The sequence below is a fragment of the Electrona antarctica genome, assembly GCF_951216825.1.
Source record: "Electrona antarctica genome assembly, chromosome: 15".
Taxonomy (NCBI): Eukaryota; Metazoa; Chordata; class Actinopteri; order Myctophiformes; family Myctophidae; genus Electrona; species Electrona antarctica.
In genome coordinates, this window is record NC_136796.1 from 31,956,417 (window position 1) to 32,028,505 (window position 72,089).

Here is a 72,089-nt window from a genome sequence, read left to right on the forward strand (position 1 = left end):
ATTAAAGAGCTGGAGAGACATGGGAAGACTCCTGTTATTGAACAAACACTCTATAGCCATGATTACTATCAGAATATAGTGAGTTACCTTTTAACAAAAATCACGTACCCGACCTTTAAATGAGTGGTTCACCCCACAGATTCATTATTTAATGATCAATTAGGCCTATACAAACCCTGTGAAAAAGAAAAAGAAAAAACTCCATTAATTCAAGGCTTCATAGCGTGTGTAATAGGCCTATCTCACAGCCCGCTTTCCACGCCCACTTCCGGTAAATAGTGGTGTCTTTAACATTAGCATTTACACGTTTTTTTCTCTGGAGAATCTAAGTACATTTTCTAATGTAAAAATGTGACAGACCAATATTATTATGAAGCAAACAAGATGGTAAATCAGCTCGAACAGATAGAACAAACCTTACCTTGAGAAAACAAAAGTTGTAGACTTCTTAAATTACCTCTGTTAACATGTAGTGTCTATGGAGTGACGTCACGCTATCACCACTAACCCCGAAAGGGGGCGTATTAAGGGGGGCGGGGAAATTCTGTGAGACAGGCTTATTGATACAAAATAAGTAATTTCCTGGGTGAACTACTCATTTAAGAGTCTCCAAAATGTTGGGGCAATATCTTTTTATAGATTTTGAAGCATACGGTATGAGTTTACAGTTATATATGGATGTACCGTATGGGCATGCGGTTGTGGGAAGAAGCCGATATGGGTGAGAGATGAGGAAAGAGAGCACTGAGCACAAGGAGAAAGGGACAAAAGGGAGAAAAAAGGGGTGGGAAAGGCAAGGGCATGTTAGGGAAGGAGGAGGGGTTGGACAGAAGGAGGGGAAGGAAGGCGAGAGAAAGGGCCCTCAAGGCACGCTTCAATTTCTTCCCTTATGATGAGATTGTATTTCCCTGGTGCTGTGGCCGCCATCATCCATTCTACCTCTCTCCATCGCTCCCATTTCCACGCCATCCCCCCCCCTCTCTCTGTTTATACCTCTCATTCTCTCTCTGCCCTTCCCGAGAAAAACCTCAGCTGTGTCAGGCCCTTTTGGCAGCACCACTTTTCACATTGCGTGCGTGCGTGTGTGCGTGCGTGTGTGCGTGCGTGCGGCAGCATACGTACAGTATGTGCAATGTACCTGGGTTGCGCCAACACATCACACCGAACCCTTCCCGTACGTCCCCCCGTCTCTTTCCCCCACAGTCCACATCCAAAATAGATAAACCCCTCCACCACTCTGCAGGCCCGTTGCATTTTTTAAGACCTGCGCCTTATCAGCCTTTCCGCCTTTCCACTCACATCTGCCAGTGGCGTACGCAGCACGGCATGCAGCGCCCTGCTCGTATTTCTGCAGGTTGTCTTTTCGCGGCTCATCCTTGAGACGCACCATGTTGCCCATCAACCCCGATTCTCTCTGGATCTTGATGAGTTTGCTACCCCAGGCAGTCACCCTACGGCGATGGGAGGGTGTATGTATGTGGTGTGTGTGTGTGTGTGTGTGTGTGCATCTGTTCGTGTGCGTTTATCAACGAGAGCACACAGGAAAAAGAGAGCACAATATATCACTCATGGCTGGAAAAAGCTAGAGTCTGTCTCTGTCCATGCATGTTTGTCCGTCTCACAGCTGAGGTAGACTCGCGGACGGTCAAACGGTATATACAAATCTCAGTATTTTCATTTTCATATCCTCTATTGTCCATCCTATATGTTCCATAGCTCCGACATTTAATCCATTGAGACCTGGAACGCATCCATGTCACGTTAGCGTTTAACCACATTAACCATTAACCCATTTTGGGGCGGGAACCCCTTTTGGTGTTTTAAACATTGTTATAATTTAGCTATTGAAAAATAGCAGATCTACAAGCTCATAGCGCGCCACCGAGTGGCGCGCTATGAACTTGTAGGTCTGCTATTTTTGAAAAATCGTTAAAATGTGCCTCAAATCTTTCCGAAAATTGTCATGATTTAGAAAACTTTTTTTTTAAATTTCGACGTCAGGCCTGAATGGGTTAATAGGGTCTTTCTAGCCTATTGTACTCGCACATATGGAAGGCTCACAGACGAATGGCAACCGGTCCCATTGTTTGACTTCTGCCCATTAAGGTTCTGTGCGAGGCGGCTAACCTGCCGGTCTTCTTAAATGAGTCGACATATCTGCCCCCTGCCATGCGGCGACTTAGTTCCATTGTGCCCACAGAGGCGGAATAGAGCTGACGCTTTCGCACACAATGCCCAGCGTCTGACAATGTAGCACGCGGTTTATAATGTAAGCCGAATGGGACAGCTTACCACGTCCAGATGATGTCTGCTATTGTCTCTCGCTAATGTCTAGTGGTGTGAATAGGCCCCATTTAACTCATGGCAATTTTTAGACGAGCAGTCTTTATCTTTGACACAGTCACCCTAAACAAGTGGTTTTTCAACTGATTTTGACCCAGGGACCACCATCCTGACTAAGAGCAACCTGGGGACCACCACTATTGTGTCAGGTGGGTCCATCATAGACCCACCTGACACAATAGTACAGGCTACATTCATGAGCTGGACAGAATAAATCTATTGTTTTCAAAGGCACAACATTTTTGTTGTATAGTTAAGTCTTTAGCTGAGATGGGCACGTCACAGATTTATTTCATTGTTTTTTGAGTGGTGCAACCACTCCCTTACGGAGCTATGTGGGTGGCTGGGTGGCTGGCTCGTGCTGGGTCTGAGCAGGAAAATAGCATGGTTGTTTTTCACCACCTGTGCGCAACCTAACACACACACAAACACACGCACATATTTCACTGTATATACGATGATTTCAGGTGTGCCAGTACAGTACAGTGATAGTACAGTACAGTACAGTAGAGGGTACAGTAGAGGGCCCCCCCACACAGTAACTCTGTCATTTCTCAACCGTTTCGGACGTGGGGCTGCTCGCCGGAATCGGCCCGGCCCCCTGGGCGCGTTCATGGGGATCTGGATGTTCCGGGGACCCCCCCGGGGACTCCCCAGGGACCCCCGGAGACCCCCACATGGTAACTCTCTCATTTCTCTATCGTTTCGGACGTGGGGCGGCTCGCCGGAACCGGGCCGGCATCCTGGCCGTGGTCCTGTAGGTCTGGAATTTCCGGGGACCCCACATGGAGTTGCACCACTCACTTCACACGGGTGTGATTTTGTTGTTGTTTTCTGTCTGTTGAAATAAGTGAGAGGCCTGTTACACAACTGTTGCCCTTGCAGCCGTAAATGCCAGAGAAACTTCGTTAACCAAATCTCGAAATTCCGTTTGTCTCCGTCAAAACATAACCGACTCCACCGGCTTCCAATATCCTTCCTGCTGGGCCCATGACCTGTTGGCAGAGCTGTCATTACAGCGCTAAGAAGAATCTAGATAGCCTCGGAAAACATATCCGGTCATTTTGTGGGGGGCACTGGGGCCACACAGTAAAAGTAAATTAATTCACAAACTCATTTGTATTGTTGACCTATTTCTAAAATATTAGAGCAACTTTCGTTCAACTTTCACCCCTCTATCACATAGAACAATTTTTTGGGCGTAGTGATATGGACACAAAAAACATATAGTACCGTGTGATAGAGGGGTCAAAATGAACGAAAGTTGCACTACTATTTTAGAAATAGGTCAACAATACAAATTACGTTAGTTTTGTGGATTCATTTACTTTTAATGCGTGGCCCCTGTACCCCCCACAAAATGACCGGAACTACTTAATATTTCACCAAAACCAGAGCAGAACTCACGCCACGGAACTCGGGCAATCAATTAATAGAGTTGCAACAACAATATTAATGGCAAGTATTTCATACAGCTTAAGTTCAAAAGATCTGAACTATCCCTTTAATAGCGTGCGAGTGGTACCATATAGCCTAATTTAGAATAGGGGGTGCAGGCCAGGGTCTCCACATGCAGCCAAATCCCTATAGTCTCTCTTCTTTGAGAGGCACTAGCCCCTCCTATATACAGGTTTAATGTTTACAAACATTAAAAACGCCATTGACAATGGACAGAGTTTAATGTTTGTTTTGTCTCCAACACAAACATTAAATGCCATTAACAATGAACAGAGTTTAATGTTGGTTTTGTCTGTCACTGATAGCAAATCGGCATATGCATGTCAGAGGAAAACCTCGGCCAAGATTCTTATAAACTGCTATTTTGTGATGTCATATGTGATGTTAAAATTACAGAATGGTGGCTCATTGGTAAAGCGCCCCTCACGGGTGTGATTTTTTCATTTTTTCCCTCCACACACAATGGTGTACAAATGACAATATACTCATGTTGCACCATTTTCTTTTTGCACGCAGGCACCATAGACATGACATGACTGTCACATTTGGGTTAAATCATAACATTATTCCTATTGCACTGCTGTCTCCTTTGTGCCTCAAAAGAACAGATCTACAAGCTGTCACAGCCATGATGTGCATAGCTTGTAGGCCGTCTATTTTTTGTGGTTAAGTAAGGTTAAGTTGCAGTGTTGGAAAGTCATGACAGCGCGGCAGCGCCAGCTGACATGTACAAGGGAGGGAGGGGTATTATGCAGACACATCACTTCATTTGTTTCTGTTAAGCATAGGAAAATCTTTATCCTACTATAAATGCGCCACGTTTCTGCGTGCGTGCGTGCGTGCGTGCGTGCGTGCGTGCGTTTCTGCGTGTGTGTACGGTTGTAATGCACGTAACCTGAGAACCGTTTTCACCGTGCACTGACTTCATATTCGACACACGCGTTCCACACCCGCACAGGGAGTGCAGTGCCTGGTATCGAGTCCGGCGGACCCACGGTTCTCCAGAACCACCACAAAAGGCTCTGCTCAGGCTCTGCCAGTGGGAATCTCCTCACCTGTGCAATTTCCAGCCTCTGCCTCAGCCAATTGATTGCCATGCAACCCCACACCTGACAATTGATTAGCCTACTTAACCAGTCCACTTGACAACGGGTATTATTAGGTTCCCAAGTTGCATCATTCTCAAGTAGGCCGGTAGCCGACGGGCACGTGCAGGTCTAGTGCTACATAAAGCATGATGACATTTTGAATTATTTTCTTTTTTTTTTTACTCTTTTTTCCCCCAAGTCCGTATATATACGTACGTCGACGCTAGGTGTCGTCATATCCCAAGTCTGTATATATACGTACCCCAACGTAGACTCCGTCTATATAATGGTTGATGCCTACGGAAGCCTTTAACATTGGTCCGGTTCCCATAGCAACGCCCCACCGCTCCAACTATGGGATTGGAAATATATTCACAGTGCAAAGCAGTGGAAGGGAGGAATTTCAAACCGTCATAACTCTTCTAGGATCGCTGTCCTTGGTGGATTTTCTGCCATCCACATTTCGGATTTAATTTGTGCCTTTGTACTGCGACGCTGGCGCCATGTAAACACTTCTGACGAGAGGTAAGGAGTTTGTGCTTGTTCCAATGCTGGCGGGCAAACTCCGACTTCTTAAAGTGAACGTGTGAACGTGTATGCTGGCCCCTGGAGCTGGGGTTTATTCTAACAGCTAGCGGTAGAGATAGAGTTAATGGTATGGTCACATATTATGCCAATTATGAAAATTGCTCAACATATGCAAGTTAGCATCCGGCAGTTTCTACATGCTGGGGACCCATACTCAACATTTCTAACAAAACTTTGGTGTAGGCTACTCGACATGCCTGGGTTCACATTCTGGCAAGTGGACTATATAGCTAGGCTATAAAATGATGAATGATGCAAATGCGATATTATTTTCATAGTGTTGATTCGTCACTGAAGCATGTGCGCGTGCGCACTAGCTCTCACACACACACACACACACACACACACACACACACACACACACACACACACACACACACACACACACACACACACACACACACACACACACACACACACACAGGGGGGACACTAACCAACCCGTTATTTTTAGCATTAGCCTAATTATTTAAATGACCTATAACATCAAATTCAACTTGTTCAATTTCTTTTGTGTTTTTGGGGCTCCCATATGTGTTTTCTATCCCCACAAATAACCAATTTTGAACAATCAGGCTTTCATATCATATGGGTGTTTTAATGGAAATTGCTCTCAGGAACAGCTCAACTGATTTTGGCCTCATCGTGATGTCATCAATGTCACCCTACTTTGTATAATTCCTCCTCTTCTTCAGTCTTCAGTTCCAAATTTGCATTTCCACTTTGTTTACAATGTCCACCATTGTTGATTTTCCAAGCTGGCATGGAATGGAAACAAGCCTGGTTTTATCTAGCATCAGTATTATAATGACTCAAATATTAAATAATCTGCATATCATCACCGCCACCACCTCAGGACATTGTGGTACTGCAGCCAAAACTGCTTTCAAAGTCCAGAAAGAAATGACAAGGCCTGGTTATATCAGAGTGGTGATTGAGGCTCAAACCATTAGAAATAACTTTGAGGGACATAGACAATATGATATTAAATATTAAAAGCCGTTTTAAAATTCATGTTATTTGCGCTTTAATAAACAACAAGCATGACTCACCAGCCGACCAGGCTTAGGGGCTGGCATCAAGCAAAAACCTTAAAAATAATAAAGAACAAAAAAATGAATATTAGGCCTACTATGGCTGGCGGCTGCCTACTGACTACTGTTATCAGTGTAAGACAAGTAGAAATTGAGAAACCCACCTCTTGACGACGCTGAAAAGGCTAGTTGCATTCATAGATGACAGACGTCAGTCATCTGACTCACTCAGGAGAAATAAAATGAAAGTGCGCCACCTGACAGACAGGGGAGTTTTCTGGTCACACCATTCTCAGACAGTACTGTCCGCATTATCCTACTATAAATGCGCCACGTCTCTGTGTGTCTGCATGCGTGTGTGTACGGTTGTAATGCACGTAACTCGAGAACCGTTTGCCCTACCGACTTCTAAAATAACCGATTTTCTTCGTGTTCAATAAATGATCAGTCTCGCGTTGATCCAGCCCACCTCTAGCGGCCGCATATCGCTCCGATCAGCATTTGATCGGAGTGCATCGTCTCTGCCCGAGAGGGACCAGATGGGAGCAGGAGGAGGAACTCACTGCTGCCACCAGCTGGTGGAGTCAGGTTAGAGTATAGGAGTGGCCCCTCAAAAAAGAGTTCATGTGTCTTAACGACCAGCTTGGTCGTCTGCCGTCTGTCAGAGTAACTTCATTGGCTGTTCTCCACAACAACATCATCACCCAATGACATCACCATTCACCAACGTCGACGTCACAACCGTGTCCTTTTAAATAAATCGTCAGAAACGTCATTTTGCGAATGCATCCACTCAGACCGCTTGTATGAAACTTGTTGTGAGATACAGTTGTCAACGCTTCTGCAAGACAATACCATCTGCTGTTTAGCGCCGAGGATTCCCACATCTGTAATTTTGACCGGCCGGGCGAATCAATTCACTGTCAACAGTCATCGGCTTTCCTCGATCGACCAGACCCGAATCATCAAGACTTATTAACGAGAGATAAAAGCGAAACATGTTCTGCTGGAGGCGTCATGGCACCACCGCGGCACCAAAACATTACGGTTACACTGTCTGCGTGGCAGTGGGCCGCGAGATCTATGTCTTCGGGCAGTTCTCCCCGGGCAGCCCGACGCCGGGCCACCTCCTCGGGTTAACTTCCCAGGCCACCGGCCGCCCGGTGGTTCCTAAATCCGGGCTGGGAAAAGTTGGACATTGGCTGTGGAGAGAATTACACAGGTGGGGGGCAGGAAGGGAGCCCCCAACCTCCTGGGCTGGGAAAGGACTTCCAGGCTTCCGTGACGACAACGCAGATCGGATTGACATGCGCGTCTTCGATACTGTGTCGTTTCACTGGAGCGTGTTGCCCCCGGCGACACCTGGAAGAGATGAAGAACGTCTCCTTGAAGTTCCCTCTAGGCGCTTGTACCACGCAGCTGTGCTCATTGAAGATAAAATCTACATCTGGGGTGGGATTCCTTACTGCAACATCCTTTATGCGTTTGACGTCGACTCCCTTAGATGGTCCAGACCCCGGGTTTCTGGGAGTATTCCGAAGGGGAGGTCCCACCCCTCAGCCTGCATCTCGGGGAAGGTCATGTTCATCCATGGAGGATGGAATCAGCTGACTGGATGCTATAATGACACGTACAAGTTGGACACCACCACGATGGTCTGGACTTTGATTAAAACCACAGGCTTTAATCCGCCACCTGCTTCATACGATCACTCTGCCACCATCATCGGGACAAAGATGTTTGTACTTGAGGGCCAAGACGGGCACTGGTTGCACAACCGCGCCAGAGTGTTTGACACAGAGACCAACTGCTGGCTTGACATCAGGACATTTTTACCGCCGTTTCCAGAAGATGGCATCCTGAATCATTCAGCCTTTGCCCACAATGGAGAGCTGTATATAATCTACTGCGGCTCGAACAGCATGTGGAGATTTTTCCCAAACCTGACCTTGGATCAAACCTGGAGGAAGGTTAAGCCCAAGGGGAGAGCCCCGTATTCACAGACTATGTGCTGCTACATGGCGGGAGGTCGTGTTGTCATCATTGAAGATGACCTGCACAACGTGCAAATCTTGGACTTTAGTCCTAGTCTGAAGACGTTATGCAATCTGGCAGTTTTTCAGCACCGTCTGGAGCAGTCTGGTCTCCCACACAACGTCAGGTGGGAACTGGCAGCCATGACCATGGTGTTTTTTTGACTGATACCACGGTGACGCCACATGCACGTGCACGCGCGTGCGCATCGCAGGACACAGAACACACAACAGCTGATATGCCTATTGTTAAATAGTGTATGAGAGTTTTAGACACAAAAGTAGACTTAAAATAGTCAGACAAACATCTTTACTGCAAATAGCGAAACTAAAAAGTTTGCTTTGGACGATTGAATCTGTTCTTTGATGGAGGAGGAGGCATTTTGCTTGCCTTTCTAGCCTACTGGAGCCATAGCCTACTGCTGTAAGTGTGCATTCTTACCGTAAAGGCTACATGCGCTCAGGTATAAACAGTTAAAGCTGTCCTGTTGTTATGCTATAAGTAGTAAGCATGCACGGTACTTGACATGGCGTGAAAATAGGGGGTGGGGGCGCCAGTAAACCTAGATCACTGGGTACTTGGTGCGTCTTGGAAAGACGCGAGGTTGATTAGGTGCATCTTCTCTTGAATCTAGGGGGACACGTTCTAGCGTGCACGCACATGCACCGTTCCGTCCCTGCGTGTGCACGGCAAAAAATGGTGTCATGCTCTACGAGCATGACACCACTGCTGCCGACAGTCTTTGGTATCTCCTGGTCGGGGGTTCGATCCCTCCAGGGTGGACACTCTAACCACAAGGCCACGTCTGGTCTCGGTTTCTTGTTTGGCACCTACACCCTTTGATTGAATGGAAGAATGATTACATGAATAACTGTAGCGGTTGTTATAATATATACATAATGATAATATAAATATAGCTGCAAGCAGCGATAAGGCGGGGCCAAGCCGGAAGGCAATAAGCAATAAGAACAATAAACCATAGAAACATGGAAGACTGAACTTGAGAAAAAGAAGACCATGTAAATTGTGACAGGGTCGGTTTCTCACTCAAACATTTCACAACCCACCCAAAATACAATAATAAAACCACTTTGCCATAGCATTTGTTATTTTCATTTATATTGGTCCAGTTCCTTTACGTCTCTAATGGCTATTACTTTGGCCTGTTCAGGTGTACCATTCAGCCGTATCAGTTCCTTGTCCAAGTGTCCTGGATTCCATGTGCCTTTTTCAGGATTCTAGCATCTCTTGCAATTTCTCCATTTCTCTTTGTGAGATGCTCATTTACATACACACCTGTGCCCTTCAATTTCCTTCAATATACTTCTACTCCACTACATCTCAGAGGCAAATATTGCACTTTTACTCCGCTACATTTATTTTAAAACTTTAGTTACTAGTTACTTACTTGTAACGGAGTATTTCTATATTGCAGTATTGATACTTTTACTTAAGTTGGGAAAGTGGGTCAGAGGAGCTGGCATTGCAGCATGAATATTTAAACAGCTCCGGATCAAAGCTTGTGTAAACATCAATTTGACTACGAGCTGTATACAGCAAAAACATCTAGAGCGTTTATTTAACTGTGAGCGTAGAAATGGACCTGCCATTCTGCACTTCTGTCTGTGGCTGCTTTAGGGTAAGAGAGAGAGAGAGACAGAGAGACAGAGAGACAGAAACAGAGAGTGGACAGAATGAATACAACAAAAGAATTGAATGGCAATAGTGCAGTTTGAATATATCCAGGTTCTGAAAAATGGAATAAATAGAGTGCATGAACAGTCACAGGGTTGTGTTGTTTGGCGCATTGTTTTTTGGCCTCCGGAAGGGAGTGAGTCATACAATAGTACCGGCAATAATAATAACAACCACCTCCATTATCCATCCAGGCAAGGGGACAGGGGAGGGGCTTTGTTGCACCAATAACACTTTACCAGCGCTGGAAAAAAATACTCAAATGTTTTACTTAAGTAAAACTATCAATACTGCAATATAACAATACTCTGGTACAAGTAAAAGTTCGGAATTCAAAAAGTACTCAATATGCACAGTGTCCCATTTAAAGTGATCAAATGTATAACAATCTTTGATATAATAGCAGATCTACAAGCTCGCAATGTGTCACATTGCGACACATTGTGAGCTTGTAGATCGGCTATTTTCGAATGGCCAAAATAGGGGGCTAGTGTTTAGTGTTTAGTGTATGTTTTGTAATACTGTTTAAAATCTACAAAGTAACCAGTAACTAAGGTTTCATCCGAGATGTAGTGGAGTAGAGCGGGTGGGGTCGACATATGCACTTACTGGGCTGCGTTCACACATTCTAGACACTGTCTTGTGTTTGTCTTGTGACTGTGTTTAATGGCCGCTCCAATGCATTTCCAATGGAAGCTCATATGGTTTGACCAAACGTATTTTCCGTACACTACATTTTGAGGTTAGATATTCAGCCATATTTTAACCACTATATTCCCTTGTTATCACCCAGTATGTTATGTTTAATTTTCTTTCATTACTCATACCAGGACAGAAAATATTTTTTTTTATGTGGCAGTGTTACAGGTTGATTCTTCATATCCATATGAGCGAAACCGCCGGGATAATTTGTTTACTTTATTTTTCAAACACAGTTTGAGAGAGGGGGAGGGAGTGAGGGAGGGACTGAGGAAAAGAGATGTGCTCAGAAAAGAGACACAGAGAGAGGGAGGGAGTGACTGAGAGCAAAAGGGAAAACAATGGGATGTGTTGTATATTAGCTTGTTCTAACCTTTTGTGCTGTCTGTTATTGTCACTTGAAGCCATGTGTTTAACGATCAGTCAGCTCCATAATGAAGGAAACATGGTAATGTACAGTAGTAGCCCTTTAGGCAGAGTAGAGCCAACATGGTAATGTACAGTAGTCCTTTAGGCAGAGTAAATAAACTGTAGTGTAGGCCTACAGTATGAACATACAATCCACATAGAAACACACAAATATAACATCATACAACCTACAGAATCATGCATTCATCCCTTTAAAAAAAAATACACAAACCTGTGGAATAGTGCACTATAGCAATATTGACGTCAGACTTTGGCAGTGTTATATAAAAGTAGCCTAGTGGAAAAATAACAAATTCACAACCGCATTGCAATGCAACTCATTTTGTGTTTGAAGATTGTCTATTTTCACCCGGGTTTTGTGTCTGGGGCTTTTATTTAAAAAAGGATCTATGCACATGCATAACGTGAATGGCAAATGGAGTGACAAATGGAGTGACAAATGAAGTGACAAATGGAGTGGCAAAGTGAGTGACAAAGTGAGTTTAATGTTGTTTAACGTCGTTTAATGCAATCAAATACAACTTTTTCTGTATGGGCTGTCAAGGCCAGAAAATAGTCTTTTGCTACTCCGTAGACGTTCCTGCATAACTTCCGGGTTTGATGATGATGCCACGCGCATACCCTCTATTAGAACACACTTTCTTTTTTTTCCCTTTTTCCTGAAAGGCAACACGGTTAGGGGAGGAGAGGAGAGGAGAGGAGAGGAGAGGAGAGGAGAGGAGAGGAGAGGAGAGGAGAGGGAGACATGACAGGAACACTGAGTTAAGTAGGTCAAGTGCAGAGACTGAGGAAAAGAGATGTGCTCAGAAAAGAGACACAGAGAGAGGGAGGGAGTGACTGAGAGCAAAAGGGAAAACAATGGGATGTGTTGTATATTAGCTTGTTCTAACCTTTTGTGCTGTCTGTTATTGTCACTTGAAGCCATGTGTTTAACGATCAGTCAGCTCCATAATGAAGGAAACATGGTAATGTACAGTAGTAGCCCTTTAGACAGAGTAGAGCCAACATGGTAATGTACAGTAGTCCTTTAGGCAGAGTAAATAAACTGTAGTGTAGGCCTACAGTATGAACATACAATCCACATAGAAACATAGAATCCACATTGGGGGAGAAGTTCTTATGTGTTGTATAGTCTGGTGGGTCAAACTGAACAACCAATATGTCAATTTGAAGCTATGATTCCTGCTTTCATATGACACAAAATGTCACGATATCTGTCTGTTGTATACTTTTATTATGTAGTCATGTCCTAGTGTTTCCTGTTTTCCCTAGTTACTGTTTCCTGTGTTGTCTCACCTCCCTGTGATTACTAGTTTTCTCCACCTGTGTCCTGTTAGTCTCCCAGCCTATCCCAGTGTTGATTGTTAGTTCTGTTCACCTGTGTATTGGTATCCCTGTGTCTACTTAAACCCTCAGTTCCTTGTGTTCCCTGCTAGTGTATAGTCTGTTATGTTATGTCCAGCCCATGTATGTCCTGTGTTGGTAAATACATCTTCATTTAAACTTAATCTACCTGCCTTCCTGTGTGGTTCTGCACTTCGGTCCAACACCTGTCTCATACCGTGACACAAAAATTCAAAAAAATCCAATGGCAGTCCCTCAGTCAAATTTGGTCACATGCTAAGAAGATACACAAATATAACATCATACAACCTACAGAATCATGCATTCAACTGCATGAACGTGAAGCGCGAACAGCGTTCTGCTTAAATATACAGCATAAATGAACCATTTAGATTGAGTTTGCGTTAGCTTGTTATAGCGAATGGGAATGAAGATGGAGATGAGTGAGGTTGAACCTGGAGACCATCTGACTTCCGTGGGTGTGTGTATATAATCATGCATTACCTTGCTAGTGAAGTCTAGTTTACCCCTTTTGTAGTTGTAAGCATTATTTTATACTTTAGCTGTTGAAAAATAAAGGATCTACAAGCTCATAGCGCAGCACCGAGTGCTGTGCTACAAGCTTGTAGATCTGCTATTTTTGAAAAATCGTGAAAATCGTGGCGCAAATCTTATTGTTTTAACTCAAGTGCTTGAACACCACTGACATAGAAACATAGGTTTTTCAGAAAACGTTTAGGATTTAGAAGACATTTTTTTTCAGAATCGGCTCAGTCCTAAATGGGTTAAAATAAAATAAAAAAAGGTCATGCCTAGTTTTAGATTTTAGATTTTAGTTTAGTTTAGTTTTATTGAACCACACACACATCATTATTCAGAAGCGGGCACTCTACTCCTGGTGCCAAGGCTGTAGGATGCTCATTTGAAGCGCCTTGTCGTCACAGCTCCATCCAATTACATGGCTGGATGTGCGTGCACCACGGGTGGTGGGCTGCCATTCAGCCAATCAAGGAGAACAGGCCACGCTCTGTTAGATAATTATCACAGCAGCTGTCACTTTTCTTTCATCTCTGGATGAATGCCAAGGCCCCACATGAGGAGGACATGGCTCCAAAACCAGCTAACCAAACATCCATACTGCATGCATGATACTGGTGGTCATAAACAGCTTGCTTAGTTTGCACGCTCATAATGTATAGTGTAATGTGTAACACATGCAATGAGACCGATGTCGATATGTTCTTATTTTTATTCATATAAATTGTCTGCGTAGAAGCAGACGGAAAACATATACTGTACTTGCTCAGAAAGATGAACACGATGTGTCGTACTTGTAAGTGATGATGAGTGGGGAGAGAGAGAGAGAGAGAGAGAGAGGGGGGCAGAGGGGCTGTTGTTGCTGTTCCATCTGCCCAGATGGATCACAGGTTTTGAGATAAGTGCATGGGAAGCTGAGAGCTGTCTCTGTTGCAGGATAAATGCACTCATGAAAAAACTGGACCCTGGATTTTACACATTTTACACTTTTAAACTGTGCATACCATTTATGAGGGTATAAAATGTAAAAAGAAAAACAATAAGAAGGAAAGTACATGCTGTACATACAATAAATATGTGAATCAGATGCACTTTACAACACAGCAGCTATACATGTATTAGATCAGTCTGTTGCTTTTCTTCTTTCTCTTACAGACATTCATTCCTTTCAAGTTGTCGTCCTTCGGATCACACTTCCTTACACACATACACCGCAAGTTCATGTAGACCTGGTTAATCAAGTCACCCCATTCGACTGGTATCACCCCATATAATCGGCGAAATCATCCGTTATCACCACGTTTGAATGGGGCCAAAATGTCCATACTGGCATCCTCACTGTTCAGTATGTCATTATCAGCGATTGTAGCGATTGTCATTATCACTGATGTCCTGACGGAGGCGCGCCGTGTCTGGTGGCCATGAGCTACGTGAGGCACCGCCGAGCGAGGCGTTAGCCGAGCGAGTCGCCGTGCCGAGCGTTGCGAAGGCCACCAGACCCGACTCAGTGCCGTTCGAGTTACGTCCTGATAGACAGAGAATAGTATATATTAGTAGCTCCTAGTTCCATGCACCAAAATGACACGTCCACCAGGGGGAAACCTTGACCAGGCTATGAGGTTGAGGATGCCAGTATGGACATTTTGGCCCCATTCAAACATGGTGATAACAGATGATTTCGCCGATTATATGGGGTGATACCAGTCGAATCGGCTGATCAAGTAGACCTGGCTGGAACGCATCTTGTGTCACGTTTAACCACATCAACCATTACTTTATGCTTTAGCTATTGAAAAATAGCAGATCTACAAAGTGCCGCGCTACGAGCTTGTAGATCTGCTATTTTTGAAAAATCGGGAAAATGTGTGCAAATCTTTGAATGCATTATTCTTTCCCAGGGAACGTTTTGAACTCAAATCTTTGTTTCTGAGAGGTCCTTAATTCTCTCATTCCCCCCTGTTCTTGCCAGCTAAGTTTATAAGCGTAGACCAACGTTTACTGTATATATGAACGTGCCCCACGTCCGTCTGTTTAACTTTTAGCATTGCTCCAGGTAGAATATCCCTCCTCCTTCACCAACAGCGATGCGATTTCTAAATCCAGCTCCGTTGAGCCTCCATTATAACCCGGTTTTCAAAGCGCCGTATTTCCAAAGGTTCGAGAGCTGTCCATGGTGAGCCGGCGCGCACCCGGCGATCATAAATTATTTGTGATTTTGTATCGCGTCGCTGAGAAAATGTAGCTGGTTGTTCTATAGCTAAAGGCTGTGAGCTGTGTTGTGATGTGTCGTTCCACTTCCGGAAGCCCCCACCTTCCTGTTTAACCCGGAAGGACAACAAGCTCCATAGCATTGAAGTCAATGAGCGGCAGTGAAGCGGTCAAAGTTTTTGAACACTAGATGGCAGTAAAGAAGTTCATTGGAACAACATATTTTGAGATTGAGGTCAGGTCTCTACTAAACTAACTAAACTTTTTTTTGTGTGTGCGTGTTCCCCACAGGTGAGCACGGCGTAGCCCTGTCGCGCCAACAGCGCCCCCTTTCGGCCCGGACGGCCCACCACGGCCCGGCGCCTGCGAAAGGATACCATGTCAGCCGCAGTCTGTCCCAGCACTCGTCCGGCGGCGGAGGGGGAGGGGGCCCCTGCCACTGCATGCCCGAGGACTGCGACCCCGCCACGGCGCGAGAATATTACCAGGGTCACAACGACGGGGGTCACTACTACCCCCCCGGGGGTCCCGCCGTCGCCGACGCCCTGGCCCTGGAGAGACACCACTCGCACCCGCACGGCCACTCCGGAGGAGGGGGCGGCACGTTCCCCCGCTCGCACCCCAGCCAGCATCCTCCCCTGCAGTCGTATGACTCGTGCGAGGAGTGCCTGTCCTCGGGGTCCCACCACCACCACCACCACCACGGGGGCAAGATGCACCGCATCCCCCCCGGCCTGATGGACCAGTTTGAGAAGCAGGTGCCCTTCCAACATCCGGACGGCTTCCACACGCTGCAGTACCAGCGCACGGCCAGCGGCGGCGCGGGCGCCGAGCAGCGCAGCGAGAGCCCGTCGCGCATCCGCCACCTGGTGCACTCGGTGCAGCGGCTCTTCGCCAAGTCCCACTCGCTGGAGGCGCCGTCCAACAAGCGGGACTACAACGGCACGAGAGGCGGCGGTGGCGGGGACTACCGCGGCGGCGAAAGGGGAGGCGGAGGAGGAGGCCACAGGAGCGGAGCGGAGGACGGCGGAGGAGGGGGACACCACTCGGGGCACCAGTCGCGCTCGGCCCGCAGGAGCAAGTCGCGCGAGCGCAGCAAGAGCGGCGACTCGCGGCACGAGTCGGGCGGCCGACGCCACCGGAGCCGCACGGCCGGCTGGTGGAGCTCCGACGACAACCTGGACAGCGACAGCAGCTTCCTGGTGGGCGGAGGAGGGAGGCGCGGCGGTGCAGGATACCCGAGCGGACACGAGAGTCTGGACGCTGCCATACAGGAGCTGACCATGAAGAAGCCAAAGGAGAGAGGAGGAGGAGGAGGAGGAGGTGGGGGAGGAGGAGGAGGAGGAGGAGGAGGAGGAGGAGGTGGGGGGGGGAGGAGGAGGAGGAGGAGGAGGAGAGTGTCTGGCCTGCACTAGCATGGCCCTGGGGGGGACCGAGGGGGGAGGACACCACCAGGGACACCACGGACACTCCCTGAAGAGAAGCACGTGGTCGGCCATGACGGTGAGCCAGGCGAGGGAGGTGTATCCTTCCAGCAGAGGAGGAGGCGGAGGAGGAGGAGGAGGAGGAGGAGGCGGCTATGACAAGGCCCTGGTGCCCCTGGACAATAAAATGAAGGAGAGGACCTTCCATTACCTGCAGGTGCGTGTACTTCTGTGTGTGTGTGTGTGTGCGTGTGCGTGCGTGCGTGCGTGCGTACGTCGTACGTGCGCATGTACAAGAGAAGCACAGTTAGTGAGGATGAGAGAGCATATATGATTCACTCCAAATTAGTGTTGCACAGTAAACGGATACTGAAAAAATACAGTGGTTCTCAAGTTTTTTTATAGTTCTAAAAATGGGCTACATTTTTATTAATGACTGTGATCTGAGTAGTGTCTCTGGCTGTTTTGCGGATTGATTGATTGATTGATTGATTGATTGATTGATTGATTGATTGATTGATTGAATACTTTGTTAGTCCAAAATGTAAACGGCACGTGGTACAGTCAGTGTAGTTAGTCCTGGGGACTTTGTTTCCATTGTGGTCCTATATGTATTCAATTCATCAACATAACATATAATGACAACAATACACATCATCAACAAACACAAAACACTATAGAAAAGGGGGGAAACGGTGGCACTGTGTCAGTGAATGACACCTCCTTCGGATGGGAGTTTATTTTACATTTACCTCCCCTTGTGGTCTCCTGATAGATGTTTTATTTTGTATTTTTTTCAGGCCAAGTTTGAAAGAAACCAGTGCTTTACTGCTTCTGACCTGCTTCGACATAATTTGTCTCCGATATTCCATCATTTCCATCGTGTCAGACACGGTATACACTATCTCTCTCCGTGAATGTATTGCTGGGTAGCTGTGGTTCTAGCTGCTCAGAGTAAGAGGTTTATTTCATAACCGCCTAGGTCGACCTTTCATCAAAACCTTTGAGATTGAGGTAATGGCGGCCCTTCCATGAGACACCTACACCTCAGTATCATGGTCTGTATTATGGTCAGTAACATGGTCAATATCATAGTCAGTAACTTGGTCAATGTCATAGTCAGTAACATGGTCATGGTCAATATCATAGTCAGTAACATGGTCATGGTCAATATCATAGTCAGTAACATGGTCATGGTCAATATCATAGTCAGTAACATGGTCATGGTCAATATCATAGTCAGTAACATGGTCATGGTCAATATCATAGTCTATAACATGGTCAAGATCAATCATGGTCAGTATCGTGGTCAGTATCTTTTTTTCCCCTTCAATTTACGTTTTATTGAATTTTAATCAAACATACATGAAAACGAAACGACTGACAATTGACAATACATACAACCGAAAACAAAACAAGGCAATATACGTACAATACACACAAGGGGAGATATCTGCCTCTCTTCTCTATTGATAATTCATAATACATAAGTACCTCAAACAGGTGCATATACAGGTTAAACAGGTTTAACTGAATTTACACAAAATCAGGTCTTATGGTAGAAACATGAGTAATCCATCTAAACCAGTTATCTGTGAAGACTTCAACTTGACCTCTGAAGCTGAATGTAATTCTCTCCATAATAAATATAGTACTATAGATTAAATCAATCCATTCATTCATAGTTGGCATTCGTGGTCAGTATCTTGTCATCATGTCAGTATCATCTATCCTTGGTATCTTTATTGTAGCCTTTAACCCATTCAGGCCTGACGTCGAAATTAAAAAAAAAAAGTTTTCTAAATCATGACAATTTTCGGAAAGATTTGAGGCACATTTTAACGATTTTTCAAAAATAGCAGACCTACAAGTTCATAGCGCGCCACTCGGTGGCGCGCTATGAGCTTGTAGATCTGCTATTTTTCAATAGCTAAATTATAACATAATGTTTAAAACGCTAACGTGACATGGATGCGTTCCAGGTCTCAATGGATTAAACGTGTGTTGATCAGCGGCGTCACTACGAGACTATTTTGTCACGCTCGTGCTAATGAAACACTACAGGATAATAATTGAATGTCAACATTCAAGTACAACTATCAGATGATGTAACCCAGGTGAAGTAATGTGTCACTCTGCAAGGTTAAATACATTTTTCCACCTGTCCAAAGTCATTTTGACGGCTCTCATTTTGTATGTATGAATGAAGTGGAAAGCTAACGGCTGTCAGTGCACTTGCACAGGAAGATGAGAAGCGTCGCACAAACGCATGTTGTTGACTCGATCTTGAACACACTCACAAAACACGCATATGGAACATTAGAGATCCAATTCACACGCGCACATGCATTGCACGCACACGTGCATACAGACACACAAAGACACACATGCTTGTGCATGATAGACACAGAGAATACACTGATACACACACACACACACACACACACACACACACACACACACACACACACACACACACACATGCACATTGCACACACGTACACACACAGATGTACTCATGGCCCCAAGCTGTGCTGTCATTGAAATGGCTTGTGGGCTCTTTCTCTGGAAACAGCAGGCAGCCACAGGAGACCCTCGAGTTTTCTCCAGCTCTCATCAGTTCAACACAGCTGAGCTTTACTGATAGGTAGGTAGGAGAGAGAGAGAGAGAGAGGGGGGGGAGAGGGGGGAGAGAGGAGAGAGAGAGAGAGAGAGAGAGGGAGAGGGAGGGGCACAGGGGAGGGGGAGGGGGAGAAAGAACAGGGAGAGATAGAGGAGTGAGAATGAGGAAGAGAAGAAAACGATATGGTTAGAGAGTGGGACCAGGGGACACAGAAAGAGGATGAGGGGAATAAGGGAGCATCAGAAAAAATATGTATAAATAGTTTATACTTAATTTGTATGTATTTATTGTTTACTATGACAACCTGCAAAACAGTCAGTCCATCAGTCTCGCCTCGTGACACGCTCCATATATGGCCAATACAGAATTCATTCCATATGTTGATCTGACACTATTTCATCTCATACTGATACTTGCGGGGACACTATTTCATCTCATACTGGTACTTGCGGGGACACTATTTCATCTCATACTGGTACTTGCGGGGACACTATTTCATCTCATACTGATACTTGCGGGGACACTATTTCATCTCATACTGATACTTGCGGGGACACTATTTCATCTCATACTGATACTTGCGGGGACACTATTTCATCTCATACTGGTACTTGCGGGGACAGTATTTCATCTCATACTGATACTTGCGGGGACACTATTTCATCTCATACTGATACTTGCGGGGACACTATTTCATCTCATACTGATACTTGCGGGGACAGTATTTCATCTCATACTGATACTTGCGGGGACACTATTTCATCTCATACTGATACTTGCGGGGACACTATTTCATCTCATACTGGTACTTGCGGGGACACTATTTCATCTCATACTGGTACTTGCGGGGACAGTATTTCATCTCATACTGATACTTGCGGGGACACTATTTCATCTCATACTGATACTTGCGGGGACACTATTTCATCTCATACTGATACTTGCGGGGACACTATTTCATCTCATACTGATACTTGCGGGGACACTATTTCATCTCATACTGATACTTGCGGGGACACTATTTCATCTCATACTGGTACTTGCGGGGACACTATTTCATCTCATACTGATACTTGCGGGGACACTATTTCATCTCATACTGATACTTGCGGGGACACTATTTCATCTCATACTGGTACTTGCGGGGACACTATTTCATCTCATACTGATACTTGCGGGGACACTATTTCATCTCATACTGGTACTTGCGGGGACACTATTTCATCTCATACTGATACTTGCGGGGACACTATTTCATCTCATACTGGTACTTGCGGGGACAGTATTTCATCTCATACTGATACTTGCGGGGACACTATTTCATCTCATACTGATACTTGCGGGGACACTATTTCATCTCATACTGATACTTGCGGGGACACTATTTCATCTCATACTGGTACTTGCGGGGACAGTATTTCATCTCATACTGATACTTGCGGGGACACTATTTCATCTCATACTGATACTTGCGGGGACACTATTTCATCTCATACTGGTACTTGCGGGGACACTATTTCATCTCATACTGATACTTGCGGGGACAGTATTGAAGGGAACAGCGAGCCATGCTGACTGCATGTCACCGTACCTGCAGGGTGACATGGGTCCACTGAGCCTGAGATCACTTCAGTGGGAGTGCTTATGGTTAGGCACACATGCAATGCATGCACGTATGCATGCACACACACACTCACACACCACAGCCCTTGAGCCCAAAGCCACACTGCCACGTCAACTGAAGCAAAGCAACTTTGCTTGGAGGCAAATCTTCCACTTGCACGCACAGAACATACGTTTTAGTGGTGGTAACATTGTAAAGTGGTTTAGAGCAGTGGTTCTCAAACCTTTTAGCCCTGACCCAAAAGAGAAATTTGATGTCTCCCCGGGACCCAAACAACTGAAGATAGCAGATCTACAAGCTCACAAGGTGCCGCTTCAAGGTGTGTGTGTGTGTGTGTGTGTGTGTGTGTGTGTGTGTGTGTGTGTGTGCGTGTGCGTGTGCGTGTGTGTGCGTGTGCGTGTGTGAACGGTTTGCGGAGCGGTCTTGATACCGGAAGGTCGCCAGTTCGTATCCCTGGACCGGCAAGTTAAAATTACCACCGCTGAAGTGCCCTTGAGCAAGGCATTGAACCACTACCATGAAATGTTCTATGAGCAGGGCCTGGCTGTAAACAAGTATCTGATGCTTAGTCCAGTTACCCTGGGTAAATATAGTAACTTTGCTTTGCTTTGCTGTGCGTGCATGCGTAATGTGACTCCCATTAGCTGACTGCTTGGGGTCAATAGGTCTTACTCTAAACAGACAGACAGACAGACAGACAGACAGACAGACAGACAGACAGACAGACAGACAGACAGACTCCCATTAGCTGACTGCTTGGGGTCAATAGGTCTTACTCTAAACAGACAGACAGACAGACAGACAGACAGACAGAGCCCTTTAAAGGAGTGGTGTGCACTGCTCAAAAACTATAAATGTAGGAAACAAACAATAAAGGAACCCATAAAAATGTGTCCGTGACCCACAAATGGGTCCTGAACCCAGTGCTTGCGGGAACCAGTGGTTTAGATCCAGCAAGAACCTCACCATGATGATCAATCTTTATGACACATGTACTGATGGAAAGATGGCAAGACCTAGATGAGAAATGACCATTTCTAAAACAGAACCACAAATAATTCTAAATTTGTTTAAAGGGAGATATGTCTCATGATGTGAAGAAACTGAGTTTAAATCACAGTCTGGACTAGTGTGGTCAAAGGTGTGAGTACTTTCCCTGTCTGGGGTCCCTTCCCTTCCCTTCCCTTCCCTTCCCTTCCCTTCCCTTCCCTTCCCTTCCCTTCCCTTCCCTTCCCTTCCCTTCCCTTCCCTTCCCTTCCCTTCCCTTCCCTTCCCTTCCCTTCCCTTCCCTTCCCTCCCCTCCTCTCCTCTCCTCTACTCTACTCTACTCTACTCTCCTCTCCTCTCTCTCTGGTGCTGAATGATAAAAAAGATAATACAGAGTGAATGTGAGTCAAGGCAGAGAGAGAGAGAGAGAGAGAGGGTAAAACAGTAAGATATAAAGGCATATAGCCTACAGTTAGCAAAACAATAAGGCTTGGGGGTAGATATGAGATAAAGGAGATAGTTGCAGAGAAAGAGGAGAGACAGCGAAGGAAACGGACACAGAGATAAGATAGAAGAAGGCCATGGGGAGACAAGGCTGAGTCATCTCTTTTAAGTTATGACCTTTAAAAATGCAGTCAGTTGGACAGCACCCCTGCAGAGAGAGAGAGAGAGAGAGAGAGAGAGAGAGAGAGAGAGAGAGAGAGAGAGAGAGAGAGTGTGTGTGTGTGTGTGTGTGTGTGTGTGTGTGTGTGTGTGTGTGTGTGTGTGTGTGTGTGTGTGTGTGTGTGTGTGTGTGTGTGTGTGTGTGTGTGTGTGTGTGTGTGTGTGTGTGTGTGTGTGTGTGTGTGTGTGCCTGCCTTTTGGAGTGGCACGGCTAGAGTGTTCTTTCAGTGAAAGGAGCATACTGCTGTCAATACAGTTGTCATTGACACTTTGTCCGTGCATAAACAGACCATTTTCCTGTTAATCTCTGTATATCTTTTTAGATATAGCTTCTCCAAAGTAATTTAAATGTTAGAAAACTGATTAATTGAGTCAATGTTGGCTCATTTCGTTCATGAATCAGTATTTCCTTCAGGGACTATAGGACTATATGTTTCGCAATACGTTTTCATCAAAATGCAATAATAAAATAACTTAGACAATTAATAAACGTGCAGTGATATTTAGTCTCTATATGGACTCATCTAATGTATCAAAAACAAGTTTCATGTATCTGCAAGCTTTTTTTTTGCTCCATACCACAATGCAATAAATTGGATCCAATACCTTCGAAAAATAAAATGTCAAGTATGAGTGGTAATTAACTTAATGGGCTACACCTGCCAGACCGCCAGCATGGTCCTTTTAGTCTCATACATCCGCTGCCTGCACTGGATTGAAATTGTTGTCATTATTGGCTCAATTATTCTAATTTGGGGGAGCACGGTGGCACAGTCGGTAGCGCTGTCGCCTCACAGCTACACTATCCCGGGTTCGCAGTGTTGGGTGAGCTACATGTAGCTTAACTTGGCCAACACTGCAGATAACAATGAATCATAGCTAATAGGCCTATTAATTACCTTTAATAGACCTATTGCTTACTCCACTAGGCCTACAGTATACGTGCAGGTATTCGAGTCTCAATTCTTACTGGAAAAAAACATAAAATAAATAATTAAAACCAGTGTTGGGCAAGTTAATTAAGCGACATGTATAGCTGACCCAACACTGCGGGTTCGATTCCCGTCGGGGGATGATGTGGGCGCTGTGGGCATGTTCTCTCCTCCGTGTCATCAGCGCCCAGCGTGGGGTGGGGGTTGGTGAAAGGGCCTCGCTGTGTGGAGTTTGCATGTTCTAGCTAGGGTAGGTATACACTCACAAAAAACATGCAGTAATCCTGGTCTCCCTACTAGAGGGGAAAGGAACTGTTTGGAATAACGTGTTCCTTGTATGCGCTACCGCTACGTCGTACTGGGGAAACTCCTTCCTGTCTGGTGAACTCCTCATGCATTGAAGGAAGCATGATCTCAGTTAAGGGCTCTCCCCAGGTTGGCAGAGGAAATTATTGGCTCAAATAAGCCTAAATGTCAAAATGAAGAGAGGTTCAGATTACATATTACGTATTACAACTGCACGCACGCACGCACGCACGCACGCACGCACGCACGCACGCACGCACACACACAGACACACACTTTTTTTTTTTTATATATATATTTTTTTAATGTTGTTCATAATGAAGTGATGAACAACATGTTTAGAAAAGGAGGAAATGACAGCTAAAATAAAGCAAATCCCACTATCAGATTCCACAGCAACCAGAAGTACTGAATTACTGGATGGTGATTTGTCCAAACAGCTTTGTGGGAATACAAAATGCAGAATGCATTTCCCCAGCAGTGGACAAGTCCACTGACACCAGTCATAATGGTCAGTTGTTGGTGTTTGTGAGGTATTATTATGATACCAGTGATAATGGTCAGTTGGTGGTGTTTGTGAGGCATTATGATGATACCAGTGATAATGGTCAGTTGGTGGTGTTTGTGAGGCATTATGATGATACCAGTGATAATGGTCCCAAATATTTTGTAGTTGCAGATATCATGATATATCGTTGATGAAATTTCATACAATATATCGATATATCGCAATATATCGAATATCGTGATATTATCGTTATCGAGGGCCTAATATCGCGATATATATCGTATTGTGAGGTACCCATATCGTCCCACCCCTAAGAGAGAGTATAATAGTCTTCAAAGTAGAAGGTAACTGGATGATTTGGTTGTTCTAATGCCTGGACTCATTCTGTCTGTCTGTCTGTCTGTCTGTCTGTCTGTCTGTCTGTCTGTCTGTCTGTCTGTCTGTCTGTCTGTCTGTCTGTCTGTCTGTCTGTCTGTCTGTCTGTCTGTCTGTCTGTCTGTCTGTCTGTCTGTCTGTCTGTCTGTCTGTCTGTCTGTCTGTCAGACATCAGACAGACAGGTCTGATGTTTTCTTTTGGCATCATTCCATCACTCCTACTTTTCAGCCATCTGTTTAGTGTTATGTTGTGTTGAACTTGAATTGTACCATTTGCTTCGGTCTGATGACTCTCTTTCAAGCCATGTTTTATGTTTGTGTGTGTTCCTGTTTGGAAGCTTTGCTTATCTATGGCTGGCTCAATCGAGTATGCTCTCTCTCTCTCTCTCTCTCTGTCTCTCTCTCTCTCTCTCTCTCTCTCTCTCTGCATATTTATACCTGTGTTTTGTGCTTGCCGGCCCATTTAATCTTCCGTCTGCCTTGTTTATTAGGTTGTATCTGTCTTCCTGTTTATACATCTGTCTGTTGCAATTGTCGCTGTTGTGTTGTGCTGGTCAAAGGCTCATTCCAAGTGTTTCAGTGTCTGCCAAACGTATGTTTTTGTCTCTCTCTCTCTCTCTCTCCCTCTCTCTCTCTGGTTTGCTGCTGGCTTCATGCTGCTTACACTCTATTTCTCCTTGTTTCTCTGTGTTATTAGTGTTTCTCTAGCTGTCAGAGTTTCTCTCTTTCTGTAAGTCCCTTCGTCACTTTCTCTCACAACATCGCACAAGAGCATGTATTTGCATTTTGTCTGTTTGTCTGTCTGTCTGTGTGTGTGTGTGTGTGTGTGTGTGTGTGTGTGTGTGTGTGTGTGTGTGTGTGTGTGTGTGTGTGTGTGTGTGTGTGTGTGTGTGTGTGTGTGTGTGTGTGTGTGTGTGTGTGTGTGTGTGTGTTCACCGTTCACATAAGCCTGCATGTGTGGATGTCCTCTCTACCTACAGTATGTCTGGGTGCTGGTTGGTGTGGAAGTGTGTATGTGTTTGTGTTTGTGTGGCTAATCATGAACATTCTATTTGAGCGTTGAAATATGTTTCACGAAAAAAAGTGAAAGATATTTCCATTTCAAGAGATCAAAGAGATGGGCAGCTTGAATAGTAGATGAGACGAGTTCCCGCAATGCAGTGAAAACATGTTTCTGTATCTCACCATTGTTTATTTTTCACTTGATGTTACTGTATGTATGAAAGTCATTAATTTCCCCCGTAATAGTCCAGTTCAGAGGAATGCTTTACTTACTCTTACTACTATTTTGACAAACTTAACTAAAAATGGACTCAGCATCTACATATATTTAGTTTCAATGCTCCTCGACTGTGTGTGTGTGTGCGTGTGCGTGTGCGTGTGCGTGTGCGTGTGCTTGTGCGTGTGCGTGTGTGTGTGTGTGCGTGTGCGTGTGTGCGTGTGCGTGCGTGTGTGTGTGACCAACGCCTGGTGTGAATGCGCTGCCTCCAGGTGCCATCAGACGAATGGGGCGGGGGTTACCCCGGTGGTCCAGGGGGGGTGTCCGAGGGCGGGGGAGGGGAGATCCCGTGCCGACGCATGCGGAGCGGCAGCTACATCAAAGCCATGGGCGACGACGACAGCGCCGACTCGGATGCCAGTCCCAAATCCTCGCCCAAGACCACCTTGATCGCCCAGCGCGACGCCTTCCGACGCTCCGTCAGCATGGATCAACGGTAAGCCGTTGACGTTCCACACGGGCCAGACGTGCAGTGGTGGGAAAAGTGTACTGAAATTGTTTACTTAAGTAAAAGTATCAATGCTGCAGTGCAGAAATGCTCTGTTACAAGTATATAAAAAAAAGTCTGGATGCATAAATAATGTAACACGCAATGTCGATTTTATTTTATTTTCATCTCGTCTGTTTGTACTGTATGTTTCCTTTTTCTGTATGTTTTTTTTTTTCTCTTCATTTTGTCTTTGTTCTAAAATTAATAAAAATTTAAGTGATAAAAAAAAAAAAAAAAAGTCTGGATAATCAAAATTTACTGGAGTAAAAGTACAAAAGTATTACGATCGAAATATACTAAAAGTACCTAAAGTAAAAGTACTAGTTACGCAGAATGTCATGTCTAAAACATGTAAACGTCTTTTGAAAACCGATCTACAAGATACCAATTCCATTCCCCTCTATTTCCCATTACAAGTGTGTGTGTCTTATATACATTTCACCACATTAATGCAGTGCAATATGTTTGTTTGTTATGTTTCATGCTTTTATCTAGGTACTCTTGTAAGCAGTGCACAGACTCCTTCCCCAACAGCCGAACCACGCCCAAGAGCCACACACGCTCTCGAAGCTACACTCGCTCCCTAACCAGCACACAGGTACTGTATATCAGCCTTTTGCAGAATGTACAACGTTAATCCATTGACACCTGGAAGGCATCTGTGTCACCTTAGCTTAACCACTTTAACCCTTTTTGACCTGAGATCAGATTCTAAAAATGTCTTCTACATCCTGACAGTTTTCTGAAAATATTTTTCAAAAATAGCAGATCTACAAGCTCATAGCGCGCCACCAAGTGGCAGTATACATACAGTATACAAGCTTGTCATGGTAGGCAGAAAGTTGAACCCAAATGCAGAGCCAAACACAGGAGCAAAGTTAAGTTATTTATTCACAATGATGGTGAATTGCATGGAAATGGAGTTGCATGGAAAAACAAACATGGAGGATGAGGAGAGCAGTCCAGGCAGGTGGCAGGCAGAAGAACAGGAGAGCTGGGTTCATGATAGGTTGTACAATGATCTGGCGATTAGTGGAGTGAAGACCAGGGTTTAAATACTGTCAGGGCTGAAGAGTTGATGGCCGGCAGGTGTGTCAATTGAGTGCGATGAGGTGACCACAGACAGGTGTGCCAAGGCTGGAAGCTGGGAGGAAAGCCGACGCCCACACACAGCCACAGTATGGCAACACAGAGCCCCATACTGTGACAGTACCCCCCTCTTAAGGGACGGCTTCCAGACGTCCCACAATGCTGATCAGGAACACCAAGCAGGGCGGGTGGAGGGGGTCCGGAGGAGGGAGACCAGGGCAATGGACTAGGCACATGCTGTCTGGAAACCTGGACACCAGACAGATGGCCTGGACGCTGGTTCGAGGCAGAAGTGGGATCATCGGGTGGACGGCCTGGCCGCTGGGATGAGGCAGATGCGGAGTCATCGGGCGGTCGGCCCGGAGGCCGTGACGAGGCAGATGCGGAGTCATCGGGCGGTCGGCCCGGAGGCCGTGACGAGGCAGATGCGAAGTCATCGGGCGGTCGCCTCGGAGGCCGTGACGAGGCAGATGCGGAGTCATCGGGCGGTCGGCCCGGAGGCCGTGACGAGGCAGATGCGGAATCATCGGGCGGTCGGCCCGGAGGCCGTGACGAGGCAGATGCGGAATCATCGGGCGGTCGGCCCGGAGGCCGTGACGAGGCAGATGCGAAGTCATCGGGCGGTCGGCCCGGAGGCCGTGACGAGGCAGAAGACAACACTGGCGATGCCGCAGGCAGAGGCGAGGCCGGAGGTGCTGCAGGCAGAGGCGAAGCCGGAGGTGCTGCAGGCAGAGGCGAGGCCGGAGGTGCTGCAGGTAGAGACGACGCCGGAGGTGCTGCAGGCAGAGGCGACGCCGGAGGTGCTGCAGGCAGAGACGACGCCGGAGGTGCTGCAGGCAGAGGCGAGGCCGGAGGTGCTACAGGCAGAGGCGAGGCCGGAGGTGCTGCAGGCAGAGGCGAGGCCGGAGGTGCTGCAGGCAGAGGCGAGGCCGGAGGTGCTGCAGGCAGGGGCGACGCTGGAGGTGCTGCAGGCAGAGGCGAGGCCGGAGGTGCTGCAGGCAGAGGCGAAGCCGGAGGTGCTGCAGGCAGAGGCGAAGCCGGAGGCATAGTGGGTGCTGCACACCCTGGAGGCATAGTGGGTGCTGCACACCCTGGAGACATAGTGGGTGCTGCACACCCTGGAGACATAGTGGGTGCTGCACACCCTGGAGGCGAGATGGGTGCTGCACACCCTGGAGGCGAGATGGGTGCTGCACACCCTGGAGACATAGTGGGTGCTGCACACCCTGGAGGCATAGTGGGTGCTGCACACCCTGGAGGCATAGTGGGTGCTGCACACCCTGGAGACATAGTGGGTGCTGCACACCCTGGAGGCGAGATGGGTGCTGCACACCCTGGAGGCGAGATGGGTGCTGCACACCCTGGAGACATAGTGGGTGCTGCACACCCTGGAGGCATAGTGGGTGCTGCACACCCTGGAGACAAGGCTACAGGAGGTGGGCTGGAAGTCACTGTGGCTCTGGACCGGTTGGGTATGGTGGCTTGGCGACCCAAGGAGAGATTTGCTCGTTTGGTGGTACTACGAGGACCTCCCCGGGCCAGCCTGGTGCCCAGATATGGGTCTACAGCTGGCTCAGAATATACTGGGATTTTGACCCTACTACTGAAATAAGCAAATAGGCTCATAGACTGGGTGTTAACCGGGCCAGGTTCAGTGCAGACAGGCTCATTTAACACAGAAACAGGATGAGTAGCTGACTGCTTAGGAGGCTCATGAAAGGCAGGTTGAAGGGCCACAAATCCGAGTCTAATTGACTGGAGAGCTTGCTGGGAAGCAGTGGAAACTGAACTGGTATGCAGAAAGGTCTTGAGCCGATCACGGATAATGTCAAGTTGGGGAACAAAATGACTCACCCATGGCCTCTCTGTGAACCACTGTTGTCGAGTTGAAATCTCTCTGTGGAGCGTAGCATGCTGGCTCGGGGGAGAGGCCATGAGGCGTGCCACCACATGGTCAAAATCGGCAACCTTACTCTTGAATAGCTTTAGCTCTGCTGGGTTCATTCTGGCCAGATCATTCTGTCATGGTAGGCAGAAAGTTGAACCCAAATGCAGAGCCAAACACAGGAGCAAAGTTAAGTTATTTATTCACAATGATGGTGAATTGCATGGAAATGGAGTTGCATGGAAAAACAAACATGGAGGATGAGGAGAGCAGTCCAGGCAGGTGGCAGGCAGAAGAACAGGAGAGCTGGGTTCATGATAGGTTGTACAATGATCTGGCGATTAGTGGAGTGAAGACCAGGGTTTAAATACTGTCAGGGCTGAAGAGTTGATGGCCGGCAGGTGTGTCAATTGAGTGCGATGAGGTGACCACAGACAGGTGTGCCAAGGCTGGAAGCTGGGAGGAAAGCCGACGCCCACACACAGCCACAGTATGGCAACACAGAGCCCCATACTGTGACAAAGCTGGTATAGGGCAGCACTTGAAAAATGATGAAAATGTGGCGCAAATCAAATCTTTCAATATATATTCTTTCACTGCAAACTTTTAAAGCCTACTGTCTGTCCCTCCATGAAAAAAATATAAAATAAAGGCGAAAGCCACAAAAAAAACCATTAAAAAAAATACATTTTGTAGAATCTCCATGGTCTCAGGTCTGAAGAATGAGTCAAATAAAATAGAGGATACAATGTGATATGTGCGTACGTGCGTGCGTGCGTGCGTGCTTGCTTGCGTGCGTGCGTGCGTGCGTGCGTGCTTGCGTGCGTGCGTGCGTGCGTTGCGTTGCGTGCGTGCGTGCGTGCGTGCGTGCGTGCGTGCGTGCGTGCGTGCGTGCGTGCGTGCGTGCGTGCGTGCGTTGCGTTGCGTTGCGTTGCGTGCGTGCGTGCGTGCGTGCGTGCGTGCGTGCGTGTACAATGTAACCTGCGTCTCACCCATATACTGTACGTCTTGTGGTTTGCGTCATGACTCTCAGCTGGGGGACAGTCTGAACCGGCAGTTCGAGGCGGTCTGCGAGACCATGTTCGGCGAGGTGGAGTCTCAGGCCGTGGAGGCGCTGGACCTGCCGGGGGTGTTCCGCACGCGCAGCCACAGCTACGTGCGCGCCATCCAGGCCGGCTGCACGCAGGACGACGACTGTCTGTCTGTCTTCTCCATGTCCGGCCCCCAGGGGATCATCAAGGGCGGTGTCGGTGAGCTGTGTGTGTGTGTGTGGGGGGGGGGAGAGTACAACCCCATCTCACAGAAATACGGCGAACATTAGAACGGAATTGCAATTCAGCACATACATGCCTAGAAAGCCCCAAAATCTGTACATATTACACGACTACTATGCAACGCAGGGGTTGACACTAACGGCTGCCTGATTGCCCGGGGCAAGTAAAACAAATGGTCGGGCAGGTGAGGGTTGCTACCGGATTGCCCGACCGGGCAAGTGTGCATTTTGAGTGGGGATAGAACCGCCTTTACTTCGCTATAATGACAACACGAGATATCCGTCTTGAACGTGATCAGAGCGCAGCGTGTCTCCCCCTCTCTTTATCAATCTCTCTCGTCTCTCCCAACACACACACACACACACACACACACACACACACACACACACACACACACACACACACACACACACACACACACACACTATGTTGTCAATTAAATAATCATCCAAAGATGAAGGAATGACAAAGTGAAGTGTTGAGAATTTATTAAGAAGATTCAGCAGAGAAACAATATACAGAGAGTGAGGAACAGGCCTCCTTGCCTGTTCCAGCAGCCCCTCCGGGCGCAAGCCTCCCCAACCCCATTCTCAGAGAGTCCTTATAGTCTTGTCTTAACAGAGATGGTATACTGAATGTCCATATACGGATCTGCGCTAAACATAAGGGCGACACACAAATAAGTATACCTTTGCTGACAGCGTGGAGGAGTCAAGTCAGCTGTTAGATTGACAGCTGCATGAATTAGACTGAGCACATTGGTGAGCAAAGAGACTTAATGGAAGGAAGATAAATACACAATAATGCATATATTTGGCACTGTAGTTGGCATTCCAAAATTCCCATTACAACACACAGTGGCTGCGACATGTGCTCCACGAAAACAGCTGATCTGTGAGCTCATCACCAGGTTGCAAAATGAGCCATGAGTTTTCTCAAGCCCCCAAAACATGGTATTTGTGAGCACCTGTACGACTGCCCATATTTTTTGTCGTATGACCAAAAATGCTTGTGAGCTCACGATAAGCTCTCTGTGAGCTTGCTGGCAGGCAGCTAAAACGACAGTGTAACTTGCTTGCCCGTTAATTAATTTGTTCCACCTGTGTACTCTCATAAGCGCATTGAAGTGGGCATAGGGCAAAAGCAGAACCTCTGTGACCGTTTTGCTTAACAATGATCAGAGTTCAGTGCTGTTTGGCAATATGTGATGCTAGAGATGCTAATATATTATGGCTGCTAAGAACGGTTCCCCCATATCAGCTATTGTGTGTGTGTGTGTGTGTGTGTGTGTGTGTGTGTGTGTGTGTGTGTGTGTGTGTGTGTGTGTGTGTGTGTGTGTGTGTGTGTGTGTGTGTGTGTGTGTGTGTGTGTGTGTGTGTGTGCGTGCGTGCGTGCGTGCGTGCGTGCGTGCGTGCGTGCGTGCGTGCGTGCGTGCGTGCGTGCGTGTGTGTGTGCGTGCAGCCGCGTGCGTGCGTGTGACCGTGTGTGCATGTTTGTCCTTTTTACATTTTCTGTTTTTCTTTATACTTGCCATGTTGTCTGCAGTTCCTATCCGTTTCTGAGTGTAGTATACACAGACGCCTTTTGTCCTTTCAATCAATCCCTCACTGCAGTCTTGTCTCTGCATCTCATATCTCCATCTCACTCCCATGGGTAATGGACGCCTCCTCTGGCTCAGTATTAGGGAACGGAACACTCATGATGATTATGATGATAGCTCAATGCCTCTTGCTACTGTACTGTAGCTTATAGTCCCCGATATCCTCCCCCCTTCTCTCTCTCTCTCTGCTTTTGCTCCACACACCACACAACGTTTCTTTTGCTCCACACGCCACACAACGTTTCTTTTGCTCCACACGCCACACAACGTTTCTTTTGCTCCACACGCCACACAACGTTTCTTTTGCTCCACACGCCACACAACGTTTCTTTTGCTCCACACGCCACACAACGTTTCTTTTGCTCCACACGCCACACAACGTTTCTTTTAGCCTACCGCTTTCTCCCACTGCCTTTTGTTGGTTGTGGTGTATATATCCTTGTGCACAGATCGTCCTCACTCTTGGTCAAACCTCATTTACATCTGCTGAGAACTCTGTGTGTGTGTGTGTGTGTGTGTGTGTGTGTGTGTGTGTGTGTGTGTGTGTGTGTGTGTGTGTGTGTGTGTGTGTGTGTGTGTGCGTGTGTGTGTGAGAGAGAGAAAAATAGTTCAAGTGTGCTTATTATAAGTATAATACAGAAGGCAGCTACCTTTGTCTGAATAGAAATATGGATAAATTAAAGAAATATGTGCACGTCATTGCCTATGCATGTGGATTATTTGTCGTGTGTGTGTGTGTGTGTGTGTGTGTGTGTGTGTGTGTGTGTGTGTGTGTGTGTGTGTGTGTGTGTGTGTGTGTGTGTGTGTGTGTGTGTGTGTGTGTGTGTGTGGTCTCAGTGGTGCCTTACAGAACTAATTTTTCAAGGCTTAAACCACTAAGTCCCCTGGAGATTTATTAAAGCCTCTCTGAAGTGTCATACATCCATCTGCCTCACACATGCACACACTGCGTACAATCCCACCACCCACCAATGTGCACGCACACACACACACACACACACACACACACACACACACACACACACACACACACACACACACACACACACACACACACACACACACACACACACACACACACACATTGAAGTGACGAAACTTCTCTGGATAAGGTTCATCGCATCGCTTTGAGCCAAGAGGGTTGGGAATGACAACACTTTGAAGTGTACATTTATTTAATCAAAAGAAAACTGTTAACTATATGTCTACTGTATATGGGGGGTGGCAGAGAGAGAGAGAGCGAGAGAGAGGGACAGTAGACATAGCTTCTTTTTAACATTCCTCTCAGGAAATAACATCTCTTTTTTTAAAGACATAAATGCACTCATGAGGGTTTTTTATTTTATGAGTGCTTTCATCTCTCGGTCTCTCCTTCACTCCTCCGTATATCCCTGAAGCACATAGAGTATCAAAATGAAATGTTTGGAGAAGGAAATCACACTCTTATTACTTTTATTATGTTGGTTGTCTGAACTTGCTCTTTTGTTCTCTTGTCTCTGTATTCCGCCACCACCATTCCATGTATTGCATGCTGACCATTTTGACTAATAACATCACTATGTCTCTGTCCTCCATCCCGTCCCTCTCACCCTGGACCGACAGTCTTCCCGTACCGCAAGGGCGGCCCTCCGCCGCTCCCACCTCGCATGTCCAAGTCCTCGCTCTCGGTGCGGGCGCAGAGCAGCACCGAATCCACCCAGGACGCCTACTTCCAGAGCACGGGGCAGCCGACGCCGGGCTCCGGACGAGCCAACAAGCAGCACAGTAACTCCGTGGACGAGGGGCAGTCGGGTCGCTCCTCCAGGGGCGGCGGGGGCTTCTACGCCGGCACGGGCCCCGCCGGGCGCTCCAAGCAGCACAGCAACTCCGCAGAGAGCCTGGACGGGGGCAGGGCGCCTGGCTCCCGGGAGCTGGTGCCGTACGGAATGGGGGGCCCCGGCGTGGGGGTGAGGGCCAAGCACAGCAGCTCGGCCGACAGTCTGCTGGAGGGGCCCCCGAGGCCGGCCAGGGAGCGGGATGTCAGAGCGCCACCAGGGGGCAGCCTGGGGAAGTCCATCTCCCTGCCCCAGAGCGGCATACTGCTGCAGGGTAAAGCCGGAGGGCCGGGCCAGGAGGACGGGCGAGGCGGCAGGAAGTGGAGGCCCTCCATAGCCGTTCAGGTGAGACGACTTGGTGGTACAGCCAGGCGCCGTCAAATCCTCAGTGTTTAAATCATCTCAGAGAGTGTACAAGCGGTCCATTTGGCTACTTACAGTACGTTAACAAACGGATAAATGAACACCGCGGAATTACTGTGATGGTAGATCAGTTGGGTAAACGCTGCTTTTCCACTCTGAAAATATGCAATAATGCAAAGATGGCAAGGTTGGTTAACTCGTACACACTGACATTTCAATGGGCTCTATGCACACAGAATAACTCTTCCTACTTCCGGGCCGCTTCCCTACTTCCTTCACAGGTGTTACCGATGATACTAATTAAGGCTCATAATACATTTAGTGTGCAATTGAATGACCCGGCATAACTCTGAGAGTTACAGACCCGTACGGGGCCATTTGGAACCCACTCAAGGACACTTTGAGACCATGCTACTTTTCCAGTGAGCCAACAGGCACAATAGCAGCGCCCTGACTCTTTTTGACCAGAATGGAGAGCCTTCATTAGTATCAGCGGTAAGGAAGTAGGGAAGGGGCCCAAGTTCTTTCTAAAATGGTGTGTGTGCATAGAGCCCATTGTGTGTGTCTCTCGTGTGTGTTCCTCTGTGCTCCAACTCTTTGGTGTTCTTTGTGTCGATGCCAGGTGGACAGCTCAGAGACCCTGACGGACTCAGACCCAGAGGCGAAAGCACTCAGGGAGGTGCACTCCATAGGGGTCCAAGTGGAGGAAGACAAGAGGTAACCAAATGTCTGTTGCCCGACAACCATTTTTTCACTGACAAAAACAAAATAAGAACTAGGCTATGATGACTAAACGATGACTAAATATACTGACAATTTTGTCAACAAAAAAAAATAAAAACTAGACTAAAATGGTATAAAGGAGGGACTAATGGAGAAGAGATCCAGTAGAACTAAAACAAGTCATCATGGGTGTCACGACCGAATATAGCTGATGTACAAGCTGTGAGCTTGTATATCGGCTATTTTCGGCGAAGTGAAAATCCATTTCATGGCATCACAGCCCGCGACTAAAGTCGACTAAATCAACTATAGATTTAGTCAACTAAAATATTATATTTAGTCAACTAAAACTAGACTAAAGTAATACATTTTAGTTTACTAAATTATGACTAAAACTAAACAGAATGTTATTCAAAAGACTATGACTGAAACAAAAAACAAAAATAGAAAAAGTTTTGGGGCAGATGTACATCGTTGGCATCCACACACACACGGACGGAGTGAAAAACATACTCTCTCCCCATGCCTTCGGCCTGGTGGAGCAGAAATTACTGTCAAAATCAACATAGACACAAACCAAGCAGCTATACTGTAAAACATATGCCGAGGCCTTTTCACTCATGTTTTGCTTCATTGAAAGCTGCAATGCAGAACCTTTTTTTTTTAATGGACAAAATGTTATTTAAATAATACTACTCTTTCGTTGAGAAGTTTAGACCCTGGTGGAGTCGGCTAGGACGCCTAGTGGTTGATAAGTAGTGCTGCCTGGAGCTCAAAGTGCAATAGAAAGATAGGCTACGTTGACCAAATACAACAGGCTTTTTGTCTTAGATCAGCAGTCAAAGTTTGGCACAGAAGGCACTGTGAGATTGTAGGAAAAAAAATCACACCTGTGTGAACTGAGTGGTGTAATATAGCCTGTCTGACGTAATGAAATCATGTCTGACGTAATGAAATCACACCCGACCCGGGTGAACAGGGTGAACATAGCAACCATGCTCATTTTTTCTGCACTAACAAAGCCAGTTGTAGGAATCACACCCGGGTGAACATAGCAACCATGCTCATTTTTTCTGCACTAACAAAGCCAGTTGTAGGAGTGGTTTACACCACTCAAAAAAGGGTGTGCCATTTACAGAGCCCTGGTGGACCCCGGTCAACAACGTATATAAGGTTTAAGTGGTTAACTACTTGAGCTCAGTGACCAGTGTTCCAAAAATGATGTCTACTCTTTTCACACTGTCTGAATGTAACCATGACAACTGCAATTCCTATACGCAATAACATGATGACTTTAACAAGTACGGCTCCAAAATTATCCACAGCATCACGCAGAGATCACATTCACACATAACATGCATGATGTGTCCACACACTGTGTACAGAGACGCCGCACGCACACATGCTCACCTCCGCCCAGCATGCGCTCGTGCTTCTATTAACAAAGTGTTGACGCAGCCGCCGAGGAGGAAGGTGGGGTGCGAACGTAACACAGAGCGTGAACACGACGTGCGAGAGAACGGTACGATGAGTGCAGTCGCACCTCATCAGGCGGTGAAGGCAGAAGAGGGAACGAGCTTGACTTGATTAGAGCCAAGGAGGTTGACATTTCAACCGCAATGCTGTGTCATAATAACAGAGGGTATGCGCATGCATAAAGTGAATGGCAAATGGTGCATTTATATAGCGCCTTTATCCAAGGCGCTTTACATAGATTGTGCATTACATTCACCCATTCACACACACATTCATACACTGATTGTGGCGGAAGCCATGCAAGGTACCAACCAGCACATCGGGAGCAATTTGGGGTTCAGTGTCTTGCCCAAGGACACTTCGACATGTAGACAGGAGGAGCCGGGATTCGAACCGCCGACCCATGGATCATTGGACGACCTGCTCTATCTCCTGAGCCACAGTCGCCCCAAATTTAACATTGTTTAATGTAATTTAATGCAATCACTCAGTAGGCGTTCTCGCATATCTTCCAGGTATGATGATGATGTCACGGGCATACCCTCTATAATAATAATAAATAGTGAGTGGTACTGTACTGTACTGTACTGTACTGTACTGTACTGTACTGTACTGTACTGTACTGTACTGTACTGTACTGTACTGTACTGTACTGTACTGTACAAGCACTCCCTGGCCTGTGTGTGTCTGTGTCAGGCTGTGCAACAGTGACACTTGGTGGTGAACAAACGCTATAACGCTATTTGCGTGCTCGGACACAGCCAGGGACACAGGGACACAGGGACAGACCCAGGGACACAGCCACACACATATCTGTCTATAGGAGTGGTTGCACCACTCAATAATACAACTTTATTTGTATAGCACCTTTCACGACATGAAATGCAGCTCAAAGTGCTTTACAGAGAAATAGAGAAAAAAGAAAAGCAACATTACAAAAATAGCAGTGAAGCAGTGAAGAGTGTAGAAGTATAGGTCAAGTCATTGTATTTGAGTAGGCTACTTCCCATCCCAAGTAATCATTTTGTTATCGCCGCAATGGCATTTGATTTTTATTTTTTTAATCCAAACGTGACTATACGTCAAATGTGGCATGATCTGATACAGTAAGTATACAGCATGGACATTTTTCAGTTTACAAATTATGAAAATGCAGATTGGAAGCTTTCGAATGTGTCATGCATTACGATCTGAAACTAGTTGAGGATACACTTATTTCAACGTTGTCAAACCTCAAATCAAGAAGGTGAGAAAAAGCCTTTCAAATACTTGCGCTATCTTCCACAGCAAAAGCATTTTGTGATCCTGAAACTGCTCTTTGTAATGTTGAGTGGATTCTTCAACATTTAAACTTGTGTAATATGAAGAAAACAAAAACAACAAACCCATAAAAACCGTCGCGAATTGCTTCCTTGATCTGATTCCATCTATCATCAAATGTGGATTAATTAAGCACGCAGGAAACCAGTTATCACTCTTAGAAAATGAACTACTTTTGTACTTTTGACACATTCCTCTGTCTGTGTTTGGACTAGGCGGGCTCGATTCAAGCGCTCCAACAGCGTGACGGCGAGTGTGCAGGCGGACCTGGATCCCGAGGGCTTCCCGGGGCTCAGCATCGCCGTACCCACACAGGACAAGAGCCTCCAGTTCGGCTGCTCCTTCCAGCGGCACTCTTCGGAGCCTGAGTCGGCTGGCCAGTACACAGAGTACCACCGGACTGTCCACACCCAAGGACAGTGGGCCTACAGGGAGGTACTGAACTACCCCGTATTATACACTTAAACTCCAAGGTTCAAAGTGTCCTCTGTGTTAATTAGTGGGCTCAATCTCTTGAGGGAGCCCAACTGTATAGTCTAGTAGTAGTCTGTATTTATTTATTTCCTTAAAAACTTTAGATAGTCCAACGATTCAACGAATGCCACTGATGTCATACACATTACAACATTAAACTAAAGGCATATATGGATTTCATTTTCAACATGCACTGATGTCAGACACTACAGAAACCGTGTATTATTAGGTTGTTTTTAATTTATCCCCAAAAATGCTGATGACATGACTCCTATTTGTCCCCTGGGGGCTTCTGATATTGGGCACATTGGTCAGATCGGGCCGCATAGCTGACTCAAACTTTGTGAAAGTTGCCTTTTAAGGTGCTGATTCAAAATTCAAAAACATCCACGACTTATTAACTGCACAATTATGTTTAGCCAATAGAGCGTCGCAGTCCGCCCCCTTTCATGGCGACGCCAGGCCCAGGAAATGAATCCCAATGCATTTTTCCCATAGACATTTCAAAAAGTATTTATTTAAAGACCTTTTAAGCGTCGTACGAAGCCAACTGGAGTCATGACAAATCATGACAACAAATATATTATAACAATATTTTAGACCAAACAAATAATTACAAAGAAGAAAAACAACAAAAAAAGTGTTGTAACCTGCCGTTTTTTTCTACTTTCTAATTCTGTTTGGCCCAAAACATTGTGTTTATTGTCATGATTTGTCACGACAAGAGTTGGCTTTGTCCGCGGCATAAACGTCTTTAAATAAATACTTTCTGAAAAGTCTATGAGGAAAATGAACGGGGATTTATTTTCCGGGTCTCTCGAGGGGGCGGGACTGTGACGCTCTATAGCCGTGAACAGACAATGAATGACACGTTTTCTGTCATTCTCGCGTATTGTACCAGGATTATATCCAGAGTGGCTATTCCACGGAGCCATGCCCGGCAGACCCGCGGGGGTCACACCAGCTCCCCCACCTGCCCCCTCGCGCCCACTCCCCCCTGCCCCCACTCGCCACCGAGCGGGCCTGGGCGGGCACGCCGTCCCTGGAGGGACCGCGGAGCCTGCCCGACTCGGGCCGCGCCTCCCCCTGCATGAGAGACGGAGAGTTCTTCTTACGCCTGCTCCAGACCGAGGTGGAGAGGATGGAGGGATGGTGCCAGGGCATGGAGAGAGAGGCGGAGGAGAACCAACTGCCCGAGGAGAGTGAGTATGGGCACAAAAGTACAAAAGTATTGGCATCAAAATGTTCTTAAAGTACCAAAAGTAAAAGTACTCATTATGCAGAATGTCCCGTTTCAAGTTTTCAAATGTATACAAATATTTTGAAAATAGCAGATCTACAAGCTCATGGCCGAAATGTATATAGGGCTGTATGTTTTCTAATAATAATCCAAATCTACAAAGTAACTAGTAACTAAAGTTTTCAAATAAATGTAGTGAAGTAAAAGTACAATATTTGACTCTGAGATGTAGTGGAGTAGAAGTAAAAGTTGGAAATACTCAAGTAAAGTACAAATACCTCAAAATTGTACTTACGTACAGTACTTAAGTAAACCAACAACATTACCAACAACATTATTACCAACAACATTATTACCAACATTATTACCAACATTCAGCTCACAGTAAAGTTAAATACCTGTTCAACTCATCAACTTAGTTGTGTGCATTATTCTCCAACGCAACACTGCTGAAAGCAGCAGAAGGACGCAAGTAACTAGTAATTTCCAAAGCAACCAGACCAGTAACTGTAATGTGATTACCAATTTAAGGAGTAGTGTAGTTATATTACTCGTTACCGACCAAAGTAGTGTAATTACAGTAACTAGTTACTTCATTACTAGTTACACCCAACTCTGCTTTCGACCACTGTATGGGCAAGAGGTCGGAGCAGAGGAAAAAAGAGGACAATGTATCGATTCTACGTAGTTTGATGTATACAGCTTCTGACGCTTGCTTCCTTCTCTCCTGTGTTTTCCCCACTTCCCGTTCTTTCCTTTAGTTCTTGAGCTGATTCGTAACGCAGTTGGCAGTGCCCAGATGCTCATGTCACAAAATGTCCAACAGTTCTTCCGCCTTTGCCAGCAAAGCGTGGTGAGCATGCGTGATTTCTGCTGCAGCATAACTTGTTTAATCTAATCACGTAACGACTATTGACCATATTGACCACAGCGGTCAAAATGCTATGATGTAATTACAAAACGGCCGCTGTGTGAATATAGTCAATAGCATAATTTTAGACGGGAAACACTCACGTCAAAGTAGATTAACCATTTATTGCAACAAATGGAATACAGTTAACATCCCGAACGCCCGGGGTTATTTAATCCATTAAATCAGAGCGCCCAGCGATTTATAGCAGCAGAGCACATTTAGCGACGGACCAGGTGCTATCCCGGATGTAGCTGAAATAGCTTGATGTAGCCAAAACACTCCCGAGGCGAACGACAACAACGGGAAGTATGATTCTAACGCGACTAGCGACGGGACCGCGATGGGCCGTCTAACACAATTGGACAGAATGATTTAGATCAAGAGTTATTCACGTTTTAAGATTTTCGGTCTCGTCGGCTAAAATGGGGGGAACATTTTCGATGACGTCCCATCGGAAAATAACATCGAATGTTGCACAATAGACGCTCCCAGCCTGTGGAGCGATGCGATCCGTTTTGATATCATCAATCTCCATCCTAAGAACTGGGCGTTACTAATTGATTGAATGGAGAAGTTTTCCCTGAATTTTGTTGAAGCAAGCATGCTGAAGCAAAATCAGGGAACATTAGCAAAACCCCCATAGGGATACAATAGTAATACATAAGCAATACATTGACATTGACATTTAGCTTGAACAGCAGATATATGTTTTAGCCTATGCCAGACTCAAAAAGTGGATGCTGGGGTGGAGGAGGCAGCTAAGCATCAGCGCATGCGAGGCAGGCAGCAAGACAAGCAGAGATGAAGTGAATGCAAAGCCGTATTTAAAGGGACCACTATGCTTGAGCGTGAATTCTGATTGGAGTATGAATGTGTGACTGAGATGTGAATGAGGAATAGGAAGCTAGGCTGATTGATACAATCAGCTGACTGACAGCTGATTACAGTTTAGGGATGCAGACTAACGTTCCTGTATAAACTAACGCCGTGCTTTGCAGAGATTCAATGCATATTATGGAGGATGGAATTAGCCCTGCCGCAAAACAGCTTAACCCATGTTGGTGTTTTGGTCTTAGCATTGTGTTATGCTTTAGCTATTGAAAAATAGCAGATCTACAAGCTCATAGCGCGCCACCGAGTGGCGCGCTACGGGCTTGTAGGTCTGCTATTTTTGAAAAATCGAAGAACCACTGACATAGAAACATAGCTTTTTTTCAGAAAACTGTCAGGATGTAGAAGACATTTTTAGAATCTGATCTCAGGTCAAAATGGGTTAACGTGTTTCCAATCTAATTTCATTATTTTGTTTCCTCTTGTCTTTTCTTTACTCCTGCCCACAATGATTCACTTGGTCGTCGTCCCCCGCACCCCTTCCGTCCGCCCAGGACCCGTCTGCCTACCCCCAGCCCAGCACTCAGGACCTGGCAGGCTTCTGGGACCTGCTCCAGCTTAACATGGAGGACGTCAGGATCAAGTTCCAGGACCTTCAGAGGCTCAAGGACTCTGGCTGGAGGCTGTCGCCCGAAAAGAAGGTGAGCTGCCCGAGGGTCCGCACGGCCCTGGTCGCCCTTCAGCACTCCCCGAGAGCCAAGATGGCCGTGTGCAGGAGAGTGGCACAGGTGGTCCAGCCCTCCCGGCCGCCACTGGCCGTGAAACTACAAAACGGCAAAAGGACCTGAGCCGCACGACAGACTTTGGAGCCTTCCAAAACAATGTTGCCTAATAATTTGTGAAAATGGTTCTTTATCTTTAATGCAGGCATACAAATGATGTCCATTCATTACTAACTGCAGTGACACACACTGGAATCAAGCTCTGACAAACATTACACAATAGACTGAATGCACCATTGCAATTCTTTACAGTGTCATTTGACAACATAACAATAACTAACACTTGTTTCTCTTTTCTTCTTTTTTCTTTTACCTCGCCTTTCGTCTCCTCTTCATCATCCTCTTTCCCGCTGTAACATTATTGTGCATCCTCCTGACTGCAATGCATGGTGGTACTTCGCCATTTTCATTGTGATGATCCTTTGATTGTGTCACTCATTTGTCCATGCTGCAACCCGCCTGTGCCCCGTCACATATAAACGCCTCCTCACACACTCCCAAACGTCACTCGTTTCTTCATTCACCCATTGCTATACATTGCCCATTTCGTGCCACATTCTCCCCTCCCATTGTCCTCCTTCACTCACCCACACAAAACCATTGTCGGATCCAAACGGATGTCGTGCCTCCTCGCTGTCCTCTGCCTTTTTTTGCCCCCCCCCCCCCCCCCCTGCGACCCTACGCCACACCCCTGCCAACCACGAAGGAGGATAAGAAGCTTCCTCCTCCCTTACCAAAGAAGCCAGCCGGGGGGGTGAGCGGCACCCTCCGGGCTGACAGCGTTGGCGACGCGGGGGGCCTAGGAGGAGGAGGAGGAGGAGGAGGGGGGGCAGGGGGCTTGGTGGTTCCTCCTCGTGCGGGCGGTGGCCGCACGCTGCCAGTCAGGGAGAAGTCTCTGGACCTGGGGGACCGCCAGAGGACAGAGGCCAGACGCAGGCTGCTGCAGACCAAGCGGACTGCCTCCTTCCGACAAAACTCGGCCACGGAGAGCGCCGATAGCATCGAGATCTACATCCCCGAGGCCCAGACTCGACTCTGAACAGGGTTATTGTCCCACAAGCAGCAGCTCGCTCGGGTCTCTGCAGTTCAGTGTAACATGGAAACCGATTTGCGTCTTTCTCCGAGCCCATGTCTGGGATCTTTTAATGTTCTGCTAATATATTACCTTAGTCACTCATTCACTTTCACTCTGCCTTTTGCGATTTACTCACTGCAATTGCAAACGGATACACAACTCAAGCCCTCGTCTAGATGAGCCAAACTGAGCACTAAAGAGAGATGCCTGGATCCGAGGCGGGGGCTCATGTTTTTCAATTTGAGACTTGACTTCACTCCCTCTTTCTTTTATTCCTTTTTTCATATTTTATTTTACATGGAAGAAAAAGCAAGAATCATTTCAATTCACAACAGTCAGTGGAGAGGATGGGGTCACACAGTCGTAGCATGCCCATGCGTGTTCATGCAGCACTTCTCTCTCACTGGAAAATAAAGGGCTTAACAGGCACAAAATCTCGTGGGAGCAGAGAGGAGAGAGAATAACTCCCGGTGGATCCTCTACGAATGCTACTTACAGCCGAATATGTTCTTTACGTATAGCTGAGATTTTCCGCCGGCTATTCTATGGGTGTATAATGCCTATTATACGCTTCAGTGGTGCCATCAGCGAGGAAGGATGGCTCGGGTCGCTGTAGAGAATGTTTCAGTACCAACACACTACCCTAAAAACTCAGATGGATGAGAATCCACAAAGGCCGTTTCAATAGAGTTAGAGTTAACCGGTGGCAAATACCATACAGTAGCCGTGAGACTTGAGTCGATCAATCAAAAGAAAAATGGGACAGCTCCACTCCACACACATACTGTACACAGGGCCTCTCTTCTGCTCAATCTCAGCTCTCTTTCCTCATATCCCATGGAACCATCATTTGTCCTCAGTATACAGCAGTCAAGGCCAATGCGAAAAAGCTAGTGCCGTTTGTACATACATAGTGTGAACACTCGTGTTTGCCAGAGGGAGCTTTGCAGTCTAGCAGTACAGCCCTCGCGGGCGGAGAGCTTCACAGACAGAATACACAGAGCCGTTTGCTTTTTATATATTCTTTCTGAAGTCGCAGTGTTTGCGGGGTGGGATCTGGCTGGGGGGATTTTAGGGCTTGAATCTTTGTGGCTTTATAAGACTACAGAAGGAGCCCCTTATTCACTGTGAGACTACAACACCCCCATGTGGTCAAAGGAGGAAATAGACCATCAACAAGATTACAATTACACCTGTCAGGAACTAACAGTTATCCTGACACAATAGCCATGAAAAGAGATTCATTTCTTAGTTGTTTTATTTCTTTCCTATGATAATTAATACGTTTTCGTCATTTCTCTCTAGTAGCCTACACTGCTTTTTGAATGAAGATGGATGGAGTGATGGATTCCAACCCAAGATATTTTGACCAAGATATTCTGACCAAGCAGGTCCCACCAAATGGATCATAAAGCAGACAGCAAGAGCAGTGCTGCCAAAGTCTTACTGGAATCCACCAGCCTAACTCCCTTCAAATTCATGACTCAAGCCAGAGGTGCACAATACAATCCTCTCAATTTCACACACTACCGACTAAAGGGATGATCCCTCTGCGAGGAAAAAGAAAACAAAGATTTGTACCTTGTTATGCCAATGCCTCTCTCTCTCTCTCTCTCTCTCACTCTCACTCTCACTCTCACTCTCACTCTCTCTCTCTCTCTCTCTCTCTCTAATCTCGATGTGTGGAACCGTGACAGTCAAATCTATTCTCCAAAGCCTCTCCACAGGGTCAGGAGAAATCTCAAGTACATTTATTTTACCCCTGTTAAAAAGGTGGAGTAAAAAGGTGGTCATTGCGCCGAGATCACGGCACATTTGCAGTTGCATTAGAAAAAGAAAAAAAGTGTTCCATTTTCCCTCTTTCTGTTTATTTATTTATTTATTTATTTATTACACATTTGTCTGGCGTTTCCTCGGAAAAATTGTAGCATGGTTTTTAAAATTTTCGGGGAGGATCCCTCTTATGTTTGGCAAATTTGTGCCAAAAAAGGAGATGATGAAATTTCCTCTCCATCCTTTTGTATGTATAAGGCTTGTTTGAGAGTGTGCAATTGTGCATACACTGGCCTTTGTGACTACCAAGGGCTGCTTGTGAGAGACGAAAGATAACTTTAAGATGTGGCCCAATGAATACTGAAGTCAAAGTCAGCCATTTAAAAAAAGGAAAAACAAAAATCAAAGAGACAAGAATCTTTTAGCATGACCTTTTTTTTCTTTCTAAACTTTGAAATGGAATGTGTTGGAAAAATTGAAAATATTTTACTGGGAGATGTATATTTTATAATGTAATCTACATTTCTAGATTAGTAGACACAATTGAGTACAATATATGTATAAACATAAAAAATAGACTATACTATATCAGATGTGAAATATTACAGTCCTATTATGATAGAGTATAGCATTGTGTGATACTACACTTGCGTAGCATATCCAGACTCAGTACATGTGAATTATAAGAGATTACTAATATACCTGCAGTATGGGCGAGCAAGCTGGGTCACGTTCACAGGGTATTATTATAACTGGCATTTTGCCAAATATGATCCTACTTAGGCCTACCACTATATATCCTCTCTGTTTATGGTTCTAGAAAAGAGAAAATACTGTACCCTGTCCTTAACCCCGTCCTAACCCCTCTCCCCACATCCCGCCACCCTTCTCCTGAACCAACTACATGTGCCTAACCAGCTATGTGGGGAGGTTTTATTGGAATACGGTTTATATACAGTACATATACAGACCTGTACATAAAATTACAAAACAAAGTCTGTGCAGAATATTGTTAAAGAAAAAGTATTTTATTGTATTGAATACCGTCTTTTCCTTACTCACCATTACCGACACACGCACACACATTATGATCGGCTGATTTTTATTGTACTGACACTGCATGTTTTTCTAAATTGATTGATTGGAGGCTATCTCTTTTTTTCCAACCACCTATTAATAAGAAAGCAGATGCAGCCTGTAAACATGTCCCCTTAGCGCATTCCCTGATTTGAGCAAAGATACGAGAAAGCAGGTTTTATTCCATAATCAAATATATAAAGGTGTCATTTTGTTTAAAAACACAAAAAAGGACTATATCCTCAGAGGATTATGATATTCTAACCGTGACACAACCATCATTGTTTTGACTTGGTGCTCTCATCATCGCAGCAAGTAACGCATCGATTGGACATCCTCCCTCTAAACAGGCTGGCCTGGACAAAAGATAAAACAGCAAAACACATGCCCTTTTACGAGGGGGCACACAGCAGTGTTTGCCCTTCATCATTTACTGTGTGACTTCTAAATTCCGTCGCCCCCAACACTTCATCCGGAGAACAGGTGTCTTAACGCATCCCAGTGGTGTTTGACATGACCCTCATCAAACAAAGCACAAAACACCTGCTTTTATACGGTCACTCCACTGTGAAGAAGTGAACTCTGGACCCCACCCCTATGAAAGCCCCTCACCCGGACACGCTTTATTTTTTTTATTAGTATTTCTTTTTCCCGCAGAGGGATGCCAAAGTCTTTCCCTTGCAGGTTTGCCTATGGGGGTGGGGACGACACCAGGAACTAAAGAGGCCTCGTTTTGGATGTTTATCCGCAGTAGCATGGGCTGCTTTCCCTTAAACTATTACTAACTTTTTCCTCTATTGTTCTTTGTTTCGCACAGAGTATAACTAGATGAGTGGTGGTGTAAAGCCAGCCATCTTGCCTTGAAACAGGTCCAATGTAAACACGTATTCTGTTGGTGTGGGTGTGATTGCCATAGAGTGAGCTCAAGGTGTTGTCTGTCCAGCAACTGTACGGTAGAGCCAGAAATATGGGCCATAATTTAACTTTTTTGCACAACATCTGTATCGGCAATTATGCAGCTGATCCCGAGTGTCCCGAGTTCTTCAACTTTCAACTTGGGGTCCTTATTTTGGGCATGTCGTATTGTCAAACGTTCATAAATTCCTTGGAAAATAGCCGATCTACTAGCTCATATGACGTCGTGCTGTGGCGCTTTCTGAGCTTGTAGATCTTGTAGATGATATTTGATAATGCACTTTTGGACAAATCATCTGTAAATCACGCTCCTGGCAAAAGATCTGGCATCGGTCAGGCTCTACCGCACAGTGTCATTACAGGAGCCTAGGAACCATGACATTGCTGCCCTATATGCGCCAGCCGGCGTAATATGGATAAGTAAGCAAAGTAAGAACCATGACAACAGCAACCTGTACAAGTGTCATCCAGGCCCTTAAAACCAACACATCGACATGGACTACATGAACACTTTAACCTCTATCTGAAAGTGCAAAAACCACACACACAACACAAACAGTTATTGTAGATGGACAATCCAACTCCAAGTACCTCAGTTTGTAGCAGCGGTGTCTCCAACAACCCCAACCCCAGCCTCTGACTGTCCTCAGGGCACTCTTGAACACCACACGACTACGGAGCATGGAGACCTGGACAGGACAGGAGAAGACACAACACAACAGAATGTTTGAAGATCCCTTGAGCATCACATTAACTCGAGCGCAGTGTCACTCGTAGCCATTTCCAGAGTCTTTAAAGCACTATATAGGGTAAATGGTCAACTGTAGTGTGTGTGTGTGTGTGTGTGTGTGTGTGTGTGTGTGTGTGTGTGTGTGTGTGTGTGTGTGTGTGTGTGTGTGTGTGTGTGTGTGTGTGTGTGTGTGTGTGTGTGTGTGTGTGTGTGTGTGTGTGTGTGTGTGTGTGTGTGTGTGTGTGTGTGTGTGTGATTGCACTGTGACTTTGATGACCTACCCCACAGCTCTGCAGTAGACATACAGGGAACAACTGTAAAAACCCACCCTCTGCTACCATCACGTTTACAAACATGTAAACACCCATTGCCAACAGATGTTGCTCAAAAGTACATGTAATATTATTACTATTACTGGGATTATCAGTGGGATTACTGTCATTACAACATTACCATCTCTGTCATCGTTAGTGTCAGCGGGATAACTTTGCTCTGTAACCAAGGGCAAGAATCATGTAACTAAACTGGGAGAAAGAACGTATCTCATCTGACCTGACAATATGTGTTTTATCGCTGCTAATATGGAGTAGTAGAGAATACTGACAGCTCTGGGGTTGAAACCTTTCTACATGGTCCCCGAAGGACACTCCCTTAGACGTGTGAGTGAGATGGGACAGACATGGATGATCCAATCACAAGAGCTTATCCATACAGCTGTCACACTCTGTCACTTCCTTTTTTTTTACCTACAGACAAACAAACCCCTTTGATGGTCCTACATGATGTAGCAAAAATAATTAGCCCCCACTCCCCTATTGTCTTTCCTCTATTTCTTGTCCTTCGGTCACCAAACATCACAGTTCTTACTAAACAGGGGGTTTAACACAGCAAGCTTTTGTGCCATTCTACATAATCTTCCTCCATGTTGCATTTATACACACCACACATTTATTTCAGTGCCAATGTTGAACATTGTACATACAATTCTTTCCCTTCCCTTCTTTGAAGTGGATTGACCAGAGCATAATAGCAATAGTGAAACCATAGAAAACAAACTGTTGTTTTGTATAATGCACACAGATGGATATACAATGCAGATGCATGGAATAACACACATGGTACTTTAAGAAACCGGTTGTGGTCTGAACGTGCGCTGCAGCAATGTTCACGGGTGTCGCACAGTGTGTGAACGTGCGCTGCAGCAATGTTCACGGGTGTCGCACAGTGTGTGATGTTGGGGGGAGAAAAAAGGAAGAGAAAAATCATATGATTCCATTTGTTGTGTTGTGGTTTTAATTTGTACATACAGATTTTATTTATTGATCCTCATAGGTTTAATGGATCTAATAGATGTGTCAGGAGCACGTCTGCTAGCGCTGAAGTCCAGAGAGAGAGAGGTACACTGTGACTGTGGTTTAGCCCTCCCAACACAGAATGTAACACTGTCGACGTTGTCAAAACATTTTTTAATGGCTATTATTATTATTATTACTATTAATGATTATTATAAAGCTATTTTTAGCGAGTTAAACACCTGGTATCCTTTGTGTCTTCCTTTGTGTGAATTCCCTGACTCCAATGAACCAGAATCATTTTATTTGGTATACCGGTAGAATAGGTATATGCTCACACACAGCACAAACTTGGGTTATATTTGCATATTTTAACCTTTTAACTATAGTGATGCACCGATGTATCGGCCACACCATCAGTCTCGGCCGATATTTGCTGTTATCGGTCAATAGCGGTATCGGCACTGACATTAACTGACAATAACCGATGGCAGTAGCCGATATTTAGCTGTTGTTGATAAGCATACATTTTGCGTTGGCTATGTTGGTGTGTTGGTTATCTAGAGCCTATACCAAGCTGTAGATTTTGAACATTTATTCCTTGTATTGATATGTATTTGTTTCCCTGGCACAAAAGGGGGAAATAAAAACGAAATAAACATATATCGGTATCAGTATCGGGTATCGGCGAAAATTGGTATTTTAAATCGGTATCGACCAAGAATCGGTGCATCCCTACTTTTTAATCATGTCTTAACAAGGGCTGAGCTCCCTGTGATTTTAAGTTATAAGTTGTTCTTCTTGGTGTCACTTTTTAAATGGGGCCTTGGGATCATGTACAGAGCATTTTAATGGTGTTTGCTGTGCATCAAAGGTGTCTTTAGTGCTTTTAAGTGTTATCATGGAATCAGATAATACAGAGGAGAAACCATGACAGGTGCCAGACAGCCTGGTAGCTTAATGTGTTAAGTGGCTGTCCACATGATCCAGACATTGTGGGTTCAAATCCCACGCTGGTCTTTACTCTGAAACTTTACTTTGAAGAAAGAAGAAGATAAAAGCAATCACTACCTCAGTCAGGCTGAGGTAGTGATCGATGCAGTTGGAAAAGCAAAGGACCATGAAGTCAAAAAATCACTTTCACCTAGAAATGTAAGTAGTCTATATATACAGCTGCACCATACACCATGTGGCCACTGGGGGCGCTAGTGAGTAATTTATGTTAATTTATGTTAATTTATTCATAAATATAATTAGCATAAAACCATAACTCATAAACCATAACTCATAAAACCATAACTCATAAAACCATAACTCATAAAACCATGAATATAATTAGCATAATAATAATTATAAAATTCCACGCATTCCCTAAATTCCATGCATACCTTAATGTTTAGGTTGTGATGTATGCCATGCTTTTGTTATTGCTTATTATAAATCGCTCTGGATTAAGAGCTTAAGTGTTTTATATCATTAAATGTTTAAGTCTGCTCCATCTCTCCCTCCCTCTCTCTCTCTCTGTCCCCTGCCTGCGTGTTTTCAGGAAGGGGGGTTGTCCCTCAGACAGACAGACATGCCGGCTCCAGGTGTGAATAGAACAATAGAAAGTTTAGATGAACCACTGTGTGTGGGTGGGGTGGAGGGATCCCTTATCTTTTAGAAGTGCCAGGTGCAGGTGTAAACCCCCCTCCTCAAAACATCTGTTTGTTGTGTTAATGTGTTAATTATGTTAATTAGAGGGGGGTTTGTATGCAGTGTGTGTGTGTGTGTGTGTGTGGGGGCCAGGGGGGGGTGGGGGTCCCCCTCTCTTTGAAAGTGACAGGTGACAGGTGACCGGTGACCGGTGACAGGTGACAGGTGACAGGTGACCGATGACAGCAGCTGACAGATGACAGGAAAACATACAGCTTTTGTGATGGTATAACCTAACATTGCAATTTCCAGGTGCATATATACGGTGGAGTATTGGGTGTACAGTAGGTGTACACGAGTATAGGTATGGAAAAATAAAAGTATGAATAAATTATGCAAATTTAAAAAAAGAAAATGAATTTAAGCAAAACTTATAATGAAAAAATAAAAAAATAAAAAATGAAAAAATAAAAATAGAAAATAAAAAACTTAAAAAAACTTTTGAAAAAAGAAAAAAAAAGAAAAACACTTAAAAAAGCTTAAAGTTAAAAAAAAGTTACAAAACAAGTTAAAAGTTAAAAAAACTTAAACAAATAAAGAAAAGGAGAAAAATGAAAAAATCAAGAACTTTTAGTGTAAATATGGTTTCTCAACTGTACTGCAGATGTACGTGTGAACTCGTAGTGAAGAAAGCTTGAACTAGCTTGGGTGTTGTAGATGCCGCAAATATGTTCGAAAAGGTTTGTACAATGGTTAGTTAGAGGGGGGTGGTCTACTGTGTGGGTGGGGTGTGTATGGGGGTTGGTCTACTATGTGTAGGTGTAGTCTAGTGTAAATGTGGCGTATAGCTGGTACTGCAGGTTTAAACATCAGGTTGGTCTGCTGTCTAGCTTTTCTTTTTTGTCTAACAGATTTGTCCATTTTATGGTGTAATTCCATTTTTGACCATAGACTATGGATCTAATAATGTAGGTGTAATTCCTCATACAGCCACTACAGACCTGTAGGGGGTTTCAGCCTCCTAGTGCAATTCATCTATTTTATTTTTCGTCCCATTGGTTCAGAGGACACCCCCATCCAGGGGCCCCACAAGGGGGTGTAATACCAGTTTTGGCCCATAGACTATGGATTTGAGCATCTCATCGGTGTAATACCGGTTAACACCACTACACCCAAATGCATTGGGGTTTCAAGCCCTCTAGGGGAGTGGATCGTAGTTCACTTTCATTTTTTGGTCCACAGACAGCTAAAATCATGATGAGCATGCAACCAAATGGACTCTTGATGAAGGCTTTATGATTATAGGGGTAATGATCAGGCATGTATAGGGATAGCCAGTATGGGGGGGTCATGAGTCATGATTTGCTAGTAAATGTAGCAAGTCTTCAAAATTACTAAAAACTATGTAGTTGTATTGGTTATTCTTTAGACTTTTTAGACTAATTCAGGCTTTTCAATGTTCAATGTTATTGGTGGTATGGTAACCAAATGCCCCATTGTATATGGACCTGACTGTATAGTATATAGTATAGTATGGCTGTCTATATGGATTTCTATGGGGTGGTTTACTGTCTAACTGATTTTTCTATATGTCTGTAACATAGGTCTATTATTGACAGGTGGGGACCAAATGGAACCCATTAGACATTTAACTCTTGAGATGCTATCTAACTGTATGCTTGGATGACTGTATGCCTATCTGGCTGCCTTGTGCATGTGCGGAACCACAAAGGGTGTAATATCAGGTTTGCCCCATAGGCTGTGAATTTAAGTAATGTAGGTGTAATTCAGATCTACCCCATAGGCTCAATACATACATGAAGGGGGTTATACTTAGCTTGAATATTGACCGGTATAAATCTAGCCTGTGTAGCCTATCTGTGAACAATTACACAACATACAGAATAGTATGAGAGCCGTAGGTGTTTACGATTATCTGTACGCAGTAACTGGCAGTTTTTACAGTATTACATGGATCCAATATTCTCTGCTATTATTTGGTATCCTTCAGACATCATGAGGCTCTTACATGTAACATATCTGTCCTCTCTAATTATATTACAATATGGTTATGTTATGCTCTTAGGGAACAGTGGTTCGAGCAGTAATTATTGTCTTCAGACATTGTATGACCAGGTTATTAACCAAACATTACAGGTAGTACATCATAATCCCATATGGTCTAGTGGTTTAGGATGCTTGGAGTCTAGCCATGAGACCAAAGTTCGACTCTTGGTGGGGGAAATATAAGTATATGTTTTCAATTATAGTGAAAGTTAATGATATCCACCTAGTGGGGAATTTCTATAGATGTTGATCAACCAGTCATGCAAACGATTTCAGCACCATAGATAGCATTATGCCCCTATTGTTAGGACTGTTAGTACACCTTATGTAGACACAGAACTCTATAGTGCATACGTATTGGTTCATCATACAGATATTCCACTGATGGATTGATGGTAGGTTACTAGTTAGCGTATGATTCATGTTGATAATCTTTTGAAAAAATGTGATTTTACGGGGGTTCATATGGTAAAATGCCTAAATTGTAAATTGTAAACTATATAACAATACTATTTACAGCATCACATACACAAAAATGATACAAAAACAAACAACAATCATACAACAGCAGAAAAACAAGACAATACGTGACATAACAAACAAAAACAAAATACTAAAACAAAATAAATAAACTACACAGCAGACAAAATCAAAAACTGGACAAAACACAACAAAACAAAAACTTGACAAAACACAACAACAAAAAAAAAATACTAAACAAAATAAATAAACTACACAGCAGACAAAACAAAAAAACTTGACAAAGCATGACACAACAAAAACTGGACAACAAATATGACACAAAAGCAAAAATACTAAAACAAAAATCAAAAACTTGACAAAACAAAAAAAACCTTGACAAAACACAACACAAACAAAAATACTACAACAAAAATAAATAAATAAATGCTATCATGAGGCCCACAACCTGACAGGGGCCGGTTTTTATCTAGTATCTAGTCTAGGTACATCTATATAGTTGTATCTAGTATACAAGCTTTTGCTCAATATTACAAATTATTTACAGTTTTTATTTTATTTGTAATGATAAGATGTTTTGTGGAGAAAACGTATAATTCCTACATAGGCAGGGGTTATCGATGTATACAAAAACATCTACTCGGATCAATTATCCTGGAATTATTTTTACTTCTAAGATTATATTCTTGAAAAAGTTGCTAAACTCTGATGCTAAACGCCTATTGTTTTCTAGATCTACAGTGATCTGTATAGATAGTGTCGTCAGTGATAGATAGTAAATCCTTCACCATCAATCACCAGGCACTTTTGACTCATTCACTCAGTTGTTCTCTCACATTATATTATGACTAGTACATTATTCAACCAATACCAATAACTATTAACTAATAACTATTTTGCAACTAAATTTGAAATAATTGTTAATTTCAGTTATTTTATCATTTTTCAGACATGTTCTCTATCCATTTGTAACTGTGCAAACCTCTGTAGTGGTAAAAGATCCCCATACTTCACCATTCCCCCTTGGCGGGTAGATAATTACAGAGCCAACAGCGCCCTAACAGCATCCTAACAGCATCCTCCATCTGATTTCACCAGCCAATGGTCTATATGGTCTATCAGAGATACAGGACAGCAACATTTTTGAGTATTGGGTATTCTGAGTACATACACAAATTAACCTCAGTGACATATCCACCACTCATTTACCATTACATTCTGGTTAAAACATGGTTTTTCCCCCCTATTATCTCACTAAATTGATCCCTAGGGGGTATTGTACGGAAAAAGCACACACCTAGGGCATGAAATCTGATGTGGAACACCGTATCTTAACATCTTAGTCAAAATAATAGGCTAAATCATCATAATAGTTCTCAATCCTGGCTGAGGATAGTAGGTAAATTAGGTCACTAGATAATTTGCTCACCCAAAGTTGCTGTGAAACTTCACAATATACAATAAATATACATATATTTATGTCATGGCCTAGTAAAATATAGTGTAAGGGGTGCATTGGGGTAAATATATAGGCATTTTCGGTTTATAAAGACCTAAAGAGCCCTGAAGATACTGTATTAATTGTTAAAGCTCTGCATAATATAGATCCAGCTACCACTTATTGAACACTAAGGGCTGATTGTTTTATTGATAGACACAATATTTCTGACTTTTGACACCCTGATATATGACTTGGGTACTCTCTGTCACAACTGGTCAATAAACAATATACCAATTATGTACAGATTTGGTGTCTCTGCATCTTTACACAAAAATATTATAGCGTTAGGAGTGATGAAGACGATCATGGTATGAATTCTATCAGGGGTTTTCTAGGGGAAGTTTTGAAAAGAGTCAACAAGTTGGCACATTAAACTTGAAAATACTACATTCAAGTTGTTTATGTTTGGGCAAGGGTCACAATTTCAGACAAAATTACTCCCCATCACTGGGGAACACAGTCATGTGGACACAGTCAATGTACGTTTTACATACATAAACTATGTTGTTCATGGTGTAAATAAAAAAATATTATACATTGAGTCACTAATATGACTTAATATAATAACCCCGTTTGACTAGACCCAATCACTCTTTGTATCACCAAATTCTTCTATTGTCGTCTATTCTACACACAAAGTATGAAGTGAAATGCTAAACCCCTCAAAAGAGACTGACCCCTAAACCAAGCCAAGCTACCAGAGCTGTTTCATAAAACAGATACTGATGTTAAACACATACAATGTTGCAGAAATGATTTGCACTAACAAAATGACAACAAAATATACACATTTTATGATTGCATATTTTATTACGACTGCATATTTAGGAATATTCACAGTAGTCACTGTAGATGGTACACAATATCAGACCAATATTTGTCTCAATACAGTACATACAACATACAATGTGTACTATGTAATAATACGAGAGCAGAAAACTGTATGCAATATATGCAACTATACAATTGTTTCATTATGTGCATAACTTATACGTGCCGCATTAGCTATATCTTAGATTTTTGTGTGTATATAGGGTAAATCCTTCAACTCATTTAGGTATGATTCACAGATTTTACGGATTCTGGACACTGGTGCTACAACTCCGTGAGTTTCCAACACCTGCACGAGTCCTGGTAGAAATTCATCAGTCCATAGCTTGTTCGTTAAATCTTTAAAATGATTGTAGAAGTAATATCTAGGTGTATCACCCAAACATGGGTGTTCGGTTTGGCTAGAATGGTTTATCTGACAACCGTTGCAACTTTCTCTCATCTGTTCAGTTATAGCCTTTTCGAGTAGTTGCACAATTCGTATTTTCATAATATCTATATGTACAGTGGTGATCACTCCGTCATTCTCATCCATAGTCAGGGGAAAATTCACTGGGGATGATGTCGAAAGCACTGTTGAGGTGGTTGGAGTGTCAGGGGGAACGGGTGAATTTGTGGATAATAGGTCTACCCTCTCAAAAAATTCAGCGTCCCCCTTATCATAGCCCCAAAATGCCCTCTCATCATATTCAGTGTCTTTGTCCGTATCATCATATTCATCGTCTTCGTCCGTATCCCCAATACTGTTGGGAGTACACCATGATGGGGCCTCATACACTCCCCACCGAGGGTCCATCCACCAAGCTTTGTCTCCTCCACTTGAGCTGGATTCTCCCAGTGAAAAAGTAGAGTCCTCCATGGTGAATGATCAATGATCATATCACAATTAATACACAGAGTATAAGGTAGAGGTTGCGGAGTTCGCCTTTTTACCTATAGTGTAGGAGGGGTGGCGTAGTAGCTGCATATGTTGGTGCGTCATTTTCCAGGCTGTTCTACACTCTTTTGCTCGGGCGGAAAAAAATTGATTAATTTCAACACGTCTTGTAACAACCATAAATCTCATGCATGAAATGCTATACGGATCGGGAAGTATTTCTCTTTATCCATCATAGTTTTCGGTTTTTCAGGAGGGCCCTGGTGAGACTGCAATCTCACCAACAGCCACAAATTTGGTGTAATCAGTCGTATCTAGATCTAATATCCTTGTCGACTGATTACACCAAATTTGTGGCTGTTGGTGAGATTGCAGTCTCACCAGGGCCCTCCTGAAAAACCGAAAACTATGATGGATAAAGATAAATACTTCCCGATCCGTATAGCATTTCATGCATGAGATTTATGGTTGTTACAAGACGTGTTGAAATTAATCAATTTTTTTCCGCCCGAGCAAAAGAGTGTAGAACAGCCTGGAAAATGACGCACCAACATATGCAGCTACTACGCCACCCCTCCTACACTATAGGTAAAAAGGCGAACTCCGCAACCTCTACCTTATACTCTGTGTATTAATTGTGATATGATCATTGATCATTCACCATGGAGGACTCTACTTTTTCACTGGGAGAATCCAGCTCAAGTGGAGGAGACAAAGCTTGGTGGATGGACCCTCGGTGGGGAGTGTATGAGGCCCCATCATGGTGTACTCCCAACAGTATTGGGGATACGGACGAAGACGATGAATATGATGATACGGACAAAGACACTGAATATGATGAGAGGGCATTTTGGGGCTATGATAAGGGGGACGCTGAATTTTTTGAGAGGGTAGACCTATTATCCACAAATTCACCCGTTCCCCCTGACACTCCAACCACCTCAACAGTGCTTTCGACATCATCCCCAGTGAATTTTCCCCTGACTATGGATGAGAATGACGGAGTGATCACCACTGTACATATAGATATTATGAAAATACGAATTGTGCAACTACTCGAAAAGGCTATAACTGAACAGATGAGAGAAAGTTGCAACGGTTGTCAGATAAACCATTCTAGCCAAACCGAACACCCATGTTTGGGTGATACACCTAGATATTACTTCTACAATCATTTTAAAGATTTAACGAACAAGCTATGGACTGATGAATTTCTACCAGGACTCGTGCAGGTGTTGGAAACTCACGGAGTTGTAGCACCAGTGTCCAGAATCCGTAAAATCTGTGAATCATACCTAAATGAGTTGAAGGATTTACCCTATATACACACAAAAATCTAAGATATAGCTAATGCGGCACGTATAAGTTATGCACATAATGAAACAATTGTATAGTTGCATATATTGCATACAGTTTTCTGCTCTCGTATTATTACATAGTACACATTGTATGTTGTATGTACTGTATTGAGACAAATATTGGTCTGATATTGTGTACCATCTACAGTGACTACTGTGAATATTCCTAAATATGCAGTCGTAATAAAATATGCAATCATAAAATGTGTATATTTTGTTGTCATTTTGTTAGTGCAAATCATTTCTGCAACATTGTATGTGTTTAACATCAGTATCTGTTTTATGAAACAGCTCTGGTAGCTTGGCTTGGTTTAGGGGTCAGTCTCTTTTGAGGGGTTTAGCATTTCACTTCATACTTTGTGTGTAGAATAGACGACAATAGAAGAATTTGGTGATACAAAGAGTGATTGGGTCTAGTCAAACGGGGTTATTATATTAAGTCATATTAGTGACTCAATGTATAATATTTTTTTATTTACACCATGAACAACATAGTTTATGTATGTAAAACGTACATTGACTGTGTCCACATGACTGTGTTCCCCAGTGATGGGGAGTAATTTTGTCTGAAATTGTGACCCTTGCCCAAACATAAACAACTTGAATGTAGTATTTTCAAGTTTAATGTGCCAACTTGTTGACTCTTTTCAAAACTTCCCCTAGAAAACCCCTGATAGAATTCATACCATGATCGTCTTCATCACTCCTAACGCTATAATATTTTTGTGTAAAGATGCAGAGACACCAAATCTGTACATAATTGGTATATTGTTTATTGACCAGTTGTGACAGAGAGTACCCAAGTCATATATCAGGGTGTCAAAAGTCAGAAATATTGTGTCTATCAATAAAACAATCAGCCCTTAGTGTTCAATAAGTGGTAGCTGGATCTATATTATGCAGAGCTTTAACAATTAATACAGTATCTTCAGGGCTCTTTAGGTCTTTATAAACCGAAAATGCCTATATATTTACCCCAATGCACCCCTTACACTATATTTTACTAGGCCATGACATAAATATATGTATATTTATTGTATATTGTGAAGTTTCACAGCAACTTTGGGTGAGCAAATTATCTAGTGACCTAATTTACCTACTATCCTCAGCCAGGATTGAGAACTATTATGATGATTTAGCCTATTATTTTGACTAAGATGTTAAGATACGGTGTTCCACATCAGATTTCATGCCCTAGGTGTGTGCTTTTTCCGTACAATACCCCCTAGGGATCAATTTAGTGAGATAATAGGGGGGAAAAACCATGTTTTAACCAGAATGTAATGGTAAATGAGTGGTGGATATGTCACTGAGGTTAATTTGTGTATGTACTCAGAATACCCAATACTCAAAAATGTTGCTGTCCTGTATCTCTGATAGACCATATAGACCATTGGCTGGTGAAATCAGATGGAGGATGCTGTTAGGATGCTGTTAGGGCGCTGTTGGCTCTGTAATTATCTACCCGCCAAGGGGGAATGGTGAAGTATGGGGATCTTTTACAACTACAGAGGTTTGCACAGTTACAAATGGATAGAGAACATGTCTGAAAAATGATAAAATAACTGAAATTAACAATTATTTCAAATTTAGTTGCAAAATAGTTATTAGTTAATAGTTATTGGTATTGGTTGAATAATGTACTAGTCATAATATAATGTGAGAGAACAACTGAGTGAATGAGTCAAAAGTGCCTGGTGATTGATGGTGAAGGATTTACTATCTATCACTGACGACACTATCTATACAGATCACTGTAGATCTAGAAAACAATAGGCGTTTAGCATCAGAGTTTAGCAACTTTTTCAAGAATATAATCTTAGAAGTAAAAATAATTCCAGGATAATTGATCCGAGTAGATGTTTTTGTATACATCGATAACCCCTGCCTATGTAGGAATTATACGTTTTCTCCACAAAACATCTTATCATTACAAATAAAATAAAAACTGTAAATAATTTGTAATATTGAGCAAAAGCTTGTATACTAGATACAACTATATAGATGTACCTAGACTAGATACTAGATAAAAAACCGGCCCCTGTCAGGTTGTGGGCCTCATGATAGCATTTATTTATTTATTTTTGTTGTAGTATTTTTGTTTGTGTTGTGTTTTGTCAAGTTTTTTTTTGTTTTGTCAAGTTTTTGATTTTTGTTTTAGTATTTTTGCTTTTGTGTCATGATATTTGTTGTCCAGTTTTTGTTGTGTCATGCTTTGTCAAGTTTTTTTGTTTTGTCTGCTGTGTAGTTTATTTATTTTGTTTAGTATTTTTTTGTTGTTGTTGTGTTTTGTCAAGTTTTTGTTTTGTTGTGTTTTGTCCAGTTTTTGATTTTGTCTGCTGTGTAGTTTATTTATTTTGTTTTAGTATTTTGTTTTTGTTTGTTATGTCACGTATTGTCTTGTTTTTCTGCTGTTGTATGATTGTTGTTTGTTTTTGTATCATTTTTGTGTATGTGATGCTGTAAATAGTATTGTTATATAGTTTACAATTTACAATTTAGGCATTTTACCATATGAACCCCCGTAAAATCACATTTTTTCAAAAGATTATCAACATGAATCATACGCTAACTAGTAACCTACCATCAATCCATCAGTGGAATATCTGTATGATGAACCAATACGTATGCACTATAGAGTTCTGTGTCTACATAAGGTGTACTAACAGTCCTAACAATAGGGGCATAATGCTATCTATGGTGCTGAAATCGTTTGCATGACTGGTTGATCAACATCTATAGAAATTCCCCACTAGGTGGATATCATTAACTTTCACTATAATTGAAAACATATACTTATATTTCCCCCACCAAGAGTCGAACTTTGGTCTCATGGCTAGACTCCAAGCATCCTAAACCACTAGACCATATGGGATTATGATGTACTACCTGTAATGTTTGGTTAATAACCTGGTCATACAATGTCTGAAGACAATAATTACTGCTCGAACCACTGTTCCCTAAGAGCATAACATAACCATATTGTAATATAATTAGAGAGGACAGATATGTTACATGTAAGAGCCTCATGATGTCTGAAGGATACCAAATAATAGCAGAGAATATTGGATCCATGTAATACTGTAAAAACTGCCAGTTACTGCGTACAGATAATCGTAAACACCTACGGCTCTCATACTATTCTGTATGTTGTGTAATTGTTCACAGATAGGCTACACAGGCTAGATTTATACCGGTCAATATTCAAGCTAAGTATAACCCCCTTCATGTATGTATTGAGCCTATGGGGTAGATCTGAATTACACCTACATTACTTAAATTCACAGCCTATGGGGCAAACCTGATATTACACCCTTTGTGGTTCCGCACATGCACAAGGCAGCCAGATAGGCATACAGTCATCCAAGCATACAGTTAGATAGCATCTCAAGAGTTAAATGTCTAATGGGTTCCATTTGGTCCCCACCTGTCAATAATAGACCTATGTTACAGACATATAGAAAAATCAGTTAGACAGTAAACCACCCCATAGAAATCCATATAGACAGCCATACTATACTATATACTATACAGTCAGGTCCATATACAATGGGGCATTTGGTTACCATACCACCAATAACATTGAACATTGAAAAGCCTGAATTAGTCTAAAAAGTCTAAAGAATAACCAATACAACTACATAGTTTTTAGTAATTTTGAAGACTTGCTACATTTACTAGCAAATCATGACTCATGACCCCCCCATACTGGCTATCCCTATACATGCCTGATCATTACCCCTATAATCATAAAGCCTTCATCAAGAGTCCATTTGGTTGCATGCTCATCATGATTTTAGCTGTCTGTGGACCAAAAAATGAAAGTGAACTACGATCCACTCCCCTAGAGGGCTTGAAACCCCAATGCATTTGGGTGTAGTGGTGTTAACCGGTATTACACCGATGAGATGCTCAAATCCATAGTCTATGGGCCAAAACTGGTATTACACCCCCTTGTGGGGCCCCTGGATGGGGGTGTCCTCTGAACCAATGGGACGAAAAATAAAATAGATGAATTGCACTAGGAGGCTGAAACCCCCTACAGGTCTGTAGTGGCTGTATGAGGAATTACACCTACATTATTAGATCCATAGTCTATGGTCAAAAATGGAATTACACCATAAAATGGACAAATCTGTTAGACAAAAAAGAAAAGCTAGACAGCAGACCAACCTGATGTTTAAACCTGCAGTACCAGCTATACGCCACATTTACACTAGACTACACCTACACATAGTAGACCAACCCCCATACACACCCCACCCACACAGTAGACCACCCCCCTCTAACTAACCATTGTACAAACCTTTTCGAACATATTTGCGGCATCTACAACACCCAAGCTAGTTCAAGCTTTCTTCACTACGAGTTCACACGTACATCTGCAGTACAGTTGAGAAACCATATTTACACTAAAAGTTCTTGATTTTTTCATTTTTCTCCTTTTCTTTATTTGTTTAAGTTTTTTTAACTTTTAACTTGTTTTGTAACTTTTTTTTAACTTTAAGCTTTTTTAAGTGTTTTTCTTTTTTTTTCTTTTTTCAAAAGTTTTTTTAAGTTTTTTATTTTCTATTTTTATTTTTTCATTTTTTATTTTTTTATTTTTTCATTATAAGTTTTGCTTAAATTCATTTTCTTTTTTTAAATTTGCATAATTTATTCATACTTTTATTTTTCCATACCTATACTCGTGTACACCTACTGTACACCCAATACTCCACCGTATATATGCACCTGGAAATTGCAATGTTAGGTTATACCATCACAAAAGCTGTATGTTTTCCTGTCATCTGTCAGCTGCTGTCATCGGTCACCTGTCACCTGTCACCTGTCACCGGTCACCGGTCACCTGTCACCTGTCACTTTCAAAGAGAGGGGGACCCCCACCCCCCCCTGGCCCCCACACACACACACACACACTGCATACAAACCCCCCTCTAATTAACATAATTAACACATTAACACAACAAACAGATGTTTTGAGGAGGGGGGTTTACACCTGCACCTGGCACTTCTAAAAGATAAGGGATCCCTCCACCCCACCCACACACAGTGGTTCATCTAAACTTTCTATTGTTCTATTCACACCTGGAGCCGGCATGTCTGTCTGTCTGAGGGACAACCCCCCTTCCTGAAAACACGCAGGCAGGGGACAGAGAGAGAGAGAGGGAGGGAGAGATGGAGCAGACTTAAACATTTAATGATATAAAACACTTAAGCTCTTAATCCAGAGCGATTTATAATAAGCAATAACAAAAGCATGGCATACATCACAACCTAAACATTAAGGTATGCATGGAATTTAGGGAATGCGTGGAATTTTATAATTATTATTATGCTAATTATATTCATGGTTTTATGAGTTATGGTTTTATGAGTTATGGTTTTATGAGTTATGGTTTATGAGTTATGGTTTTATGCTAATTATATTTATGAATAAATTAACATAAATTAACATAAATTACTCACTAGCGCCCCCAGTGGCCACATGGTGTATGGTGCAGCCATATATATAGACTACTAATGTATAATGGGGCTCAATGGCAGATATAGGCATACACAAAAAATCACTTTCACCTAGAAACTACATTCACACTTTTTATGATTCAGCTTACTGTGGAGACACATGCTGGAACTTTTTACTTTGAAATGTTTTGTAGTTTCTGAGTTATTTAATTAAACGCCCAATGCATTCTCAATGGCAATAGCACAAACTTTGGCATGCTACTAGTCCTACATACTTACACCTAGCAACCCCATTCTAGCCTACTTAGGTTCATCTTACGGTGGACATGTTTGCCTAAAAAGGAATCTTTGAAATGTTTCATAGTTTTAGAAATATAGTGCTTTCAAATTTGAGAAATTTACAATAGGGCTCAATGGCAGACATTGGCACGTCAAAAAAGCACTTTCACCTAGAAACTCCATTCACACTTTTTATTATTCAGCTTACTGTGGAGACACATGCTGGAACTTTTTACTTTGAAATGTTTTGTAGTTTCTGAGTTATTTAACTTAAACGCCCAATGCATTCTCAATGGCAATAGCACAAACTTTGGCATGCTACTAGTCCTACATACTTACACCTAGCAGCCCCATTCTAGCCTACTTAGGTTCATCTTACAATGGACATGTTTGCCTGAAAAGGAATCTTTGAAATGTTTCATAGTTTTAGAAATATAGTGCTTTCAAATTTGAGAAATTTACAATGGGGCTCAATGGCAGACATTGGCACGTCAAAAAAGCACTTTCACCTAGAAACTCCATTCACACTTTTTATTATTCAGCTTACTGTGGAGACACATGCTGGAACTTTTTACTTTGAAATGTTTTGTAGTTTCTGAGTTATTTAACTTAAACGCCCAATGCATTCTCTATGGCAATAGCACAAACTTTGGCATGCTACTTGTCCTACATACTTACACCTAGCAACCCCATTCTAGCCTACTTAGGTTCATCTTACGGTGGACATGTTTGCCTGAAAAGGAATCTTTGAAATGTTTCATAGTTTTAGAAATATAGTGCTTTCAAATTTGAGACATTTACAATGGGGCTCAATGGCAGACATTGGCACTTCAAAAAAGCACTTTCACCTAGAAACTCCATTCACACTTTTTATTATTCAGCTTACTGTGGAGACACATGCTGGAACTTTTTACTTTGAAATGTTTTGTAGTTTCTGAGTTATTTAACTTAAACGCCCAATGCATTCTCAATGGCAATAGCACAAACTTTGGCATGCTACTAGTCCTACATACTTACACCTAGCAGCCCCATTCTAGCCTACTTAGGTTCATCTTACAATGGACATGTTTGCCTGAAAAGGAATCTTTGAAATGTTTCATAGTTTTAGAAATATAGTGCTTTCAAATTCGAGAAATTTACAATGGGGCTCAATGGCAGACATTGGCATGTCAAAAAAGCACTTTCACCTAGAAACTCCATTCACACTTTTTATTATTCAGCTTACTGTGGAGACACATGCTGGAACTTTTTACTTTGAAATGTTTTGTAGTTTCTGAGTTATTTAACTTAAAACGCCCAATGCATTCTCTATGGCAATAGCACAAACTTTGGCATGCTACTTGACCTACATACTTACACCTAGCAGCCCCATTCTAGCCTACTTAGGTTCATCTTACAATGGACATGTTTGCCTGAAAAGGAATCTTTGAAATGTTTCATAGTTTTAGAAATATAGTGCTTTCAAATTTGAGAAATTTACAATGGGGCTCAATGGCAGACATTGGCACGTCAAAAAAGCACTTTCACCTAGAAACTCCATTCACACTTTTTATTATTCAGCTTACTGTGGAGACACATGCTGGAACTTTTTACTTTGAAATGTTTTGTAGTTTCTGAGTTATTTAACTTAAACGCCCAATGCATTCTCTATGGCAATAGCACAAACTTTGGCATGCTACTTGACCTACATACTTACACCTAGCAGCCCCATTCTAGCCTACTTAGGTTCATCTTACAATGGACATGTTTGCCTGAAAAGGAATCTTTGAAATGTTTCATAGTTTTAGAAATATAGTGCTTTCAAATTTGAGAAATTTACAATGGGGCTCAATGGCAGACATTGGCACGTCAAAAAAGCACTTTCACCTAGAAACTCCATTCACACTTTTTATTATTCAGCTTACTGTGGAGACACATGCTGGAACTTTTTACTTTGAAATGTTTTGTAGTTTCTGAGTTATTTAACTTAAACGCCCAATGCGTTCTCTATGGAAATAGCACAAACTTTGGCATGCTACTTGACCTACATACTTACACCTAGCAACCCCATTCTAGCCTACTTAGGTTCATCTTACAATGGAAATGTTTGCCTGAAAATGAATCTTTGAAATGTTTCATAGTTTTAGAAATATAGTGCTTTCAAATTTGAGAAATTTACAATGGGGCTCAATGGCAGACATTGGCACGTCAAAAAAGCACTTTCACCTAGAAACTCCATTCACACTTTTTATTATTCAGCTTACTGTGGAGACACAAGCTGGAACTTTTTACTTTGAAATGTTTTGTAGTTTCTGAGTTATTTAACTTAAACGCCCAATGCATTCTCTATGGCAATAGCACAAACTTTGGCATGCTACTTGACCTACATACTTACACCTAGCAGCCCCATTCTAGCCTACTTAGGTTCATCTTACAATGGACATGTTTGCCTGAAAAGGAATCTTTGAAATGTTTCATAGTTTTAGAAATATAGTGCTTTCAAATTTGAGAAATTTACAATGGGGCTCAATGGCAGACATTGGCACGTCAAAAAAGCACTTTCACCTAGAAACTCCATTCACACTTTTTATTATTCAGCTTACTGTGGAGACACATGCTGGAACTTTTTACTTTGAAATGTTTTGTAGTTTCTGAGTTATTTAACTTAAACGCCCAATGCATTCTCTATGGCAATAGCACAAACTTTGGCATGCTACTTGACCTACATACTTACACCTAGCAACCCCATTCTAGCCTACTTAGGTTCATCTTACAATGGACATGTTTGCCTGAAAAGGAATCTTTGAAATGTTTCATAGTTTTAGAAATAAAGTGCTTTCAAATTTGAGAAATTTACAATGGGGCTCAATGGCAGACATTGGCACGTCAAAAAAGCACTTTCACCTAGAAACTCCATTCACACTTTTTATTATTCAGCTTACTGTGGAGACACATGCTGGAACTTTTTACTTTGAAATGTTTTGTAGTTTCTGAGTTATTTAACTTAAACGCCTAATGCATTCTCTATGGCAATAGCACAAACTTTGGCATGCTACTTGTCCTACATACTTACACCTAGCAACCCCATTCTAGCCTACTTAGGTTCATCTTACGGTGGACATGTTTGCCTGAAAAGGAATCTTTGAAATGTTTCATAGTTTTAGAAATATAGTGCTTTCAAATTTGAGACATTTACAATGGGGCTCAATGGCAGACATTGGCACTTCAAAAAAGCACTTTCACCTAGAAACTCCATTCACACTTTTTATTATTCAGCTTACTGTGGAGACACATGCTGGAACTTTTTACTTTGAAATGTTTTGTAGTTTCTGAGTTATTTAACTTAAACGCCCAATGCATTCTCAATGGCAATAGCACAAACTTTGGCATGCTACTAGTCCTACATACTTACACCTAGCAGCCCCATTCTAGCCTACTTAGGTTCATCTTACAATGGACATGTTTGCCTGAAAAGGAATCTTTGAAATGTTTCATAGTTTTAGAAATATAGTGCTTTCAAATTTGAGAAATTTACAATGGGGCTCAATGGCAGACATTGGCATGTCAAAAAAGCACTTTCACCTAGAAACTCCATTCACACTTTTTATTATTCAGCTTACTGTGGAGACACATGCTGGAACTTTTTACTTTGAAATGTTTTGTAGTTTCTGAGTTATTTAACTTAAAACGCCCAATGCATTCTCTATGGCAATAGCACAAACTTTGGCATGCTACTTGACCTACATACTTACACCTAGCAGCCCCATTCTAGCCTACTTAGGTTCATCTTACAATGGACATGTTTGCCTGAAAAGGAATCTTTGAAATGTTTCATAGTTTTAGAAATATAGTGCTTTCAAATTTGAGAAATTTACAATGGGGCTCAATGGCAGACATTGGCACGTCAAAAAAGCACTTTCACCTAGAAACTCCATTCACACTTTTTATTATTCAGCTTACTGTGGAGACACATGCTGGAACTTTTTACTTTGAAATGTTTTGTAGTTTCTGAGTTATTTAACTTAAACGCCCAATGCATTCTCTATGGCAATAGCACAAACTTTGGCATGCTACTTGACCTACATACTTACACCTAGCAGCCCCATTCTAGCCTACTTAGGTTCATCTTACAATGGACATGTTTGCCTGAAAAGGAATCTTTGAAATGTTTTATAGTTTTAGAAATATAGTGCTTTCAAATTTGAGAAATTTACAATGGGGCTCAATGGCAGACATTGGCACTTCAAAAAGCACTATCACCTAGAAATTCCATTCACACTTTTTATTATTCAGCTTACTGTGGAGACACATGCTGGAACTTTTTACTTTGAAATGTTTTGTAGTTTCTGAGTTATTTAACTTAAACGCCCAATGCATTCTCTATGGCAATAGCACAAACTTTGGCATGCTACTAGTCCTACATACTTACACCTAGCAACCCCATTCTAGCCTACTTAGGTTCATCTTACAATGGACATGTTTGCCTGAAAAGGAATCTTTGAAATGTTTCATAGTTTTAGAAATATAGTGCTTTCAAATTTGAGAAATGCACAATGAGGCTCAATGGCAGACATTGGCACGTCAAAAAAGCACTTTCACCTAGAAACTCCATTCATACTTTTTATTATTCAGCTTACTGTGGAGACACATGCTGGAACTTTTTACTTTGAAATGTTTTGTAGTTTCTGAGTTATTTAACTTAAAACGCCCAATGCATTCTCTATGGCAATAGCACAAACTTTGGCATGCTACTTGACCTACATACTTACACCTAGCAGCCCCATTCTAGCCTACTTATGTTCATCTTACAATGGACATGTTTGCCTGAAAAGGAATCTTTGAAATGTTTCATAGTTTTAGAAATATAGTGCTTTCAAATTTGAGAAATTTACAATGGGGCTCAATGGCAGACATTGGCACGTCAAAAAAGCACTTTCACCTAGAAACTCCATTCACACTTTTTATTATTCAGCTTACTGTGGAGACACATGCTGGAACTTTTTACTTTGAAATGTTTTGTAGTTTCTGAGTTATTTAACTTAAACGCCCAATGCATTCTCTATGGCAATAGCACAAACTTTGGCATGCTACTTGACCTACATACTTACACCTAGCAGCCCCATTCTAGCCTACTTAGGTTCATCTTACAATGGACATGTTTGCCTGAAAAGGAATCTTTGAAATGTTTCATAGTTTTAGAAATATAGTGCTTTCAAATTTGAGAAATTTACAATGGGGCTCAATGGCAGACATTGGCATGTCAAAAAAGCACTTTCACCTAGAAACTCCATTCACACTTTTTATTATTCAGCTTACTGTGGAGACACATGCTGGAACTTTTTACTTTGAAATGTTTTGTAGTTTCTGAGTTATTTAACTTAAAACGCCCAATGCATTCTCTATGGCAATAGCACAAACTTTGGCATGCTACTTGACCTACATACTTACACCTAGCAGCCCCATTCTAGCCTACTTAGGTTCATCTTACAATGGACATGTTTGCCTGAAAAGGAATCTTTGAAATGTTTCATAGTTTTAGAAATATAGTGCTTTCAAATTTGAGAAATTTACAATGGGGCTCAATGGCAGACATTGGCACGTCAAAAAAGCACTTTCACCTAGAAACTCCATTCACACTTTTTATTATTCAGCTTACTGTGGAGACACATGCTGGAACTTTTTACTTTGAAATGTTTTGTAGTTTCTGAGTTATTTAACTTAAACGCCCAATGCATTCTCTATGGCAATAGCACAAACTTTGGCATGCTACTTGACCTACATACTTACACCTAGCAGCCCCATTCTAGCCTACTTAGGTTCATCTTACAATGGACATGTTTGCCTGAAAAGGAATCTTTGAAATGTTTTATAGTTTTAGAAATATAGTGCTTTCAAATTTGAGAAATTTACAATGGGGCTCAATGGCAGACATTGGCACTTCAAAAAGCACTATCACCTAGAAATTCCATTCACACTTTTTATTATTCAGCTTACTGTGGAGACACATGCTGGAACTTTTTACTTTGAAATGTTTTGTAGTTTCTGAGTTATTTAACTTAAACGCCCAATGCATTCTCTATGGCAATAGCACAAACTTTGGCATGCTACTAGTCCTACATACTTACACCTAGCAACCCCATTCTAGCCTACTTAGGTTCATCTTACAATGGACATGTTTGCCTGAAAAGGAATCTTTGAAATGTTTCATAGTTTTAGAAATATAGTGCTTTCAAATTTGAGAAATGCACAATGAGGCTCAATGGCAGACATTGGCACGTCAAAAAAGCACTTTCACCTAGAAACTCCATTCATACTTTTTATTATTCAGCTTACTGTGGAGACACATGCTGGAACTTTTTACTTTGAAATGTTTTGTAGTTTCTGAGTTATTTAACTTAAAACGCCCAATGCATTCTCTATGGCAATAGCACAAACTTTGGCATGCTACTTGACCTACATACTTACACCTAGCAGCCCCATTCTAGCCTACTTAGGTTCATCTTACAATGGACATGTTTGCCTGAAAAGGAATCTTTGAAATGTTTCATAGTTTTAGAAATATAGTGCTTTCAAATTTGAGAAATTTACAATGGGGCTCAATGGCAGACATTGGCACGTCAAAAAAGCACTTTCACCTAGAAACTCCATTCACACTTTTTATTATTCAGCTTACTGTGGAGACACATGCTGGAACTTTTTACTTTGAAATGTTTTGTAGTTTCTGAGTTATTTAACTTAAACGCCCAATGCATTCTCTATGGCAATAGCACAAACTTTGGCATGCTACTTGACCTACATACTTACACCTAGCAGCCCCATTCTAGCCTACTTAGGTTCATCTTACAATGGACATGTTTGCCTGAAAAGGAATCTTTGAAATGTTTTATAGTTTTAGAAATATAGTGCTTTCAAATTTGAGAAATTTACAATGGGGCTCAATGGCAGACATTGGCACTTCAAAAAGCACTATCACCTAGAAATTCCATTCACACTTTTTATTATTCAGCTTACTGTGGAGACACATGCTGGAACTTTTTACTTTGAAATGTTTTGTAGTTTCTGAGTTATTTAACTTAAACGCCCAATGCATTCTCTATGGCAATAGCACAAACTTTGGCATGCTACTAGTCCTACATACTTACACCTAGCAACCCCATTCTAGCCTACTTAGGTTCATCTTACAATGGACATGTTTGCCTGAAAAGGAATCTTTGAAATGTTTCATAGTTTTAGAAATATAGTGCTTTCAAATTTGAGAAATGCACAATGAGGCTCAATGGCAGACATTGGCACGTCAAAAAAGCACTTTCACCTAGAAACTCCATTCATACTTTTTATTATTCAGCTTACTGTGGAGACACATGCTGGAACGTTTTACTTTTAAATGTTTTGTAGTTTCTTAGTTATTTAACTTAAACGCCCAATGCATTCTCTATGGCAATAGCACTAACTTTGGCATGCTACTAGTCCTACATACTTACACCTAGCAACCCCATTCTAGCCTACTTAGGTTCATCTTACGGTGGACATGTTTGCCTGAAAAGGAATCTTTGAAATGTTTCATAGTTTTAGAAATATAGTGCTTTCAAATTTGAGACATTTACAATGGGGCTCAGTGGCAGACATTGGCACTTCAAAAAAGCACTATCACCTAGAAACTCCATTCACACTTTTTATTATTCAGCTTACTGTGGAGACACATGCTGGAACTTTTTACTTTGAAATGTTTTGTAGTTTCTGAGTTATTTAACTTAAAACCCCAATGCATTCTCTATGGCAATAGCACAAACTTTGGCATGCTACTAGTCCTACATACTTACACCTAGCAGCCCCATTCTAGCCTACTTAGGTTCATCTTACGGTGGACATGTTTGCCTGAAAAGGAATCTTTGAAATGTTTCATAGTTTTAGAAATATAGTGCTTTCAAATTTGAGAAATTTACAATGGGGCTCAATGGCAGACATTGGCATGTCAAAAAAGCACTTTCACCTAGAAACTCCATTCACACTTTTTATTATTCAGCTTACTGTGGAGACACATGCTGGAACTTTTTACTTTGAAATGTTTTGTAGTTTCTGAGTTATTTAACTTAAAACGCCCAATGCATTCTCTATGGCAATAGCACAAACTTTGGCATGCTACTTGACCTACATACTTACACATAGCAGCCCCATTCTAGCCTACTTAGGTTCATCTTACAATGGACATGTTTGCCTGAAAAGGAATCTTTGAAATGTTTCATAGTTTTAGAAATATAGTGCTTTCAAATTTGAGAAATTTACAATGGGGCTCAATGGCAGA

At 43.1% G+C, this 72,089-nt stretch overlaps 1 protein-coding gene across 1 annotated transcript; it reads left to right on the forward strand.

Moving 5' to 3' along the window:
• Positions 1 to 7,509: 7,509 nt before the first annotated feature.
• Positions 7,510 to 42,996, forward strand: dlgap3 (discs, large homolog-associated protein 3; the record flags this gene model as incomplete). Its single annotated transcript, XM_079522060.1, has 13 exons — positions 7,510 to 8,574; positions 12,035 to 12,134; positions 15,749 to 16,780; positions 16,851 to 17,098; positions 26,391 to 26,614; positions 27,164 to 27,266; positions 30,676 to 30,892; positions 34,119 to 34,675; positions 35,316 to 35,410; positions 38,428 to 38,647; positions 39,588 to 39,888; positions 40,688 to 40,779; positions 42,225 to 42,996. The coding sequence occupies 13 exons, from the start codon at positions 7,510 to 7,512 to the stop codon at positions 42,516 to 42,518; spliced, it is 4,548 nt and encodes a 1,515-aa protein (XP_079378186.1). The 3' UTR covers positions 42,519 to 42,996.
• Between the last annotated feature and the right edge of the window lie 29,093 nt (positions 42,997 to 72,089).